General features: G+C 38.7%; 2 protein-coding genes and 1 pseudogene across 2 annotated transcripts in view; 1 reads left to right on the forward strand and 2 right to left on the reverse strand.

The window, feature by feature from the left end:
• Positions 1–2588: 2588 nt before the first annotated feature.
• Positions 2589–41643, reverse strand: ZC3H8 (zinc finger CCCH-type containing 8). Its single transcript, XM_054476336.2, has 9 exons — positions 41422–41643; positions 36743–36824; positions 24963–25176; positions 23244–23377; positions 20805–20921; positions 19939–20052; positions 18493–18600; positions 17566–17613; positions 2589–3183 (listed from the first exon to the last, which is right to left on the reverse strand). The coding sequence occupies exons 1-8, from the start codon at positions 41493–41495 to the stop codon at positions 17581–17583; spliced, it is 876 nt and encodes a 291-aa protein (XP_054332311.1). The 5' UTR covers positions 41496–41643; the 3' UTR covers positions 2589–3183; positions 17566–17580.
• Positions 41644–57800: 16157 nt separating this feature from the next.
• LOC129031002 (small nucleolar RNA U13) lies at positions 57801–57897 on the reverse strand (annotated as a pseudogene).
• Positions 57898–62149: 4252 nt separating this feature from the next.
• The window catches only part of ZC3H6 (zinc finger CCCH-type containing 6), a 60373-nt gene continuing 50433 nt past the window's right edge, over positions 62150–72089 (forward strand). The window contains exon 1 of the mRNA XM_054472132.2: positions 62150–62585. Within this exon, the coding sequence (XP_054328107.1) occupies positions 62554–62585 (32 nt within the window). The 5' untranslated portion in view covers positions 62150–62553. The remainder of the gene's footprint in view (positions 62586–72089) is intronic.

The following is a 72089-nucleotide window of genomic DNA, read 5'->3' on the forward strand; positions in this document are numbered from 1 at the left end:
CCAGGCTAGAGTGCAGTGGCACAATCAGGACTCACTGCAACCTTGAATTCATGGGCTCCAGTGATCCTCTTGCCTCAGACTCTCAAGTAGCTGGGACTCCAGGTATGCACCTCCATGCCTGGCTAATTTAAAAATTTTTTGTAAAGATGAGATCTTGCTATGTTGCCAAGGCTGGTCTCAAACTCCTGAACTCAAGTGATCCTCCTGCTTTGGCCTCCCAAAGTGCCGAGATTCAAGGTGTGAGCCACTGCACCCGGCCTGAAGAAATCCTTGCACGTAACCCCCCAGTGGTTATGCTTGTAAGAAACTAGTCAGTGAACTGAGACAATTATGCTGAAAGTCAGGAAACCTATTAAAAGAGGGGACAGTCATTTAACATCTCTGGGTCTGAATTCCTAAAGTTCTACAATTGGATCAAGTTAAAACACCAAAAGGCTATATACTTGACCTATATTATCTCACCAACGGATAAAAATTGAGTTCTGGCCGGGTGCGGTGGCCCATGCCTGTAATCCCAGCACTTTGGGAGGCCGAGGTGGGTGGATCACGAGGTCAGGAGATCGAGACCATCTTGGCTAACACAGTGAAACCCCGTCTCTACTAAAAATACAAAAAATTAGCAGGGCATGGTGGTTCGCACCTGTAGTCCCAGCTACTTGGGAGGCTGAGGCAGGAGAATCACTTGAACCCGGGAGGCAGAGCTTGCAGTGAGCCAAGATCACACCACTGCACTCCAGCCTGGGCGACAGAGCAAGACTCTGTCAAAAAAAAAAAAAAAAAAAAATTGAGTTCTACTATTATGTGGCTTTTAGTAACTGACCATAAAAAGACCCATATGAAACCTGTCACACAGAATTTTAGAAATGAGAATTCTGTCCATTCTATTCTGTGATTTCCATAATGAAGACCCACTTAAGAATTGTTTTTATGAAATTATTGAGAGGTTTTGCCTCCTGTCTCCTTTCTGATATTGAGAGGTAAGTAGTTGATCACTTTATCCTGTTTGCTTTGGCTTTAAAGATGGTCAGGGATAAATTCAGTAGAGCCATGATAACCATGCTGGCCAAATAAATCTGTGCAGATTTTTCCCATACAACTTTCTTGCTTTATTTCTCCTGGTTTGAATTTTTTAGACTATGGTTTTATTTTATATATATATATATATATATATATATATATATATATATATATATATAAATAAAAATATATGCTTGGAGCTGCATCAAGGGTCAGTGAGAGTTACTTCACAGGAGGAAACCAAGGGGAGCAGAGGGAAGTAGGATGCCCGGCTTGGTATGGCTACAATGGCTAGGTGATAGAGTACTTTGGATGAATGGCTCTTGAGACTAATGGCTCTTGGTTCAGGGAACAGCACAGTGGGGGCATGGCTGAAGCAGTACACTCAGAAATCCGCTCTGAGGAACCAGAGCAAACTGTACAGAGGAAAGGGGAGAATGGAGGCCAGCGATTGGCTGTGAGGTGCTGCCATAACCCAGGTAGGAGAGACCCACAGGCTAGCAGCTGCTTTGACAACACAGGACACACTGATGAGAATCTCTGTCTCCTAACTTGATTCAATACAAATTAAGATATTTCACTTACACAGGTATGCTTGTTTCTTAAAACAATTATTTGAAAAATAAGAGGTTTTTAACCTACTCTATTTGACTTCTGAGTCCCTCAAATCTCTGCTGTGTCTTTTAAGTTTACAAGTATAAACTTGAGGTACTGCCTCAGGAATATAAGAATTGTTTTTTTTCCTTATATATAAACTTTATATGCAAAATCTATACTTTATAAGTATGAAACTATACATGAGGTAATATTAGGAAGTAAACTGCTAGACTGTAGTATAAGATTAATTACAAGTATTGACAAGGCTCATGAAAATTAAAAAATTAAGTATTCCTATTTATTCCCTTTCTATGCAATGAATTGCATTATCTACTGTATAAGGTTGTTACGAGACTTAAATAAGAAGTGCCTTGCCCTCCTCCTGAGCCACAGCTGGGAAGTGAACCAATCAACCTGGGCAGACAGCAAAAGGGCACTGAGAGATGACTTGCTCTCCATTCCTCAGTTTCCTGCTTCTAAGGGCCTAGGATTTACCCTTGTTTCCTGCTTTCTTTGGTCTTGTCTGATAAACCTTTGCTTGGAGTATATGCAATTCCCTGTCTTGCTTTAGCAGGATTAGATAACAATGAAAATAACTTGATTCCTATTTTCAAATAGGACTTTGCTAAGAAGTATCACTAGCTTTGGTGTACTCTGTATGTCCAGCAAGTTGGTAATACTATTACTTTTCCCAGCAATAAAACAATATAATGACGAGTTTCCATTTCATGGTATTTGTCTAATAATAATCAATAATCAATATTACTATATAAAACTGCATATTTAGAATCTCATTATTATTTGTACTTGGAACATTTGTATTTGAATCTTGTGTTAATGATACCATCACACTCCTAAAGTTTGTAACTCACACAAGTGTATAATCTGACTACAGTTTATAAACCAATAAGAAAGATAAATATTCTTATATTTTAACAACAGAAAAGTTAGGAACTCTAAATTTAGAAATGGTATAGTAAGAGATATTGTTTCACTTTATTTATAATAGTAAGAAACTGGAAACAAATGTCTAACAATAGGAAATTGGTTTAAAAAAATCATAGAACCATAATTTATTTTAAGCCCTAAAATGAAATTGTGAACAACCATTAAAAATATGTTGTGAAACTATTTAATGTCATAAAGAGGACTAACCCTGTTTTTATGGTCCATCTACCAATGTCTTCTGAGCAGTTCTCTCTCCTCAAACCTCCTCTACCTCTTCACCCACCCTCACTCAGCCTAAACTTGCTTCCTATTTTATTAAGGAAATCCAATCAATCAGAAGAGGTTTCTACAATTTACTATCACATTTACCCACCAGCCATCATCTCTGACATATATGCTCCTCTCCTATTCCAATGGCTGGAATGTCTCAGTGAAGACCAAGCCCTTCACTTGTACATTAGATCCCAGCTCTCTGTCCCATCCATTATGGAAGCTGCACGTCACCCCAATCACACAAGAGGCACTCTGAATGAGGAATCTTGTAAACTACTCCAAATCACCAGTCTTGAACAGTCTTGAACAGGCATGGGCGTTAAGTACTCTTTATCTGTACATTGCTACCTACAGAAGAAAACAGAGAACAAAAACACATCAGCTCATGAAAATTACCAGCAGAGTCGCCCTTACTCCCGGTTCTCATCTCCCAAAACAACAACAACAAAAAACATATAGCTGAAGAAAACAATTAAGCAAAAATCCAAACTGAATTAAACACCCCTCTTTGGGAAAATTAAAGAACATTCTGAATTGAAATTCAAAAACTAAGATTAGAACTGAAGCAAAAAAAAAACACAAATAATGAGACAAGAGTTGACTAACCTCAGAAATGGCAAACAAGAAAAAAATTATATTACAAATGAAGACTATATTACAAGAAAGAATAAATTTGAATGGAAACATGATAAACATTATCGGACAAAAGCAGAAACAGAACAAAAAATGAGATGAAAAAAGAAAAATGTAATAGAAAACATATTATAGAGAAAGAAACACAGTAACAATAAAATGACAGAAACTAAACCAAACATTTGGTAATTTCAGTAAATGTGAATGGTCTTAATCCAATTATCAAAAGAAAAAGATTTTTGGTTGAGCCCACAGAGCAAAACCCAACTACATATGTTCTATACAAGAAACAAACCTAAAAATTATTCAGAAAAGCTAAAAATAGACCGGGCACGGTGGCTCACACCTGTAATCCCAGCACTTTGGGAGACCAAGGCGGGTGGATCACTTGAGCTCAGGAGTTCGAGACCAGCCTGGCCAACATGGTGAAACCCCATCTCTACTAAAAATACAAAAAAATTAGCCAGACATGGTGGCACATGCCTGTAATCCCAGCTATTCAGGAGGCTGAGACATGAGAATCGCTTGAACCCAGAAGGCAGAGGTTGCAGTGAGCAAAGATCATGCCACTTCACTCAAGCCTGGGTGACTCCATCTCAAAAAAAAAAAAAAAAAAGAAAAGCTAAAAATAAAGTGATGGGCAAATGAATATTAAAAGCAAATGGAAACATTTTCAAGTTGCGGTATAAAATCTGAAACCACATCAATGAACTTTTTATACTGTTACATTAAAATCCATTGGTCTTTGTAGGTTGGATGGGTGCTTTATGCATGTATAATTTTGTCATATTGTGCACTGTTTATTTAGAAAACATCAGTTTACTAATCTATGCACATCTTCCACGTTTCATTATATAGTAGAGTGTTTTTAAAATGTCACATTCTTTAATATCACCAATGAATCTTGCCAAAACAGTCTTTAGGTACAGGAAAGCTTTCAAGCTCACAGGGACAGATCAAATGTTCTAAAATTGTAATTTTTGCTTAAAAGCTTGAATTTTATCATTGACGACAAATATTTTCAGTTGTCCTCCTCAAAGTGACAGGGTCACTCTGTTCATTTCTGAAAAAGTTCCTGTCAAACATCTATATCTGAAAAAAATGTTGCCCCTTGGTTTTGTTTCTTTGTTTGGGTTTGTGTTTGTATGTGTGTCTGGTTTCTTGTGTTTTTTTTGTTTTTGTTTTTGTTTTTGTAGAGATAGGGTCTTATTGTGTTACCCAGGCTGGACCTGAATTCAAACTCCTGCTTCCACCTCCACAGCAGCTGGCATTACAGGCTCACACCAGCACACCCAACTCTCAGTTGTTCTTTCAAGTAAAAATAGCAGTCATGAAAAACAACTCATTCAGCTTGCAACTCAGATAACACAGCACATGTACTATTCTTAGGAATACAGTTGCAGAAGTACTTTATCTTCCCATTCTGCTAGGCATAATATTGAAAAGACTGTATGTGAGGTTTAATAACATTAATAATTGTTACTGCTTCATCAAGCACATTCTTAAATGAACCTCACCCCAAAGGCAGATGTTTTCAGAAGGGAATTCTACTCAAGGTTTAGAAACCAGGCAGTCTCAATGGAACATAGACTCTTCTAGTGGAAATGCCTCTACTGTTTGCCCTATTGAGTATGGTACATTCCTATTAAGGTATAGCATATTTTATCATGTTAAAAAAGTATTCCCCCCAATAATCTTCTATGTAGAAAACCTCAACACACAATAATCAGATGTATTTCTACATACTAACAATGAACAGTCTAAAAAGGAAATTAAAACAATTCCATTTACAATGGAATAGAATACAGTTGACTCTTCAACAACACAAGTTTGAACTGTATGAATCCACTTATATATAGATTTCAATAAATACATTGGAAAATTTTTTGGAGATTCACTACAATTTGGAAAAATATATATAGAGAGAGTCTACTTATGTGTTAATCGACTGTTTATGTTCTTGGTAAGGCTTCCCATCAACAGTAGGCTATTAGTGCTTCCCATCAACAGTAGGCTATTAGTAGTTATGATTTTGAGGAGTGAAAAGTTATATGCAGATTTTTGACTGCACAAGGGGTCAGTAACCCTAACTCCTTTGTTGTTCAAGGGCCAAATCTACTCAGGAATTAATTTAATCAAGGAGATGAGACTTGTATAATAAAAACTATAAAACACTGCTGAAAGAAATCAAAGGCACATAAACAAATGAAAAGACATCCCATGTTAATGGACTGGAAGACAATATTGTTAAGATATTACTACCCAAAGCAATCTACATATTCAATGCAATCTCTATCAAATTCAAATTGATGTTTTTTTCCAGAAATAGAAAAATCCGTCTTAAAATTCATATGAGATCTGAAGGAATAAATAGCCAAAAAAAAAAAAAAATCTTGAAAAAGAACAAATTTGGGGGACTCACAGTTCCTGAGTTCAATACAAAGTGATAGTAATCAAAACGGTATGCTAACAGCATAAAAGATAGACATATAGAGCAATGGTACAGAGTGGAGAGGCTAGAAATAAACCCTCACGTCTGTGGTAAATAATTGTTGACAAAAGTACCAAGACCATTCAATGAAGGAAGGACAGTCTTTTAACAAATGGTGCTAGGAAAACTGGATCTCCTCATGCAAAACAATGAAGTTGGACCATTATCTTAGACAACATACACAAATTAACACAAAATGGATCAAAGACATAAATGTAAATGCTAAACCTATAAAGCTCATAGAGGAAAACAGGCAAAGTCTTCACAACACTATTTACAACATTATTTACCCAGAAGTCATTCAGGACCAGGTTAACTTCCATGCAATTGTAGAGTTTTGAGCGATTTTCTTAGTATTGATTTCTACTTTTCTTGCACAGTGGTCTGAGAGTGTGAGTGGGGTGATTTTTTTTTTAAATTTGCTGAGGATTATTTTATGCCTGGTTGTATGGTCAATTTTAGAGTATGTGTCATGTGCAGATGAGCAGAATGTACATTCTGATGTTTTTGGGTGGAGAGTTCTGTAGATGTCTACTAGGTCTATTTGGTCAAGTATAGAGTTCAGGTCCCAAACATCTTTGTTACTTTTCTACCTCAATGATCTAATACTGTGAGTGGAGTGTTTAATGTCTCCCACCATTATTGTGTGGTTATTTAAGTCACTTCATAGGTCTTTAAAAATCTTTGTTGGTTTAAAGTCTGTTTTGCCTGAAATTAGAATAGCCAACTCCTGTCTTTTTATGTTTTTCATTTGCTTAGTAGATTTTTCTCCATTCCTTTACTTTGAGCCTAAAGGCGTCATTGCATGTGAGATGATCCTCCTGAAGACAGCATACCATTGGGTTTTGTTTCTATATCAACTTTCCAGTCTGTGCCTTTTAACTGGAGTGTGTAGCCTATTTACATTCAAGGTTAGTATTGATACATGAAGATTTGATCCTGTCATAACACTGTTAGCTGGTTATTATGCAGACATGTTTGTGTGGCTGCATTATAGTGTCACTGGCCTATGTACTTTTAAGTGTGTTTTTGCAGTGGCCAGTAATGGTCTTTACTTCCCATATTTAGCACTCCCTTCAGGACCTCTTGTAAGGCAGGTCTGGTGGTAACAAATTCCCTTAGCCTTTGCTTGTCTGAAAAGGATTTAATTTTCCTTTGCTTATAAAGCTTAGTTTTGCTGGATATAAAATTCTTGGTTGAAAATTCTTTAAGAATGCTGAATATAGGCCTCTAATCTCTTCTGGCTTATAGGGTTGCTGCTGATAGGTCTGCTGTTAGCCTAAAGACCCCTTTGTAGGGCCGGGCACGGTGGCTCACACCTGTGATCCCAGCACTTCAGGAGGCCAAGGCCGGTGGATCACCTGAGCTCGGGAGTTCAAGACCAGCCTGACCAACATGGAGAAACCCCGTCTCCCTTAAAAATACAAAGTTAGCCAGGCATGGTGGTGCATACCTGTAATCCCAGCTACTCGGAATGCCGAGGCAGGAGAATCACTGGAACCTGGGAGGCGGAGGTTGTGGTGAGCTGAGATCGTGCCATTGCACTTCAGCCTTGAGCAAAAAGAGCAAAACTCCGTCTCAAAAACAAACAAAAAAGATCCCTTTGTAGGTGACCTGCCCGTTCTCTCCAGCTGCCCTTAACTGTTTTTTCTTTCATTTTGATCTTGGAGAATCTGATGACTATGTGTCATGAGGATGATCTTCTTGTGTAGAATTTTGCAGAGGTTCTCTGTATTTCCTGAACTTGAATGTTGGCCTCTCTAGCAAGGTTGGGGAAATTTTCATGGACAATATCCTGAAATATGTTTTCCAAGTTGCTTGGTTTCTCTTCCTCTCTTTCAGGGACGGAAATGAGTCATAGATTTGCTCTCTTTACATAATTTCATATTTCTCAGAGGTTTTGTTCAGTCTTTTATATGGTTTGAATCTGTGTCCCTGCTCAAATCTCATGTTGAATAGTAATCCCCAATGTTGAAGGTGGGGAGGTGACTGGATCATGGGGGCAGATTTCTCATGAATGGTTTAGCACCATCCCCCTTGGTACTGTCCTAGCGATAGTGAGTGCTCACAAGATATGGTTGTTTAAAAGTGTGTAGCTCCTCCTCACTCTCTCTCTCTTGCTGGCCATGCGACATGCTGGCTCCTCATTCACCTTCTGCCATGTCTGTAAGTTTCCTGAGGCCTCCTCAGAAGCAGATGCCTCCATGCTTCCTGTACAGCCTGCAGAACCATGAGCTAATTAAACCCCTTTTCTTTATAAATTACTCAGTCTAAGGTATTTCTTTATAGCAATGCATGAACGAACTAATACAGTCTTCTTTATTGTTTTTACCTTATTTTTGTCTGACTGAGGTATTTTGGAGAGTCAGTCTTCCAGCTCTGAGATTCTTTCTTCAACTTGGTTGATTCTGCTGATAAAACTTGAGACTGCACTGTGAAATTCTTCTAGTGTGTTTTTCAGCTCTATCAGGTCAGTTTGGTTCTTTCTTGTAACGGTCATTTGGTCTATCACCTCCTGTACTGTTTTATTGTAATCCTTAGATTTCTTGGATTGGGTTGACTGTCTCCTGTATGTCATTGATCTTTGTTCCTATCCATATTCTGAATTCTATTTGTGACATTTCAGCCATTTCAACCTGGTTAATAACCATTGCTAGGGAACTGGTACAGTCATTTGGAGGTAAGAAGGCACTCTGGCTTTTTGAGTTGCCAGAGTTCTTATGTTGGTTCTTTCTCATTTATATCGGCTGATGTTCTTCAGTCTTTGAAGTTGCTGTCCTTTGGGTGGATTTTTTGCTTTTTTCTTCTTGATAACCTTGGGGGTTTGATTACAGTATAAGGTGGGTTCAGTTGACTGGCTTAGATTCTAGCCTGCTCCTGGGTCTTGGAGGAGCCCTCTCTGATTACTGTCTCTGTGCCTGTGTTTCTTTTGTTGAGTGTTCTTGTCCATGGGGCTCTCCCTCAGACAGGAACCTCAGTTGACAGGCTGCATCCCTGCTAGGTCAGCCCTAATCTGTTGTCTGTGTATTTCCTGGGTAAACATGGGGTGGCACCTGCCTGCAGAGTTCAGGTAGAAGTGGGACCACTGGGTTGGAAGCTCTGGCAGGTGTGGCCTGGGCTGTCTGGCTACAAAAGGTGGGGGGTGGGTGGAGTTGCCTGCCCTGCTGTCTGGGTGTTTCCACAGTAAAAGGAGGCTGTGCCCTTAAAAGAGAAGAAATTCTGACGTGCTACAATATGGATGAATCTTGAGGACATTATGCTAAATGAAATAAGTCTGTCAAGAAGGACAAATACGATATGATTTCACTTATATGAGATACCTAAATTCGTCAAAATCACAAGGGACAGAAAATAGGATGGTGGTGACAGAAATGTCTGTCAAAAAGGACAAATACTGTATGATTTCACTTATATGAGATATCTAAAGTAGTCAAAATCACAAGAGAGAAAACAGGATGGTAGTTGTCAAGGCCTTGAAGACAAGAGGAAATGGGGAGTTTTTGTTTAATGGATACAGGGTTTTAGTTTTGAGATTAAAAACATGAGCTCTGGTGATAATACGTGGTGGTAATGGTTTCAAAACTATATGAATGAACTTAACATTACTTAACTGTACATTTACAAATGGTTAAGATGGTAAATATTATGTGTATTTTATCACAATAAAAAACTTTTAAAGTATCCATCTATTCCTATTTTCTTTAGTGTTGTTTAAAATAAGAAATGAGTGTTGACTGCATGTTCTCACTCATAGGTGAGAACTGAACAATGAGAACACTTAGACACAGGGTGGGGAACATCACACACTGGGGCCTGTCGTGGGGTAGGGGGAGTGGGGAGGGATAGCATTAGGAGATATACCTAATGTAAAGGATGAGTTAACAGGTGCAGCACACCAACATGGCACATGTATACATATGTAACAAACCTGCACGTTGTGCACATGTACCCTAGAACTTAAAGTATAATAAAAAAAAGAAAAAAAAGTAAAGAATATTTAAAGAAGGAATAATATGAACAATCGCACGTCAATATATTAATTTAGATGTAATTGACAAATTCCTAGAAACACACAATCCTCAAGAATAGAATAAAATAATAAAGCCATTAAAAAAAAGAAATGAGTGTTGAATTTAGCAGAAAGCTTTTTTAGCATCTACAAAAATAATCATGATATGAAGGACTGCTGTTTTTCCATGATAATTCTTGTATAACCTCTTGACTTTTTAAACTATCTGCATATATTACTTTTATAAGAATATTTAATTTAAAAAACTTTGAGGATAACAGTAAAATAGTACATTAGGAGAACTGTATAGGTTTAGATGTGCTAAGAAAGAAGAAATGCTAACAATCAATCTTTGGGCAAAATAAGCCCAAACGATGTAAAAGGACTGATATAATCTAGAAGATAAATTGATGAAATAGAAAATTAGTATAAAATAGAATTAAAGAAAGCAAAGTTGGTTCTTTCTAGAGAATAATGTAACTACGAAACTGCAGATTAATTGATGAAGAAAAACAGAAGGCACAAATAATCAATATAAGGAATAAAGGCCAGGCGCGGCAGCTCACGCCCTGTAATCCCAGCACTTTGGGAGGCCAAGGAAGGTGGATCATTTGCGGTCAGGAGTTTGAGACCAGGCTGGCCAACATGGTGAAACCCCGTCTCTACTAAAAATACAAAAATTAGCCAGGGTAGTAGGTGCCTGTGATCCCAGCTACCCGGGAGGCTGAGGCAGGTGAATCACTTGAGCCTGGGAGGCAGAGGTTGTGGTGAGCTGAGATAACGTCACTGCACTCCACCTTAGGTGACAGAGTGAGACTCTGTCTCAAAGGCATTAATATTTCGGCATAATATTAATGATATTTGAAAACTTCACATTTATATTTAAAAATTTAGTTTATATCAGGAATGTAAGGGTGGCTTAGTATTTTTAAATGCATAGACATAATCTGTTGATTTGGCAGAATAAAAAGAAAAACTCTGGTCATGTCAAAAAGAATTCCAAAAAAGTCAACATCTCTTCATGATTATAAAACAAAGAAACAAAAAGTCCAACAACTCTTATCAAGCTACAATTTGAAGAGAATTTCATTAACTTGACAGAGTTTCTACCAGAAAATTGCAGGACACATTGTATTCAGTGGGGGAAAATATTAATAGCAGTCTCTTTAAAACCCAGGACAAAAATATGCTATCATTTCTTTTATTTCAAATTACATTGCCTCAAAGACTTGAACATAAATGTTCACTGAAGCTTTATTTATAATACTCTAATGTCCATCAACAGATGAATAAACAAGTATATCTATACAAAAGAATACAATTCAGCAATATAGAGAAGTGTGCTGCTAATATACATAAAAACAGGAAGCTTGAAAACACCATACTGAGCAAAAGACACAAGAGTGTAGACTATATAATTCTGCTTATATGAAATTCTATAACAGGCAAAACTAATCGATAATTACTGAAAGAATACCAGTGGATGCCTGAGGTCTGAGAGAAGGAGAAGAATGAATTGTAGTAAAGTGTCACAGGGAACATTCTGGGGTGATGGAATGTCCTATTTATTGATTGTGGTGGTAGCCACATGGTTATACATGTGTCAAAACTCATTGAACTGTATACTCTCCATACATTTAGATCTTCAGTGTCTCTAAATTTTGTAATTTTCAGTGTACAAGTGTACACCTTTTTAATTTATTCCTATTTTATTCTGTTTGATGCTACTGAGTGAAATTGTTGTTTAAACTTCATTTTGAGATTGTTCACTGGTAGTATATAGAAACAGAATTTATTTTTGTGTATTGATCTTGTTTCCCGAGACTTTGCTGAATTTGTTTATTAACTCTAGTAGGTTTTATTTTGTATGTGTGCATTTAAAATGGGTGCAATTTATTGACTGTTCTGTATACCTCAAAATAGTTAATTGTTAAAAAAAAAAACTAACAAAAATATGCAACCCACTGGGGAAAATAATAAAATGTTATCAAAAGACATTTTGAAAGACTATAGACAACAATTAGCCAGATGTGGTAGCACACACTTGCAGTCCCAGCTACTTGGGAGGCTTAGGTAGAAGGACTGCTTGAGCCCATGAGTTCGAGGCTAAAGTGAGCTATGATTGTGCCACTGCACTCCAGCCTAGGCAACAGGGCAAGACCCTATGTCTAAAAGAAGACTACAGTCAACATATTCATAGATTAAAAGCCTCAATATCACAAAGCTGGCCAGGCACAGTGGCTCATGCCTGTAATCCCAACACTTTGGGAGGCTGAGGCCGGCAGATCACTTGAGGTCAGGAGTTCAAGACCAGTCTGGCCAATATGGTGAAACTCAGTCTCTACTAAAAATACAAAAATTAGCTGGGCATGGTGGTAAGTGCTCGTAGTCCCACCTACTCAGGAGGCTGAGGCAGGAGAATCACTTGAACCCAGGAGACGGAAGTTGCAGTGAGCCAAGATCGTGCCACTGCACTCCAGCCTGGACAGCAGAGTGAGCGTGGTGGCTGACGCCTGTAATCCCAGCACTTTGGGAGGCCAAGGCAAGTGGATCGCCTGAGGTCAGGAGCTTGAGACCAGCCTGGCCAACACAGTGAAACCCCATCTCTACTAAAAATACAAAAATTAGCCAGGTGTGGTGCGCACACCTGTAATCCCAGCTACTTGGGAAGCTGAGGCAGAAGAATTGCTTGAACCCAAGAGGTAGAGGTTGCAGTCAGTTGAGATTGTGCCACTGCACTCCAGCCTAGGCAACAGAGCAAAACTTCATCTCAAAAAAAAAAAAAATCTTTTTATGATACAGAATTCAAAAGGATTATAAGACAATACTATAAACAAATTTACGCCAACAAAGTAGACAACTTAGATGAAATAGCAAAATTAATGGAAAGATACAAATTACCAAAGCTGATTTTTTTACAAAAAGAAAAATCTGAATAAACTTATAACAAGGACAGAAATTGTATCTGTTATGTAAAACCTAATAAAAAAAAAAAAAGCGGCTGGGCGCGGTAGCTCACGCCTGTAATCCCAGCACTTTGGGAGGCCGAGGTGGGCAGATCATGAGGTTAGGAGATTGAGACCATCCTGGCTAACACGGTGAAACCCCGTCTCTACTAAAAATACAAAAAAATTAGCCGGGCGTGGTGGAGGGTGCCTATAGTCCCAGCTACTCAGGAAGCTGAGGCAGGAGAATGGCATGAACCCGGGAGGTGGAGTTTGCAGTGAGCCAAGATTGTGCCACTGCACTCCAGCCTGGGCAACAGAGCAAGACTCCATCTCAAAAAAAAAAAAAAAGGCTCAGGCCCAGTTGTCTTACTGGTGAATTAAAGGAGAAATAATAACAAATTTTCATGAATTCTTCCAGAAAACAGAGGAAGCTGGAACACCTTTCAACTCATTCTAGGAGGCCAGTATTACCTTGATACGAAAGCCAGAAAAAGACATCAGAAGAAAAGAAAGCTACACATGAATATCCCTCATAAACATGAAAAAGATGTAAAAATCCTTAATAAAATATTAGCCAATGAAATCCAATAATAAAGTATATACAACATGACCAAGTGGGGTTTATCTCAAGAATGTAAAACAAATTATTTTACAACTGATATATCATGTGAATAAAATAAGAGGAAAAATTATATGGTCATCTCAACAGATGCACAGAAATCATTTGATAAAACCCAAGATTCATCCATGATAAAAGTACTCAAAAAACTAGAAACAGGAGAGAACTTCCTTGAACTAGAGTATCTATAAAAACCTACAGCTAAAATCATATGTATTGGTGAAAGACTGAATGCTTCTGCCAAATATCAGGACAAAGGCAACATTATCTGCTCTCACTTCTATTTAACCTTATATAGAAGGTTTCAGCCAGTGAAATCAGGCACAAAAGAAATAAAAAGCATTAGAAAGGTTAGAAAGGAAGAGGCAGCTGGGTGCGGTGGCTCACGCCTGTAATCCCAACACTTTGGGAGGCCAAGGCGGGCGGATCGCCTGAGGTCAGGAGTTCGAGACCAGCCTGGCCAACATGGTGAAACCCCATCTCTACTAAAAACACAAAAATTAGCTGGGCGTGGTAGCAGATGCCTGTAATCCCAGCTACTCGGGAAGCTGAGGCAGGAGAATCGCTTGAACCCGGGAGGCCGTGGTTGCAATGAACCGAGATCGCGCCATTTGCACTCCAGCCTGGGGGAGAAGAGTGAGACTTTGTCTCAAAAAAAAGGAAGAGATAACATAATCCTACATATACAAATTCCTAAGGAATACATGCACACACAAAATAAAACCTACTAAAGCTAATAAATGAATTCAAAGTCTTCGGAAACAAGATCAATAACAAAAATAAATTCTATTTCTACATACTACCAATGAACAATCTAAAAATAAAGTTTAAATTACAATTCCATTCAATAGCATCAAACAGAATATGTATGAATAAATTAACAAAAAAGTGTACACTGTACACTTGTACAATGAAAATTACAAAACTGAGAGAAACTGAAGATCTAAATAAATGGAGAGACATTCCACGCTCACAGATCAGAATTCTATGTGCAATTTTCCACAGATGCAATGCAATCCCTATCAAAATCTCAGCATGGGTTTTTTGCAGAAACTTACAAGCTGATCTTAAAACTTATATGGAAAAGCAAAAGATCCAGAGTAGCCAAAACAATCTTTGAAAAGTAGAACAAAGCCAGACAGCTTACACTTCCTTATTTCGAAACTTAGTACAAAGCTATAGTAATCAAGACACTGTGATAGTGTATAAGGACACACATATACAGGTCAATGGAACACAACTGAGTACAGAAATAAATCCATACATTTATAGTCAGTTGACTTTTGACAAAGGCGTGAAGGCAAGTCAGGGGGAAGGAGCAGTCTTTTTTTAAAATGGTGCTGGTGGCCAGGCACAGTGGCTCACCTTTGTAATCCCAGAATTTGGGAGGCCAAGGTGGGCAGATCACCTGAGGTCAGGAGTTCAAGACCAACCTGGCCAACATGGTGAAAGCCTGTCTCTACTAAAAATACAAAAATTAGGAGGTATGGTGGTACACGCCTATAGTTCCAGCTACTCGGGATGCTGAGGCATGAGAATCACTTGAACCTGGAAGGCAGAGGTTGCAGTGAGCCGAGACTACGCCACTGCACTCTAGTCTGGCAACAGAGTGAGACTCTATCTCAAAAAAAAAAAAAAAAAAAAAAAAAAAAAGTGCTGGGACAATTGGATATCTACATGTAAAAAAAGTTTTGCCCTTAACTCACACAATTCCTAAAAATTAACTCAAAATGAATCATAGACATAAATACAAGAGCTAAAACTAGAAAATTTTTAGAAGAAAATATAAGAGCAAATCTTGTGATTTTGTGTTAGGCAATAAATTCTTAGATACAACACGGAAAGCATGATCCATAGAAGAGAAAACTGATGAACTGTACGACATCAAAATGAAAACTTTGGTGCTTCAAAAGATACCATTAATAAAATAAGACAAGCCACAGATTGGGATATTTGCAAATCATGTATCTAATAAAGGATCTGTATCCAACATATGTAAAGAACTCCTAAACCTCAATAAGAAAACAATCTAATTTTAAAATGGGCAGAGATCTAAACTGACTAATGGCCAATAAGCACATGAAAAGATGTTCATAGTCATTTGAGAAATGAAAATTACAACTACAGTGAGATACAGCGTCACTCCTACTGGAAAAGCTATAATCAAAATGACCGATAGTAACAAGTATTGCTACGGTAATTAAGATAGTATATACTGGAGAAAAAGACAAATGGAGAAGAACTGACATCCCAGAAACAGATCTTCACTTGATGGAAACTTGACATATACCAAAAGGGGTATTACAGGTTAGTGGGGGAAAGAGCAGTCTTTTTAATTAAATAATGCTTGGGAGATTGGTTATCCATATGGGAAAAAGGGAACAACATCAACAACAACAAAAAAAAAGAATGGTATGAAGCCTCTATCTGATACCATTTAAAAAAAGTCAATTAGTATTATTTTTTCTTTTCTCCCTAGAGTTACAGTTATACTCTTTTTTTCATTCATTCTAGCAGTTCCTCCCACATGTAAAGTACAAAAGGTGGAGTACAGTTTCCTTCTCCTTGACTTTGGGCTTGGCCATATGACTTACTTTAGCCAATGGGTTATAAGTAAATGTGCTGTAAACAGGGGTTTGCCCTCTTGAGTTTCTGCCAACACCATGAGAAGAACATGCCCTAGCTAGCCCACTGGTCCCAGAAGAGTTAGATAAGTATGCGCAGAACTGTCCCAGCAGATCTGCCATATGAAACAGTGCCAACCCAACCAAGGCCAGATGAGATCAGCCAACTCCCAGCCAATCTATATATGCATAAAAAATAAGCACTTTGTGTTATTCACTACTGAGAACCTTGTAGTTGTTTTTGCTAAGCACCATTACAGTACCAACTGTTAATACAATTCCCAATGGATTAAAATATAAACGTATAAAGCAAAGCTCCAAAACTTAAAAAAAAAGTTAAATTAGTTTACAGCCTCATGATAGGGAATAATTTCTTAAATGAGACACAAAACACAAAACTAGCCATAAACAAAAAGATTCCCAAAATAAGTAATTCTACTCACTGAGATGCCTCAAAAAAAAAAAAAAAAAGAAAAGAAAAGACCGTCCACAAAATGGGAGAAGGCCTGCCACACATAACTCACAAAGAATTATATAAGGAATATATAAAAATCTGTATAAAGGACAATCAGACCAATAAAAACATGGGCAAAAGACATTAACAGGCATTTCACCAAAGACGAAACTCAAAAACCAGTAAGCGTAAGAAAAGATGCTGTACTTCATGCAAATTAAGTTACGAGATTCTATTTTTACATCCACTAAATTGGTTAAAATTAAAGTACTGACAATATAAAGTACTGGCAAGTGTAGAATGACAGTTCTTCTACACAGTTTGTAGGAGTATAAACTGGTATAACTACTTGAGAAAAACTGATATTATATTAAATTTTATGATGATATGATTCTACTCCTTGGCACATACTGTGGATAACTTGTGCACATTCATACCAAGATGTATGTATATGGATATTTACAAGAGTTTGTATTTTTAAAAATTGAAAATAACCTAAATATTCATTAATAGTAGATGACTAAATAACTAATATAAAATGAAATGTTATAAAGGAGTAAAAATGAATGACAGCTGCATGCATCTACATGAATGAATAATGTTGAGTGAAAATAGCCATGTCATCAATTAATACAGAGAGTATGATACAGTCTGATAAAATCCAAACATAAGCAAAACTAAATATATTGTTTTGTAAATTATATGTATTTGGTAAATCTACAAAGAAACACAAGAGGAGAATAAAAATATACCTGATAGACAAGCCCACACAAGGAAGCAGGCTGATGTAGATCCATATAGGTATGTAAATATATCAAATATTTTATAATTCTTTTTTAGTGGGGGAGGAAGAAGAAAAATACTTCTATTTGAGAACCCTATTGAGGTTGCATGCCAACTTCTGGAGATGTTCAGACAAGAAAAAAAGAAATGTGGTAAATTCTAATTTTACCTTTTTATGTTTATTTTATTCACATGACTTCTTTTCAGTATCCAAAACCTAATATGAAACAAAAATCATATAATCATTTTTATGCATTCATGTCTAATTCAGGTATACTGTCATACTCATAACTTTCAAATGATTCCAATCAAATTCATCCTAATAATCATCTAATATTATTTACTACTACTACAGGAACTGAAAAACTTATTTTATATATATCACTTTTCCATCTCTATTTCACACAAATAAACAACTAAATATTTGGTACAACTTCTAATTACACATTAACCATTCATATTTTACAACCTAAAAATATCTATAAACAAGCACCTTTGACTTTGTAATATTTGCATATGCTCAAGGGAACATTTTGCCAGAAGATCGTACGGTTGGCTTCAAAAGAATCTTTTAAATTTTCATGTATACTTAGATTGAATTTTTAAGAGACTAGCTCCAACTAACATGAGAAATGAAAGAATACAAATGACTAACTTTTCAATAACCTTTTCTCACAGACTGAAAGAATATCTGAAGAAAACATTTTGAAATTACTACTTATTATTTGATGTAATTCTAAAATGTTTATAAACCCGTAACTTATAACTTTCCTTCCAAGAATCTTTATAACAGGAGTACTATTTTTCTTATTTGATTTGCTTTGTTTAGCTTAGCTTAGCTATTAAAATGGCTAATTATACTGAAGATTTTACATCATTCCAACTTAAATCAGCAATGAATATACATCTTCCTTTCAGCTACAAGGAAACATACAAATGAAAAATATTTAAACTGAATTCTTAAGTTATCAGTCCTAATATATCCCATATGCTAACCTAAGAGGCACTCTCCTTAATTATCTTCAAATTCTCATCCTTAGTTCAAACATATTCCTTAAAAAAGAAAAAACAAAAGATTATTAAAAATTATACTTACTTTAGCCAACAATTCTTGTGTTTCAGGAGTCAGTGGAGCATGAGAAAACTTGCAATATTCTCCCTGATAACATTTTGTTCCTGTATGGTAAAACTTACAAGGATATTCATGTAACCCAAGTGTTAAGGAAGAGAACAATTTTAATCCAATTGAAATAATGTTATTAACTTAACTACTTTATTTTTTCTAAATAAAGACCTTTGTGGCCGGGCGCGGTGGCTCATGCCTGTAATCCTAGCACTTTAGGAGGCAGAGGTGGGCAGATCACTTGAGGCCAGGAGTTCAAGACCAACCTAGCCAACATGGCGAAACCTCGCCTTTACTAAAAATCCAAAAAAATTAGCTGGGCGTGGTGGCACAGGCATGCCTGTAACCCCAGCTACTCAGAGGCTGAGGCACCAAAATCATTTGAACCTGGGAGGTGGAGGTTGCAGTGAACCAAGATTGTCCACTGCACTCCAGCCTGGGCAACAGAGCAAGATAATGTCTCAAAAAAAAAAAAAAAAAGAAAAAGACCTTTCCTACTAGTAGAAACTGGATTTCTCTATTTAAAGTATGAGATAATAAACTAACTGGAATACATTAAAAAATCTAATTTTAGAAGGACTACATACATAAATCGAGTTTCTTGGCTATGACAGGACATTTTTTTCCTTCATATCCATTCTTATAATAGAGTACAGGCATGTTTCATATATGAAAGAGGTATATATTTTAAATACCTTGATAAATGTGATCATTTTTAAAGCATTCCTTTGGGGGTGGAGGAATCAAAGTCAACAACGACATATCTTACAAATCTGGATCCTTTGTACGTTAGACTTTTTTACAACGGAATAAATGTATATAACTTCAATATTGTTTTCTAGGAAAACAATCCTCAAATTACAATTTGATACTCCTTATATTGAATGCCTGAAGAAAAAAAATTTTTTGTGATGACTAAAGGTGCTATTAACCTAAAATGTTTATGTTCCATGTTTTTACAACTTGTCTGTGCCATTTGCACTGAAGAGCTAAGGCTATTCTGCAAATGAAGGGATGATTAATTTCTACACAGTACAGAATACAGAGAAAACAGGTACTCCCAAATTATGTAATCCTTGCCTTTTTATGAAGTAGCTTATTTGAATATAGATTCAATTAATCAGTGTCACAGTAGAAATTGTGATAAGTCTTTCCGGGATTTGAAGAGGTCTCGTGGACCCTCTATACCACCCAGGTTGGGCAGAACGAATCATCATTTGAGAGATTTTCTAAAGAATTCCTCTTTTCTTGCTTATGAAAAAATCCACATACAATTTAATCACTTTGATACTAAGCTGGGCTTGGATAATATCATTTTGGTATACCTAAAACAGTGGTTTCATTAAAAATTTTGCACATTTAAAATGTTCATGTAAATATTTATAAAGAATAAAGTGACCATATCTTGTGATAAAGGATATTATGCAAATACAGACAGTTTTCACCTCTGGTACAATATCCTTGTACATAAAACTTACACATTTCCTTTTTCTTCTCTATCTCTGCATCATGATCAAATTTACACTGGTCTCCCTAGGCCAAAAGAAGGAGCAAGGAAAAGCCATTATTTCTCATAGTAAAGTCATTACAATTTAATTCCTACTAAACTTTAAATAAGTAAATGATTCCAGAAAGAACCAAAGTCTTAGAGGTAGCACATTCTAACTGTTAATAAATTATAACCACATCACATATATCTGCTTAAAATCTTCTTAAGTCCCAAACATTTTTAAAAATAAAGCATTTTTAAAAATTATCAGTGGCTCACGCCTGTAATCCCAGCACTTTGGGAGGCCGAGGCGGGCGGATCATGAGGTCAGGAGATCGAGACCATCCTGGCTAACACGGTGAAACCTCGTCCCTGCTAACAATACAAAAAAAATTAGCCGGGTGTGGTGGCTAGCATCTGTAGTCCCAGCTACTTGGGAGGCTGAGGCAGGAGAATGCCGTGAACCCAGGAGGCGGAGCTTGCAGTGAGCCGAGAATGTGCCACTGCACTCCAGCCCAGGCGACAAGAGTGAGACACAATCTCAAAAAAAAAAAAAAAAAATACATAAATAAAAATTATCTGACTCAGGTGATCCACCCGCGTCGGCCTCCCAAACTGCTGGGATTACAGGCCTGGCTATTTTTTTAAACATAAAAGAATACTTCACTAAAATTTTCTAACTGATTTTTTTCCAGAATGAAACAGCTTTAAAAACCTAAAGGTATGAATTAAAAGAGTATCAAACAGAAAGAGCAGTTTTACATTTTAGTAGATTTTTGCTTACGCATTTTTATACCTTAATACATTTCCTTTCAAGAAAATATTTACAAATTTGTTTTCCCTTGCGTTCCACTGTATGTTGGTTGATGAATGCCTGACTCAAATGCTGCTGCTTCTCTTTAGGTTTACCATCCTTTAAAAACAAAAACAAAAAAACTAAATGTAAGAAACAGAAAATTAAATATTTTATTCTGTTGCACAAAATTATTTAAACCAACTTCAAAGCCTTAAAGGTGACTCTTCTAAATTGGCCTTCATATGTAAAATTTGGATTTCTGTACACCAGGTTAAAAATGAATGTTTTGTCAGTTTCAACAGCATTCCATCATTGAATATTAGTGTTTGTATTGATTTGAATATTTTATTATACATTGCCCTTATTTTGTAAAAATGAATGAAAAAAAATTTTTTAATGGGTCAGACACAGTGGCTCACGCCTGTAATCCCAGCACTTTGGGAGGCTGAGGCGGGCGGACCACTTGAGGTCAGGAGTTCAAGACCAGCCTGGCCAACATAGTAAAACCTCATCTCTACTAAAATACAAAAATTAGCTGGGAGTGGTGGTGTGCGCCTGTAATCCCAGCTACTTTGGAGGCTGAGGCAGGAGAATCGCTTGAACCCAGGAGGCAGAGGTTTCAGTGAGCCAAGATTGCACCACTGTACTCCAGCCTGGGCAACAGAACGAGACTCCATCTCAGGGAGGAAAAAAAATTTAAATGAAAGTGATAGTATTTATGATTAAAAAACGAAGTCTAAGAACAAAGATCTTTAGAGCAATAGAGACAAAGTTGGAAATCAGAGTGAACCAAAAGCAGTGGAATCTATAGTTTCAATGAGATGCTCACTGGGTGTGAGTTGAGCACACTTATCAGCTCAAATTAACACACACAACTAGAAATACACCATCAAAGATGGTGATAAAGGTATAAAAGGAGATTTTTACATGAAAAAAAGGAAGAAAATCTTATAATTCATTTAAGCTCTTCAGAAACATAAGGTACTTTTTACATGTTAACTTATGCTACAGCTTACAGCTTCTGTATACCAAATTTTTGCATACAGTTTTAGGAATACAGTATGTACAAACAAGGGAGCTGACTGTACAGTCATTTATAATAATGTCAAATTTCCACTTAGCACCATCAAATTTATGTCTTATAAATATCTGCCAGTTTAAATCTTGTTTTATTTGGTAACGTTATTAAATTCTACTGTGTATGTTTAGAATTTGTTCCTTGTGTAGAAGGGTTGTCAGCTTTGGCTGAATAATCATTTGAGCCATGTAAATCAAATCAAAGAGAATACTGACAGGGGGTTGAGAAACAAAATCCTAGTCCTGGCTTGGCCCTGTGTGACTATGGGTAATTATCTGAACCATAGGGCTTCAGATTCCTCATTCATAAGATATGGAGGCAGGGGACAGACTGTATATAAATGTTTTCCAATCTAGAATATTTGGCATTTCTAATATTTTACCACCCCTTACCCTTGTCCCGTATGACCAAGCCTAATAAAAAAAGTTGCTATCCAGTTAAAAGCCCTCAGAAAAGTGGAATCCAGAAGAGGTACTTATTATTCTACCCTGCTTACATCTACAGACCAAGGAAAAGGAACTTCTAAAAACCAAAATCAAAATACAGGAAGGTGGGGAGTGGGGAGATTTGGTAAGGCCAATGCTCAGAAATATTGATTTTTAATTTCCAGAGGGAGCCAGGATGAGGGACTTTAGTAGTAAAAAATTTGTAAGACTCAGTGGCCTTTGAAATGCCTCATGACTATTTGATCTTCTCTGGGCTTCCCATTCTTCCAGAGTCATTGATAGTATAACACTAAAAAAAAAAAATTCAAGGAGTGGCCAGACACAGTGGCTCATGCCTATAATCCCAGCACTTAGGGAGGTGGTGGGTGGTGGGAGCCGAGGCAGGTGGATCACCTGAGGTCAGGAGTTCATGACCATCCTGGCCAACATGGCAAAACCCTGTCTCTACTAAAAATACAAAAATTAGCTGGGCGTGGTGGCACGCGCCTGTAGTCCCAGCTACTCAGGAGGCTGAGGCAGGAGAATCACTTGAACCTGGGAGGCGGAGGTTGCAGTGAGCCGAGATCGCACCAGCCTGGGTTACAAGGCGAGACTCCGTCTCAAAAAATATATATATATATATAATAATAATAAAAAAAATCAAGGAGCTTGTGTGCATATATTCAGGAACAACAGTGAGAACACTAAGGCTTAAAAGTGGTGCTGGCAGCTAATTAGTGAGAAAAAGAAAGCTGCAATAAGAAGGAAGAACACAGAGAACCCAGTGATAGTGAAAGGACATCTTCATCCGAAAACCGATTCTGTGGGATGCTTCCCCCTCTGAATATAACATAGCACTTCTTGTCACTGAAGTATAAGGATCAAGTCCAAAAGCATGCAGGGGTCAGGTATTCCTAGAAGCATATGTTCCTATACCTCTTCCTGTGAGCCACTGTTCCTCAGCAAAGCATTTGATCTTTTGTTTCCAGTGCCAGGCCATTTTCGCTTCATTTTCTTCTGTTTGCCATTCTTGTGACCAGCTTTAAGATTTTTATTTTTTTGTTTAGCAGCTAAAAACAAAAAATTAATTTAAAAAATGACATAAAGTTACAATAGCAGTTTACTTTTAAGAAGTACGGGGCCAGGTGCAGTGGCTCATGTCTGTAATCCCAGCTCTTTGGGAGGCTGAGGCAGGAGGACTGCTCAAGGCTAGGAGTTCAAGGCCAGCCTAAGTGTTCAAGGCCAGCCTAGGCAGCCTAGAGATCTTGTCTCTACAAAAACGAGCTGGGTGTGGTGGTGCACGCCTGTAGTCCAGCTACTCTGGGACTATAGGCTAAGGTAGCAGGATCGCTTGAGCCAAGGTGCACTCCAGCCTGGGCAACAGAGTGAGAACCTGTCTCAAAACAAACGGAAAAAAGAAGTATGATTTACAATAATTGAGGAAAGTTCTCTAAGGCTCAATAAGTGAAAACTGGTATGATACTGATCAGTTTTTCTAGAAGCTCTGAGACTAAGGGACCAAAAAGAGAATTATGATAATACATCCTGGATTCTCCATTCATTGTTTTTAAAAATATATAAGGTATTGTCAAGAAAAAAGCAAGACAATAAAATCAGTCTTACAAGCTCTAACGCAGATCCTTTTGAAGTGTTCAGAGTATGATGGATCTAATTAGGAACTGTAACAGTAAAAGCTTTAAGTGTTTAAAATGACCTCATATATTACTGTCAGATTTTTCACTGAAAACATTTTAAATAGATTAAGTTTTTATTTATTTATCTATCCGTCCATGCATTTATCCATCCATCCTGCAATGGCATAATCATAGTTTACTGGAGCCTCGAACTCCTGGGCTCAAGCCATACAGATCCATTTTAAGTAAAGAAAACAACAAAAAAATGACAGCATTAACATTTTAATTTTTTTTTTTTTTTGAGACAGAGTCTCGCTCTGTTGTCCAGGTTAGAGTGCACTGTGCGATCTCGGCTCACTGCAACCTCTGCCTCCTAGACTCAAGTGATTCTCGTGCCTCAGCCTCCAGGGTAGCTGGGATTACAGGTGTGTGCCACCATACCCTGATACTTTTTTTATTTTTAGGTTTCACCATGTTGGCCAGGCTGGTCTCGAACTCCTGACCTCAAGTGATCCACCAGCCTTGGCCTTCCAAAGTGCTGGGATTACAGGCGTGAGCCACCGTGCCTGGCCAAAAATTTCATTTATAATTGCCATTTGCCCTCTTATTTATGGCTAAATCTTATTTTAGTAATCTAGAAGAATATATTTCTGAGTTACAGTCTGACATACAACCACTCCAGTCAATTCCTCTTTAAATGACAGCAATACAAGCAGCCATATCCTACACTTCATACATGCAGAGGCCAGGGCTTTAGCATTCTCCCTTTAGAAATAGTCATGGCCTTTGATAACCCACCTCCATCCTCCAGCTCCCTCTACAAACTAAGCATTTGATGCACCAAATGGCCAGGTCTCAGATGGGGTCTCTGGCCATGCAAGCTCATGTCTGGTATAAATATCCATGAAAACCATAGTCTTATCATGAGATAAAGTGCAAGGAAAAATCCTCTGTCCATATATGGACAACTGTGACTGCTTCTCTAGATAAACTTTAAATGATAAAATAGTTTGACTCTTACCCTGTGGGGTATCTTTTACTCCTTCTTTCTTTGTAGATTCTTCAGGTTGAGCAGCATTTGCCATTTCTCTGGCTTGTATGTACTGTTGAAGCTCTTTGGCAAAATTATCTTCTGATTCCTGACTGCAGATATCATTATCACTATATACATCATAGTCCTTACTTCTTGATTTTCTATGCAGCGAACTTTTTGGTGATATTGCAGAGTGTCTAAACTAAGTAAAAATTAAAACTTCAATTTTAAAAACCTAGCATGATTCAAAACAATCTGGCTGTACAGAAGAAACAAGATTGGCTATAAACTGGTCATTGTTGAAGTTGGGTAACAGGTACATGGGGTTCATATACTATTCTCTCCACTCATATATTTGAAAATTTCCAGAATTAAAAACAAACTAACAAACCACTATGACATATCTATCCTTAAAGATGATTTGAGGAAAAATTCTAAATTTGTACATTGTATGCCTTTGACTGAATTAAAAGTCTAAACCCCTAAATCTTAATTATTTGATATGAGAGGATTACAGTATCACAGTTCACACATTACATTTCTGCCTTTGCATTGACAGTACTTTTAAATGTCTTCAATAATTTATCATTTTGTAAAACACCCCAAGTAAACTGTAATGGTCCATATGAAAACCCACTTACACTTAAGATAAATCTAAGCTACCAAAGTCTAGTCTTTCTCCTATAACTCACAGGAGTGGTAGCAGCAATGATGACAAGGAATAAAGAACTACCCTATTCTCTGTAATCGAGTTAACTTTACTTGCAGAAAGAATTTCCTAACTCTGTTGTTGCAAGTGCCCAAGGCAAGGGTGAAGAACGCAGGTGTGGGAGCTAATCCTAGAGGAGCCCAAGCTGATCACAACAGACGACTTAAAGCAATTTCTGCATAAAAATTTTCAGGTATTGGTTACATGTGTGTCTACACTTGGTGACGTAGGTATATTAAACTGTATAATTATAATTAGTATGTATGACACATTTTAATCAGAAAGTTTATTTTTAAAAAATGACCGAGTATCAAAGGGCTCCTATTCTGATGTCAGGAAGAAATGGCATGCCTATCATTACAGTGGACAATGATTTTGTTTCAAAGCATACTTTGGGGCCTGGTCTCTTATTTGCTTTCACATGATAACTAAGAAGCAAACTCAAAACAAACAAACAAAAAACAAAACAGAAGAATCGCTATTATAAAATATATTAGATGGCCCAATTTTACAGTTTACTTTTTTTTTTTTTTTTCCGATGGATTCTCACTCTATTGCCCAGGCTGGAGTGTAGTGGCACGATCTTGGCTCACTGCAACCTCTGCCTCCCAGGCTCAAGCGATTCCCTACTACAGGCATGCACCACCATGCCCAGCTAATTTTTGTATTTTTGATAGAGACCGGGTTTCACCATATTGGCCAGGCTGGTCTTGAACTGCTGATCTCAAGTGATCCGCCTGCCTCGGCCTCCCAAAGTGCTGGGATTACAGCCATGAGCCACCATGCTTGGCAACAGTTTACTTCTGATGGTTAACTTCAAAGTTAGGAGTTGTTCCACCAGAGGACTGATTATAAGCCTAGAAAATGAACTTGCTCCCTGCTTAAAGAATCCAAACAAGCTGAGGAAGTTTCTTGATCTGACAATGGCCTCAATTATACCTTATCTTCACTACACCAGACAAGACTACCAACCAATTATCTTCAGGCCACCAAGCTTCTTGTTTCTAGGTCTTCAAGAAAGAGTGCCTCTTCCCCACTAACATCATAGAATAAACTTGTAAATATAACTTCTGGACTGATAGATCAGGGGTTGGCAAACTTTCAGCTTCACCACCTGTTTCTGTGAATACAGTTTTACTGTAACACCAATTACATCCATTCATTTACATATTGTCTTAGTTGTGACAGAGACAACATGGCCTACAAAGGTGAAAAGATTCACTAATTGATCCTTTATGAAAAGGTTGGCCGACTCCTGTGATAGATTATGTTTACCTTGGTTTTGGCCTTTAATTTTAGTTAGTAGGCACGGGGGAACCAAAAAGATTATTCAGTATGCAGCAGCTCTTATGAAGTTTAGCTTAATCGAATACATAGAGGTGAGATTTTCTTCAGTGCATCTGAATCAAATATTAAAATGATCCAAATGAGTGATTAAGTTCCCTCTGTCTGCACAAAACACATAGGCCTACAGTATTGAAGCAGATTCCTTTTACGACAAGTAATAATAAGTCGGACTTATATTAAATGAAGACATGAAACAATCTGGCAACATTAATAAAGCCAGGACAATCATCAATTTTGCTGTTTTATTATACAGTAGGGATGAATATTACCAATGATTCTTTTCAGAGGGCATTGAAATATATAAAATACAAATAATTGATACTTCACTTAGCTAGCTATAAACTTATTGCTTCAGTTTGTTGTTTTTTGTATAATTTAAAAAGTATACGAACATGATTACTACCCCTTTCTCCTTTTGTAATAGAGTCTAAATAACTTTTTTTATTCAAGATGGTTTACTGAACTAGTATGGCCTCCAGAAACCTCCAAAATTAAAGTACAGGTAACAGTGTCTGTGTGTGTGTGTGTGTGTGTGTGTGTGTGTGTGTGTGTATGTGTGTTGTTTTTGTGTGTGTATGTGTGTGTATGGGAGGCATGAAGTGCATTCATCAGGAATTAAGAGTCAAATTTCTGATAGACAAAAAGGAAGTTATGCTCTAAAGGGTGGGCTTAGGTACAGTGTGAGAAATGGGGCTATAAATGAGAATGAATTAAAATTCTACATAAAACAGACAAAGCTGTTACAACAAATTCTCTCTGCCCTCTCCCTCTCCAGAACACAGTCACCCAGGTACTTTCCCTATGAAAAAAAGAGAAGGCTGTTATCCAAAGAAATGGAATAGAATGTCTGGTAAAAGCTAAGATGTGGGTACTACGACTACCCACATGGAGGTACTAAATCTTCCACGGGCTGGCATTTGGGAGCAACCCCTACTAGAAAAATACTCCATCCTACCCACCATAAAGCAGCGGTTCTCACCCTGCTGTCCAGAGACCCCCCTCAAGGGCCTATGGATTGAATTCAGAAAATTCAGTGAACTTGAATGAGAAGAAAACCACATATTATTTTCATCAACCTCCAAATATGTTCAAATATATTATTCTGTTTTGAACATAGGAAACAAAATATAGCAGTATCAGCAGTGCCTGTGACTGTCACTAATACAAATCACAGATATTTTCATGTATCACATTCTAGTTGTTGCAGATCTCAAAATATCTTTTATGTTTATGACCACTGCAAAATTAGAATCAGACTAACTGCTCTGCTAGGTCTTAATATTCAGTGTATTAATAAAGAACATATTACTCTATAGCATTTGTTTTTAATATTTTGATAAACTGTATTTCAATCAAATCAATTTCCTTTGTAATCAAACATATTTTATTTTATACACTTAAAAAACTTGAAAAGGGGTCCATAGGCTTCACCAGACTGCTAAAGGGGGTGCATGGCACAAAGTGGGCTGAGAACTGTTACACTGCTGGGAAACCTCCTATCCACACAGCCTACTCACTCACCACCCAGTCAGGCTTCCTATTTAGAGAAAAGGCCTTTAGAGACACAGACTTACCAACACATCAGCAGAGGACATCTATTAACTCTCTGGGCCTTTCTTAAATGAATGGACAACAAAGGAATACAAAAGCATGTGACAAAAATCTAGAGCTAGAGTCAGTGAACTACAACCCAAGGGCAAAATCCGCTCTGCCACCTGTGTTTGTAAGCACCCACAAGCTAAGAATGAACTTTACATATTTTTTCATGGTTGAAACAAAAGAAATCAAAAGAATATTTCATGACACTTGAAAACTATATAAAATTCAAATTTCAGAGTCCATAAATACAATTTTATTGGAACATAGGCACACTCATTCATTTATATATTATATGGCCTGCTTCTTTGCAACAACAGCAGAGCTGAGTAGCTGCAAGAGACCTTCATGGCATTCTCATCACTTCGCAGAGATGCTCAGTTATAAATTGACAACATTTTGAGTGCTTCATTGAGTACCTCATGCCATTTAATTTTTTTTTATTTCCAGAGCATACTTACCCCATCAAAACACAAAAAGCAGACTTCAAATGTCAAGTATTTAAAGGCACAGTGAATTGTGGATTATTATACTGTCAAGTCAGACGGCAAATCACTGTGGTTATTATGTAACAATACTACAGTAGTGCTAAAAGAAAACAATGTATGTTGACATTACAGTATTAAGCATTCCACAATATTCTCAACTCATAAGAGAGTAACAGAAAAATTAGAAAATTTTACTCCAGCTCTCTTCTGATTAAAATAAGTTTTTAAAAAAAATTAGAAAATTTAAAATAAATGATCACATCCACAGATTTCTTTCTTTCCAAAAATAAAACAAAAACAAGGCTATAATCAAAGTAAATTTCATTTGTAGCCAAAGAAAGCTTATAGTGAGTTAATTAAATCATGATTGATTACAGCAGTTAAAGAAATCTGTCCAGAGAAAATAAAGTTCTTAAGACAAGTGGCCTTTTGGCAAGAACAGCTGCTCAAAGATATGAGGAAACTGGAGCTTCATCAGACAATTTAAAACCAGGTAAATACTTTCCAGTGGTTTTCCTTGGCTTTTAATGAGTTCACAGGTGTTACTGACACTGCTCGGTATCACTGTGCTGTTCAAAGTTAAAATAGGAACAAGATCTCCATACCTACATTAATTTGCAGCAGATATATTTTGCACACTCAAACAGTTCCAGAAGTGTTTTTTCAGACTTTAAAGTAAGTGCTTCAAAATCCATTTAACTATGCAACTGAGGAGCTTCCGCCTAACCTTTGATTGGCAGTGATTCATCTGCAATGTAGTAACATGCTAAAAGACAAATCTAAGAGAACGATCGAATAAAGTTCCATAAATGTCTTCCAGGCAATGAATATGCTCAATTAAAATCACATTCTGGTGAACTGATATCAGTATTTGGCAATATCCATCTGTAGTGAAAAGACATTTTCAGAGATGAAATAAAGTCTTATTATATATCAGCTTAACAGATGAATCTTTGCAATCAATTTTGATAAGGAACAGTAACTTTGAACCCTAATTAAGCAAATAATTACCTCACAAAGAAGAATCCCATTCTTCTCATTAGAATTGTATTAAAAAACAATTATTATTATGTACTGAAGTCTATCAGTCAAAGGCTGTGTTGTGGAAACTTGTTTTCACTCCTTCATTATATAAGTACCAACATAACATCCTCAATTTTGCTTCTTGCCTTAAAAACCTAAAATATTTATTGTCTTGTCCTTTATAGAAAATGCTTACTGATCCCTGATCTACAGAACATAACAAAAAAGCAAGAAAATAACTGAAAAACAGATCCAGAAGAAGCAACTATCATTTGAGAAAAAGAACTCGAAAATTTAAAAATACACAAAGATATTAAAAATATATTCAAAAACAATGTTAGAAAGCTATCAAAACAAGAATAAGATCTTAGTTAAATTGTAATTTATGAAATAATGATAAATAGAAACAGGAAATATCTTGGGATATAAAGAAAAAAGATAAAAAATAAGAGATATGTCTCATATAAAAGGATATGAGTAAATAATCTCACCACAATAGCACTAAGCAGAATGAATGAAAAAAGATTCACAATCTCATAGAATTAAGAATGCCAAGAATGAAGAGAAGAGCCTTAAAGCTTCCAGAGAAAACAGGATACTTACAAAGATATTAGAATGAAATTGGTAAATTTCACCTTTGTAACACTGGATAGTAGAAGACAATGGAGCAGTAACTTCAAACTTAATTCTATTTCAGCCAAACTATCAACAATGAGGATAAATTCAAGATATTTCCAGAAATGTTAACAAGAACTCAAAAATCTGTCTTCCATGCATCCCTACATATGGGTGTATGCCAACCAATGAGAAACCAACAGCTAGAAAATGATACTTAAAAAAATATTATTCACAATAGTTTCATTAAACACTTAGCAATAAATATAACAAAAGGTATATAAGATATGAGCTATCTACAAAGAAAGTTATAGGCATACCTTATTTGATGTCCTTCATTTTACTGTGTGTCACAAATAATGCATTTCTTTTACAGATTGAAGGTCTGTGGCAACCCTGCATCGAACAAGTCTATTGGCACCATTTTTTGAAAAGCATGTGTTCACTCTGTGTCTCTGTCACATTTTGGTAATTCTCGCAATATATCTGTTATAGCGATCTGTGATCAGTGGTCTTTGATGTTACTTTTGTAATTTTTGAGGGGGTGCCATGAACCATGCCCACATAAGACGGCAAACTTAATCGATAAATGTTGCATGTGTTCTGACTGCTCCACCAACCAGCCATTGTCCTGTCTCTCTCCCTCCCTCTCCCCTCAGGCTTCCCTATTCCCTGAGACACTAAGATACTGAAATTAGACTAATTAATAACCCTACAATGGCTTCTAAGTGTTCAAGGGAAAGGAAGAACCATATGTCTCTTGAAATCAAAAGCTAGAAATGATTAAGCTTAGTGAGGAAGGCATGTCAAAAGCCAAGACAAGCTGAAAGCTAGGCCTCGTAAGCCAAATAGCCAACTTGTGAATGCAAAGGGAAGGTTCCTGAAGGAAATTACAAGTGCTACTCCGGTGAACACACTGATGATATGAACACAAAACAGCCTTATTGCTGATACAGAGAAAGTTGTATTGGTCTGGATAGAAGATCAAACCAGTCACAACATTCCCTTAAGCCAAAGCCTAATCCAGGGCAAGGCCCTAACTCTCTTCAATTCTATGAAGGTGCAAAAAGGTGAGGAAGCTGCAGAAGAAAAGCCTGAAGTTAGCAGAGGTTGGTTCTTGAGGTTTATGGATAGACGATGTCTCCATCACATAAAAGTGCATGACAGGCCAGGCACAGTGGCTCACACTTATAATCCCAGCACTTTGGGAGGCCGAGGCGGGCAGATCACTTGAGGCCAGGGGTTCAAGACCAGCCTAGCCAACATGGTGAAACCCCGTCTCTACTAAAAATACAAAAATTAGCCGGGTGTGATGGTGCACACCCGTAGTCCCAGCCACTCAGGAGGCTGAGGCAGGAGAATCGCTTGAACCCAGGAGGCAGAGGATATAGTGAGCCAAGGTAATGCCAATGCACTCCAGCCTGGGTGACAGAGCAAGACTCCATCTCAAAAAGCAATGTGCATGATGAAGCAACAAGTGCTGATGTAAAAGCTGCAAATTATCCAGAAGATCTAGCTAAGATCATTGATGAAGGTGGCCACACCAAACAACAGATTTTCAATGTAAATGAAACAGCCTTATGTTGGAAGAAGATGCCACCTAGGACTTTCATAACTAGAGAGAAGTCAATACCTCACTTCAAAGAATACCCTGACTTCACCACTACAATCTATGCATGTAACAAAATTGCACTTGCACCCTGTAAATTTATACAAATAAAATACTTTAAAAGGCATCAAAAAGATAGGCTAACTCTTGTTAGGAGCTATTGCAGCTGGTGACTAAGTTGAAACCAATGCTCATTTACCAATCTGAAAATTCTAGGGCCCTTAAGAATTATGCTAAATATACTCTGCCTGTGCTCTATATATGCAGCAACAGAGCCTTGATGGCAGTATATCTGTTTACAGCATGGTTTACTGAATATTTTAAGCCCACTGTTGAGACCTACTGCTCAGAAAAAATATCCTTTTCAAAATACTACTGCTCATTGACAATGCACCCAGTCACCCAAGAGCTCTGATGGAGATGAATGTTTTCATGTCCACAAACACAACAACCATTCTGCAGCTTATGGATCAAGGAATAATTGACTTTCAAGTCTTATTTAAGAAATAAATACACTTTTTAAGGTTATAATTGGCATAGAAAGTGATTTATCTGATGGATCTGGGCAGAGTAAATTGAAAACCTAGAAAGGATTCACCATTTTAGCTGCCATTAAGAACATTCGTGATTCATGGCAGAAGGTCAAATATCAACATTAACAGGAGTTTGAAAGAAGGTGATTGCAACCCTCAGGGATGACTTTGAGGAGTTCAAGACTTCAGTAGAGGAAGTAATTGCAGGTGTGGTGGAAAAGCAAGAGAACTAGAATTAGAAGTGGAGAATGAAGACGTGACTGAATTGCCGCAACTTCATGATCAAACTTGAACAGATGAGGAGCTGCTTCTTACGAGTGAACAAAGTGGTTTTTTGAGATGCAATCTATTTCTGGTGAAGATACTATGAATGTTGCTGAAATGACAACAGATTTAGAATATTATATAAACCTAGTTGATAAAGCAGTGGCAGGGGTTGAGAGGATTGACCCTAATTTTGAAATTTTTACTGTGGGTAAAATGCTATCAACAGCATCACATACTACAGAGAAATCTTTTGTAAAAGGAGAAGTCAATTGAAGTGACAAACTTCACTGTTGTCCTATTTTAAGAAATTTCCAGAGCCACCTCAATGTTTAGCAATCACCACCCTCAGCAGCTATCAACACTGAGGCAAGACCCTCTGCCATCAAAAAGATGACTTGCTGACTGTTAACATTTTTTAGCAACAAAGAATTTTTGATTAAGATATATACTGTTTTCTAAAATATAATGGTATTGGACACCTAACAGACTACCATATAGTATAAATGTAACTTTTATATGCACTAGGAAACCAAAACATTCCTGTGCCTAGCTTTACTGCAATATTTGTTTTATTGTGGTGGTATGAAATCAAACCCTCAAAATCTGAGGTAATGCTCTTTCTTAACTTGCAAAGTGTTTACCTGGGTATTCTCTTTTAAATAAGCTATAGCCAGGCATGGTGGCTCACACCTGTAATCCCAGCACTTTGGGAGGCCGAGGCGGGCCAATCACTTGAGCTCAGGAGTTCGAGACCAGCCTGGCCAACACGGCAAAAACCCATCTCTACTAAAAATATAAAAATTAGCCAGGCAAGGTGGGTGGCAGGCACCTGTAATCCCAGCTACTCGGGAGGCTGAGGCAGGAGAATTGCTTGAACCTGGGAGGTGGAGGTTGCAGTGAGCCAAGATTTTGCCACTTTACTGCAGCCTGTGCAACAGAGTGAGACTCTGTCTCAAAAATAAATAAGCTAATTAATTAATTAGCTGTGATATTTATTTGATAATGTATTCACCTTTTACATACTTGTGAGTGAAGAGCCTGCACTGAAGCAAGCCTGGTTGAGAATAACCTAGGAGTCCATCTTCTCACAGTACTGTTTTGCGGAAACTACATAAGACAATTGTAGAATGTTTCTGCCTGTCTGCTCTGGAAGGTTATAATATATAATACAAAGTCTGGAGGAGCTAAAAGTGGGCATAAAAGACTGAGGCCTATGTGACTCAAGCAGTATAAAAAACTTGTGGGAAGTTGAAGTTGCAATTTCTTGTCGTCAACTTTGGCTCTCATCTTTGGAAGCCACATAGGCCCCAAAGGGGAAAAGAAGTTGCTTACTTGGGTAGCTGAGAGGCTTCCAAGAAGATGAAGATACTGTACTTGCTTTATCATCTGTCCTGTATTCTTTTATAAAGCTAAGGAGGCTGGGCATGGTGGCTCACACCTATAATCCCAGCACTTCGGGAGGCCGAGGCTGGCAGATCACTTGAGCTCTGGAGTTTGAGACCAGCCTGGGCAACATGGTGAAACCCTGTCTCTGCTAAAAATACAACAATTAGCCAGGTGTGGTGGCGTGTGCCTGTAGTCCCAGCTACTCGGGAGGCTGAGGTGGGAAAATTGCTCGAACCCGGGAGAAGGAGGTTGCAGTGAGCCAAGATCATGCTACCACACTCCAGCCTGGGCGACGGAGACTGAAAGAAAAGAAAGAAAGAAAGAAAAGAAAGAAAAAGAAAAGAAAGGAAGAAAGAGAAAGAAAGAAAAGAAAGAAAAAGAAAAAGCAAGCAAGCAAGCAAGAAAGCTAAGGAAAAGATACACTATTAAAGTCTATTTCTGTCTTATAAGTCTCAGTGACAATTTAACCCATTCTGCTGTAGTGTGTTAAAACTCAGTTTTTTTTTTTTTTTGAGATGGAATTTTGCTCTTATTGCCCAGGCTGGAGTGCAATGGCACGATATTGGCTCACCACAACCTCTGCCTCCCGGGTTTAAGCGATTCTCCTGCCTCACCCCCCGGGTAGCTGGGATTACAGGTGCCTGCCACCATGCCCGGCTAATTTTGTATTTTTAGTAGAGATGGGGTTTCTCCATGTTCAAAAACAGAAAAGAAGGGCAAGACAGGAATACACATTACCTTTGTTATGGTGTGAACTGCACCCTCCCAAAATTCTTATAATGAACTTCTAACCCCTAATACCTCAGAATGTGATCTTTTTTGGAAATAGGGCCATTGCAAGTGTAATTAATTAAGATTAGGTCATTAGGGTGGGCCCTAGTCCAGTGACTGATTTCCTTATAAAAAAGGAAAATTCACCTGGGCACAGTGGCTCAGGCCTGTAATCCCAGCACTTTGGGAGGCCAAGGCGGTCAGATCACTTGACCCCAGGAGTTCGAGACCAGCCTGGGCAACATGGCGAAACCCCATGTATGTTTTGTCTCTACAAAAAACACAAAAATTAGCTGGGCGTGGTGGTGCACACCTGTAATCCCAGCTACTTGGGAGACTGAGAATTGCTTGAGTCCAGAAGGAGGTTGCAGTGAGCAGAGATTGTGCCACTGCACTCCAACCTGGGTGACAGAGCAAAACTCTGTCTCAAAAAAAGGAAATTCAGACAATTCAGACACAGGCATACAGGGAGAACACCATGTGAATATGAAGGCAGAAATCAGGATGATACTTTTGCAAGCCATCACCAAAGATTGCCAGCACTCCATCAGGAGCTAGGGGAGATGAATGAATAGATTCTTCCCCACAGCCTCAGAAGGAACCAACCCTGCCAACACCTTGTGCTGAGACCTCCAGCCTCCAGAACCTTGAGACAATAAAGTTCTGGGTTTTTTGTTTTTGTTTTTGTTTTGAGACAGAGTCTCGCTTTGTTGCCCAGGCTGGAGTGCAGTGGCAGGATTTTGGCTTACTGCAACCTCCACCTCCTGGGTTCAAGTGATTCTTCTGCCTCAGCCTCCCCAGTAGCTGGGACTACAGGTGCGTGCCACCATGCCTGGCTAAATTTTTTTGTATTTTTAGTAGAGATGGGTTTCACCATATTGGCCAGGCTGGTCTCAAACTCCTGACCTTGTGATCCATCCACCTCGGCCTCCCAAAGTGCTGGGACTACAGGCATGAGCCACTGCACCCAGCCAAGTTCTGTTGTTTAAGCCACCCAGTCTGTGGTACTTTGTTATGGCAGCCCTAATGAACTAATATGGGCTTTAAGCTATAAATCACTAAGGTTGGTTAAGTTAACAAATCATAACCCTCAAAAATGTTAACCCAACTTGAAAGAAGCTTTTGAAACTGTTTACAGTCCATTTCAGAAATAACAAAAATAGAAATAAATGCAATTATTAAAAATACGTCATGTTAAATGACAATAAAGTTATTAAATAATAATTTATTTAAAAAGTATAACCAGTTTTCTTTGATATAAGTAACTGGGTCCCAAATGCTGGTAAAATGAGACAAGTAGGATCCTTCATTAATTTCTCATATCCATTTCTATCTGTTTTTTCTTTTTTTGTTGTTCCATGTGAAACTGAGAGAAAAAAAAAAATCTGTGTTTTCAACTTAAACAGTTGTCAACTTAATCTTACTTTTTTGGGAATTTGCTCGCACTCCAGTTTAATTTTCTCTTCTTGTGTTTCTTCAACTTCTGTATCTATTTCATCATCAATTCTGTAGCAAAAATATCAAATAACACAAAAGAGTTTTTTCAACCTGAAGTGTTCATACCACAGCGTTACAATTCACTGCTTTGGCTTGTCTTCAACTTACCCTCAAAGAAATTACAAATTCAAATTCTACACCAAATACTCCAGAAATGTACAAAATTATGATGACCAATAAATGTCAATAAATATTTATGAATAGCTTGTAAAATTTTAGATTATACAACCTTAATGTTCAATATTAGCAGCTATATAAATCATTCATTCATCCATCATTCCATTAATTCAACAACTACTAAGTACCCACCATGTACCAGGCTCCGGGCCTTAGGCCCTGGACTACAACAATGAAAAATACAGACCCTGTCACTGTCTTCTGAGAGCTTTCTATCTCCTTGGGAGAAAAAAATAAAGCTATTTCAATATGGTATGGTAAGTATAGGGGCATATACGGGGAACACAACCCAGACTTGGGGATCAGAGGCATTCAGAGCCTAAATGATACTTATGAGTTAGCCAAAAAAGAGGAAAGAGGAATGTGAGAGAGAAGGGTATTTTAGGCAGAATGCAGAGTGCCTTTTGAGATTAGGAGTGAGACAAACACATTTAAGTGTAAAGATGAAAAAGAAAAACTTTTCAGACTTACAGGACTGAGAAGTTGACCATGCATATATATGATAGTCTGAGACAATTACTTGAGGATATTCCAGCAAAACTAAATATGAACTCAAGAGGGATGGGAAATATAAGAAACTGGTGAACAAAGAAGCCAATAAAATGTACAGATGTATCTGAATAATGGTTGATATTAGAAATATAGGGAGCTGAAGAAAATAGTGTCTTAGTAAGTGGTGACTACTGAACACAAGATTGGGAAAAGCTGTGAATTAAAATATGAGTTACATACCAGAAAAAGGCAAGGAATTGGGGAATGTGTCCCATCTCAAGAGAACATGTTACAAAGGGAAAGCACTGACAGCACAAGGAGAATGTGAATAGTGGCTCTGTGGCTGTTCTTTCAAAGTTACAGGAGCTCAGTCTTCACAGCTTTGTCCAATTCAACAGTTTACACTGACTCAGAGCTCCAGAGTTACATCCATCAGATGAGGTACTAAGTTGTGAGCCTGCTACAGAAGCCACCATTACAAGAACCAAAAACCCCAATACTTGTGAACCTTTATAGCTATAGTTTCCAGTAATGAATCATCTCATGGAGTAGGAGGCAACCTCTCCTTAGGCAGAGGAATAATGACAATAATGATATCAATAGCAGTAACAGCATCAGCCAACACTTGAATGATGCTTACTCTGTGCCAGATGCTGCTCCATACACGTAACACTTACCACAAACAACAGTGTTATGACATACATACTAAAAGCCCATTTTACAGATGAGAAAACAATCACAGAAAGGATATGTAACTTGTCCCAGAGCTAATACATGGTGGAGCTGAGATCTGAGCCCCAGCAGGCAGGCAAAGCTCCCAAGTATGTGCCCTACAATCACACTGTTATTCAACACTGCCCATTCTAAATAGATGTCTAGACCTGTTAAGGTCTACAATACTCAGCACCCATATTAGACCTATGAGCAGGATAGGACAGAGTTGACCACCTCTTCTCTGTAAAACATGTTCTTTACTTAGCTTCAGAGATAGTGGGCTCTTCTAGTTTCTTCTTTCCACAGCTACTACTTCTCTTCTTTTGTTGGTTCCTCATCTTCACAACTTTCAAAGTCAGTTCTCACCTCTTCTCTTCTTTGTCTATATTCTCATTCCAGGCTATCCCTTTCTATATCATCACTATGAATATCATCTGTATGTAGTTGATTTCAATATCCAAGTCTCCAACCCAAACCCCTCTTCTTAAAACCAAACAGAGCTAACTTCCTAGTCAACATAACCACTTGAACATCTACTAGACATGTGTAATCTTAAAACATCCAACACTGAACTCTTGCTCTTCTCTCTGAAGCCTAATCCTTCTTGCTATCTAAAACGGCAACACCATCCCTCTCAAGATCCCTACCAAAACCTTAAAGTCAATCTTGATTCCTCTCTCACATCCCCATCCAATCTCTGAGGAAATCCAGTTTATTCTGTCTTCAACATACCCACGTTTGACCACTTCTTGCCACTAATACAACAATCCAAGCTGCTCTGGCACCCCTACATTCTACTCTCAACACAACTAGAATGACCCTGCTAAAATATTTCAAATGTCACTCTTCTGAAAAACCCTCCAATGGTCTCTTGTCTCATTCAGAGTAAAAGCCAAAGTCCTTATTTTGGCACCTACCAGTTCCTCCATGATTGGGCTCCCCTAACCCTACCCCAATAACCTCGCAGACTTCCAAGTCCCTCTTACTCCACCCCAGCTGTCCTTCTGGCCACTTTGCTCCCCTAACCCAATCACACCAAGCTCACTCCCCCTGAGGACCTTTACACAGACTCCTCTCCACCCCTCTAGACTATGAAACCCCCTCACCTCCTTCAGGTCCCTACACAGATTTTTAAAATTTACCAATGTTATCAGTGAGGCTTTCTTTATCTACCTTCTTAAAATATCTACACCCTCCCAGCCGGGCGCGGTGGCTCACGCCTGTAATCCCAGGACTTTGGGAGGCCGAGGTGGGCAGATCACAAGGTCAGGAGATAGAGACCATCCTGGCTAACACGGTGAAACCCCGTCTCTACTAAAAATACAAAAAAATTAGTCGGGCGTCGTGGCGGGCGCCTGTAGTCCCAGCTACTCGAGAGGCTGAGGCAGGAGAATGGCATGAACCTGGGAGGCGGAGCTTGCAGTGAGCCGCCTGGGGGACAGAGCCAGACTCTGCTCAAAAACAAAACAAAACAAAACAAAACAAAACTACCCCCTCCCTACCATCCCACCAGTACTTATTTTCCCCTTACCCTTCATTCATTTTCTTAGGGCATTTAGTACCACCTAAAATATGATATATTTATGTATGTCTCCCCCTTCCCCTAATAATGTAAATTCATTAGTACAGAAATTTTCATCTCTTCTTCATTTACTACTATATCCCCAAGGCCGTAGCAGGTGCTCAATACGACTTTTTGAATGAATGAGAAGTATTCCCATCACAAATTACTCGGAAAAAAAAACAGAAACCATATGAGAAAAGACTGATTCATTTGACTGCATAAAAAAACCCCACAACATCCCCATTCCTTTTTACATTGAAAAATAATGCCATAGGCAAAGACAAATGGCAATTAGGAGTAAAGTATTCGCAGATAAGAGATCCTAGAATTTGAAAAAGACCAAAAAGGAGAAAAATGGGCAAATAATATGGACAGCTCACCATACTTCCATACCATTCTTCACCCATCATTTTGGCAAAATTCCAAGTGTCTTTTATATATTGCAGTCAAGTTTTTGGGAATGGAGCTTGTGTCTAACACACTTTGATAGCTGTGGTTGAGATTTTTACATGTTGCTATTATCTTTTTTTTGTGATGAATTCTTATGTATTTTATAACGTATCAATTAGTACCAGTTATTTTTCTTAGTAAATTATATCATCTGCAAGTAATTAGTGTCTTTGTCTCTTTCCAATATTTATAGGCCTTATTTTAAAATTTTAGTCATTTTGCATGAGAAGCTTGGTGATAAAATGATGGATCCTGGACATAGCTCTTCCACTTACACTGTGCAATCTCGGCAGGTTATTTAGCCTCTCCGTGCCTCAGTTTTCCCAACTGTAAAACGAGGAGAGCATCATCTTCTCTTTAAGTTTGTTTTGAGGATTAAATGATTTATTTCATGTAAAGCAAAAGGTAAAGCTCTGGATGATCAGTTAAGGTAAAATTTGAGATAGAGTGAACAGCTGAGCAATATCGAATGGTAAAATCAATCACAACTGGAAATATATCTCAGTTGAGGGAAATAAAAGACGTAGGTTTAAGAACAAAGATGGTGGTTTTTAGCATTTCAAATCACTATACACTGCTCCAAAAATATAATCTAAATTAGGGCCATTTGACCGAGTCTCACTTGCTTTTCCAACCTAATGGAAATATTAAGTCCAAATGGTGTCTGTTGCTTTATTGTGGTCTTTAGGGTCTTCCCATGCAAATCAGTGGACTAATGAATGGCAGAGTATTCCCTATTCTTTACCTTTTAATAAACTTGTGGTTTCATCCTTTCTACAGAAAAGAGCCTAGCATGTGTCAGTGAAAAAGGTCAAATCAGTGTTCTTTGAGAGTTTACGGTCTCGTGGAAACAGGCAACAATGGTACAGACACTACGGGACCACAGAGCAGGGCTCCTAACCCGCTGCTGTGCAGAAAAAGGGGTACATCCCGGAGCCTTCTCGCCTCCACCCCGCTCCCCCTCCCAGGCTCTCCACAGCCCCGGCCTTGGCGGCCTACGCCTGAGCCCCGTGTTCAGCTTCTGCTCCCACCCGGACCCCGCACGACCTCTACAGGTCAGACGGTGGCGCCCGGCCGGCCCACGTGCTCCCCACGGGCCCTCGCGACGCGGCCCGAACGTGGCCCCGGACTGCCTCCAATCCAGAGGAAACTAAGAGGCGGAGTCCCGCTGAGCCCCTGCATTCAAAAGATGAAAAGATGTGGGATCACCTTTCGTCAGAGTCCGTGGCCGTTTTGCCGAGGGCCGGGTTGGGGGGTTTTGAGAAAAGATTCTCAAAATCCATGACCTAGACAGGTCCTCCCTTTCGCGAGCCGGGAAGCTACAGAATAACAACCCGAGCGAGTGACAACCCGGACGCGACGAGACGGACCCAGAGCCGCGCCAGGCCCACAGGCTCCGCCCCGCGCAGCCTCACCCGCCCCGCGCAGCCTCACCCGCCCCGCACATGCGCTGCGCCGCCCTCCGCGACTCTGGGCAAGCCAGCTCTCTCCCTTGCCTCTTGCGCCTCGGCTCTGCGCAGGCGCCGCCGTGGTTGCCCTTCCGTAAGCTTTTTCGTCCATTACCTCAGATAGTAGAATTTTGTTTATTTATTTATTTAATTTATTTAATTAATTAATTTATTTAAAGACAGAGTCTAGCTCTGTCCTCCAGGCTGGAGTGCAGTGGCGTGCTCTTGGTTCACTGCAACCTCCGCCTCCCGGGTTCAAGCAAGTCTCCTGCTTCAGCCTCCTGAGTAGCTGGGATTACAGGTACCCGCCACCACGCCCAGCTAATTTTTGTACTTTTAGTAGAGACGGGATTTCACCATGTTGGCCAGGATGGTCTCGATCTCTTGACCTCGTGATCCGCCCGCCCCAGCCTTCCAAAGTGCTGGGATTACAGGCGTGAGCCACCGCGCCCGGCCCCAGCCCAGAATTTTTAAAATGAGTTGTTAGGATTCTGCTTTCACCTTGGTGAAAACTCTTCCATCAAAATCTCAGTATTTCTAAGGGATGGTAGTAACAGCTAACATTTATCTGAGCACTCCACTACTATTCCTTAGAAATAGCGTTTCATATGTTAGCTAACTTAATCCTCACAACAGCCCTGTAAAAGATATTCTATTACCATTCACATTTTTGAAATGAATAAACAGATGTGTAGTTAGGTAATGTAACTTGTAGGGTCTCTACAATTGAATGGGAATTAAAATGAATACACAAGTAACCTCAAGACAGTAAAGTCCATTAAAAAGTGCCAAATACTAAGAGGATTCAGAAGAGGGAAAAAATTGCATCCAGTTGGGAAGGCTTCTTGAAAAGGGAGTATTTGAGCTGGGTCTTGAGATATTTCCATAGGAAAAGACGAAGTGGGCATTCCAAGTAGAGAGAATTGTATGAAGGCAGGAAAATAGAGCATGCTGTTGCAGAACAGGGAATTGCTCAGTTTTGCTCAATGTAATGCCATTTAAGGGACTAGTAGAAAGGAAGGCTCAAACCCTAAGTTGGGCCAGTGATAGAGAACCTGACTTGCTTCTGTAAGTGAAGGGAGTGTTTGATTCTTGGCATGAATCAGGATCCCTTTACCGATTAGTGAAACGAACTATTTGAAGCCAGACATCTTCCCCAGGGAAATTCTACTTTCCCATGTTGTTTATATTATAGGCCATCACCTATGGAACATGAATCATTACTAAAAATTGAGAGGAAAAATAGAATTAAGGAGATAAAAACTAGAACTACCCCCTCTTTAGCAGGAAGCATTATTATAGAACTAAATTGTTACCATACACACTTTTTTATATAAAACGTCCAGCATACAGCAAAAGATAACCAGACACAAATGAAAATTAGATTGGTAGGTAAAAAGCAGCTAAAACATCTGACCTGCAAAGGCATCAGACACTAGCATTTTCAGACAAAGACTATATAAAAGGCTACCTATGTTTGTGTTACATTGATGCCAAAAGTGGCCCCAAATTCTCCAACCTTCCCTGTATCCATGTCCTTTGCAGTGTGACTTTGCAGCTCCTCCCACAAAGAGGTAGGATCTATTTCACCTCCTCTTTAATCTGAGTTGACTTTGCCTGATAGAATGGCTTGTCTTGGCTAGTAGAATGCAGAAGTGGCCTGCCAATACCAAGCCAAGGCCCCAAGAGGCTTTGTATGTGTCTGCTGTCTCTTATATGCCTGCCTTCTTTAGGGCAATAAGCTCAGGCTACCCTGCTGACGATAAGTGAGAGGCATGTGGAAGATAAGGCTAATGGAGGACAGCGAAAACACCCAGTCAACAGCTAGCAAAACCCTAAAAGCAAAGCCTCCTAGGCAACATACAGCTGAACACACACATGATGGAGTCCTGCAGAGAACCAAAGACTCTCAGATGATCCCAGTCCAAATTACTAACCCACATAATTGTGAGCTAAATAAATGGTTCTTGTTTTAAGCCACTAAGTTTTTAAGTAGTTCACTATATAGTAATATCTAACTAATAAAAAAGAAACTATAAAAAGTGTCATAGAGAAATTGGGGAGAAGTAACCAAGTAGAACTTCTAGAAATAAAAAATATAATACTGAAATTTTTAAAAATCAGTGGATGGGGCTGGGCGTGGTGGCTCACGCCTGTAATCCCAGCACTTTGGGAGGCCAAGGTCGGTGGATCAGGAGGTCAAGAGATAGAGACCATCCTGCCAACATGCTGAAACCCTTTCTCTAATAAAAATACAAAAATTAGCTGGGCGGTGTGGTGCGCGCCTGTAGTCTCAGCTACTCGGGAGTCTGAGGCAGGAGAATCGCTTGAACCCGGGAGGCGGAGGTTGCAGTTAGCCGAAATCGCACCACTGCACTCCAGCCTGGGAGACAGAGCGAGACTACATCTCAAAAAAAAAAAAAAAAAAAAAAAAAAATCAGTGGATGGTGTGGTCATATTAAAATGTGTTCAAAAATTCCTTAACACTTCTCCCTGCAAAAGTTGGAGATTTAGTCCCCTCTTCTTTAATGTGGATAGGCTTTACTGATTTATTTCTAACAAATACAATGTGGCAAAAGTGATGATGCATGATTTCTGAGGTCTTAAGAAGACATTGTAGTTTCTGCCTTATTCTCTTGAATCATCTGCATGAAGGGAAGTCAGTCACCATGTTGTGAATCACTCAGGCAGCCTGTGGAGAGCCAGCCATGTGGGTGAGGTACCTTGGAAACAGATCTCCCAGCACTAAGCAAGCCAGAAGACATCTTGACAGCAATCCCATGAGAAACTGTGGGACAGAACCACCCAACTAAGCAGCTTGCAGATTCATGACCCACAGAGGATGTAAGAGGATTAATGTTGGGCCTGGTGTGGTGGCTTACGCTTGTAATCCCAGCACTTTGGGAGGCTAAGGCAGGTGGATCACCTGAAGTCAGGAGTTTGAGACCAGCCTGGCCAACATGGTGAAACCCCGTCTCTAATAAAAATACAAAATTAGCTGGGCGTGGTGGCGCATGCCTGTAGTCCCAGTTACCTGGGAGGCTGAGGCACGAGAATCACTTGAACCCAGGAGGCGGAGTTTGCAGTGAGCCGAGATTGCGCCATTGCACTCCAGCCTGGGCAACAAGAGTGAAACTCCGTCTCAAAACATAATAATAGAGAAGATCAATGTTTATTTTTTTAACCACAAAGTTTTAGGCTAATTTGCTATCCTGTATAGCAATAGATAAGTGAAATTCCGTATTATGATAAAGCAGATGGCCTAAACATAAAATTATCATATGACCCAGCAATTCCACTCCTAGGTATATACCCAAAAGAATTGAAAACAGGGACTGAAACATATATTTGTACATTCATGTTAATTGCAGCATTATTCACAACAGCCAAAAGGTAGAAACAAACCAAGTGTACATCCACTGATTAATGGATAAATAAAATGTGATATACACATAGGATATTATTTATCCATAAAAAGGAATGATGCTCTGATACATGCTGTCAGAACTGAATTTTGTATCCTAGCTGAACTTTGAAAACGGTATGCTCCGTTAAATAAGCCAGGCACAAAAGGACAAATATTGTATGATTCCACTTATACAAAATATCTAGAATAGGGAATTGTATAGAGACAGACAGTAGATTAGAGGTTACCAAGGACTGAGAGAGGGTGAAACAGGGAATTGTTGCTTAAAAGTGACAGAATTTCTGTTTGAGTGATGGGAAAGTTTGGAAATACATAATGGTGATGGTTGCACAACAATGTGAATGTAACTAATGCCAATGAATTATACACTTAAAAATGGCTGGTCAGACACAGTTGCTCACTCCTGTAATCCCAGCACTTTGGGAGGCCAAGGTAGGTGGCTCATCTGAGGTCAGGAGTTCGAGACCAGCCTGACTAACATGGTGAAACCCCGTCTCTACTAACAATCCAAAAATTAGCCAGGCGTGGTGGCAGGTAATCCCAGCTACTCGGGAGGCTGAGGCAGGAGAATCGCTTAAACCCGAGAGGCAGAGGTTGTAGTGAGCCGAGATGGCACCATTGCACTCCAGCCTGGGCAACAGAGTGAGACTCCGTCTCAAAAAAAAAAAAAAAAAAGTTGAAATGGCAAATTTTATATTTCTTTTACCAAAATAAAATAAAGCAGCTGGCATGTTAAAATGGTGAAGTGGCCTGTGATAACTCAGTTCCAGTATGAGCTAGATATAATGCCTTATGAGTATGTGCTATAAATCAGCAATCACCAATACGTGGTGCTGTTTCTCCCATAGCCAGTATACACGGGGTCTGGGAATCAAGGCTTGCAAGTGGGAGTAGATCCTCTCTGTATTATTCCTAGTGATGCCCTAGAACAATGTTTGCTTCTTATCTCCACAACTTTGGGCTCTGCTGGTTTAGAGCAGGCTTTTTCAACCTCAACATTATTGTCATTTCGGCCTGGATAATTGGGGAGTCGCGCATTGTAGGAAGCTTGGCAGCATCCCTGGCCTCTGCCGCTAGATGTCAGTAGCGGCTGTTCCCCAGTTGTGGCAACCCAAAATGTCTCCAGACATTGCCAAATGTCCTGTATGGGGAGCAAAATCGTCCTCACTTGAGAACCACTGGTGTAGAGTTAATCCCAAAAGTAGGAATGTTTGCATCAAGGGGCATGACAATGAGTCCATTAAACTTGAGGTTGAGACTGCAGTTTGGCCACCTTAGGCTCCTCATGCCAGTGAATTAACAGGTAAAGAAGGGGCTTACTGTATTGGCAGGGGTGATTAATCCTAACTATCAAGTTATCCTGACTACAGAATACAGTTAAGGAAGAGTATGTCTAGGATGCAGCTGATTTCCTGGGCGGGAGACTAAGTAATCCTATGCTCTATGATTAAAGCTAATAGAAAACACCACCACCACAGGCAGCACTGAAAGTGCCCCAAACCCTTCAGGCATGAAGGTTTGGATTACCCACCTGTTATCAGAAGGAGGGCACTTGAGTGTAAGTTGTGGTGGTCCTTGGTATTTTCAGCAAAGAATTAGACAAAATGCACAAACAAAGTAACAAAGGTATGAAACACAGAGACGAAGCAGCAAAAGCAGGAATGTATTAAAGCGAGAAAGCACTCCACAGGGTAGGAATGGGCCGGAACAAGCAGCTCAAGGGCCCAGTTGCAAAGTTTTCTGGGTTTTAAGTACTCCTTTTGAGGTGCCTATAGATGAAGGATTTGGTCTCTGGCTAATTAAAGGCTGAGGTGAATCGGCGCCCTATGTAGATGAAGCGATGGTCCCTGCCAGGCCCTTGGCCAATCCAGGGCACTTTCCTTTTCCATCTGAGATGTGGTAGATGGGGGAGAGTTGTAGGGGGAGTAGCCTTTGATGCTTTGCTACTCTGGTGTGAGGAGATGGGAAGGAGGGGTTCCTTTTGGTTCAGCTTTAGGATATTTACAGTAATTGGCCTTAGGATCCCTTCCCCCAGACCCAGGTGTTTTCCTTTTGATCCAGCTTTGGGAAGTCAGTGTGAATTGGCCTCAGATTCCCTGCCCCCAGATCTTGGTGTTTTTCCTTGATTCAGCACAAATTGGCCTTAAGTTCCCTGCCTCCAGACCCTATTCTGCCTCACACCCAGCAAGGAGTCAAGACCAGCTTGGGAGAGCAAAGAGAACATGGCAAAGGGTAGGAGCAGAAGGTAGTTGTACAAATATCAGCTGCAACTGATACAGGAGCTTAAAAGAAATTGTTTAGGCTGTTAGTGAGGGTGGGAGAGTCCTCAGTAAGGTTTCCCTTTTAATAAAAAAGTAGCTCCAAAATCATTTCTAACAAAGAGCAGCCTGAAAAATCAAGCAGCAGACATAGAAAAGCAAGCTAGAACCTTGCAGAGGTAAATGCTGGCAGCTGTGCCAATAGAAAAGGGCTACCTAGGAGCCAGGCATATCCAACGTGGAGGCTCCTTCCCTTTTCTTTGTCACCACATGTACAGCCAGGGAACAGGCAACATGGCACCAGCCAGGTAGCAAACCTATCTGCATAATAAAATATTAGGGTGGGGTTGCTAGCTTCTTCAAGCACCATGTAAATGGCGCACCTGGTCTGACCAATCCTTTGCACCCTATGTAAATCAGATACCAGCCCCTCAAGCTCATCTATAAAACCACCCACATCTCTCCCTGAACCTGGAAATGTTGGGGACCCCTTCCTCTGCACGAGGCAGCTTTTCTCTTTCTTTCACCTATTAAACTTCTGCTCTTAAACTCAGTCCTTGTGTGTCTGCATCCTCGATTTCCTTGGCGTGAGACAATGAACCTAAGGAATTACCCCGGACGAATGATGCTGCTTCCCAACTACATGACCAGTAGCAAAAATGATTGCAATATTTATGAATATATCATTCTTAATTTGATATAAATTTGTGGAAATATGTGTGTGGAATTACACACACATAGACACACACACACACATATATATTTAAAATTTTCCCTTCTACTATTCCCCTACCATCTAACACAAAATATGTTAATAGTAGTTAACTTTATATCTCTATTTAAGTTATAGGATATAAAAGGAGGCATGTGACTGAGCTAAAAGAAGAATTCAAAGAAGAATGAACATCACCCAAAAGTGAAAAAGGGACTTTTTATCCTTTCTTGGAAAAATGGGTAGCAGGTTTTTGGTTGAATGGGGGATTGTTGCATCATGTTAGGTAGAGGCATGACTTTGCTATTGCTTTTATCTGAAAACTAAATATGGGTTAAAGAGATATTTATAGGTACCTAGTTAAAAAGTGTACACTTGGGCCAGGCGCAGTGGCTCGTGCCTGTAATCCCAGCACTTTGGGAGGCCGAGGTGGGCGGATCACGAGGTCAGGAGATGGAGACTATCCTGGCCAACATGGTGAAACCCTGTCTCTGCTGAAATACAAAAAATTAGCCAGGCGTGGTGGCAGGCTCCTGTACTCCCAGCTACTCAAGAAGCTGAGGCAGGGGAATCGCTTGAACCCGGGAGGCAGAGGTTGCAGTGAGCTGAGATCACGCTACTGTACTCCAGCCTGGTGACAGAGCAAGACTCTGTCTCAAAAAAAAAATAAGTGTATACTTGATGATTTTGTAATATGTCATCTTAGTGTATACTTGGTGATTTTGTAACATGTCATCTTAGGTAGGCTAACCCATGTTTTCCAGGATTCTTATCCTGCATATTTCTAGTTAGAGTGGACCACAAGATAGATTTTGCATAAAATTTGGGAGGTGGAAGTAAAACAGCAGCCATATTGCTTTTTACATTCAGGAGGTCAGTGAAGGAGCAGAAGATGCTATTGCAACTCATGCACATTGTTGTTTACTGGTTTACCTTGTTGATATTGGACAACAACAAGACCTGATATAACTCACCCCAGATCCTCCTTCAGATTTTCTAAATTCTGGGCCAAGCATGTCTTTAGTTCCATGATAAAGGGCTCAAGAGTCTCCTGCACAACACCTACATCATTAAAGTAGAGCAGACTAAGAGACTAATACAGGTTCTGGGTTTATGCTCAGGGATTCTAGATTGTCCTCATTCTCCCCCACTTTACATCCAACTTCTCTTCCTGAATATGTGCCTTGCAGGTCTTAAAAGTTTTTTAGACAAGGTCTTGCTCCATCAGTGGCACAATTATAGCTCACTGCACTCCCATGGGGTCTCACTGTGTTGCCCAGACTGGTTTCAAATTCCTGGCTTCAGCAATCCTCCTACTTCACCCTCCCAAAGTACTGGGATTATAGGCATAAGCCACTGTGCCTGGCTCCACCTTGCAGCTCTGAAGTTCCAATATCAGACAAGAGCTTTACAGACTGTTTTAAACAGTTCCCACAATTGCATAAGGTCAAATCCCTGTAAATCTAGCTAGCTATCATCTTTCATCTATCTATTTATTTATCTTCTAGTGATTCTGATTATCCAATTAGACTTTGAGTAATAAGACAGCTTTAATAGAGTAGACAGGGTTTAAAAGAAAATTAGTGAACTGGAAGATAAGTCAGAAGAAATTATCCAGAGTACATCACAGAGAGACTGCCACCCAAAAAAGGGAAGTTACAAAAGAGATTATTATAAAAACATAAATAATAGATTTAAATGTCTAACATATAACTAATAATAAGAAGAGAAGAAAAAAAGAAAGAGGAGGAGGATATATTTGAAAAGAAAAGGCTGGCCGGGTGTGGTGGTTCACGTCTGTATTCCCAGCACTTTGGGAGGCCGAGGCGGGTGGTTCTTTTGAGGTCAGGGGTTCAAGACCAGCCTGGCCAACATGTTGAAACCCTGTCTCTACTAAAAATACACAATAGCCAGGCGTGGTGGCCCACACCTGTAATGCCAGCTACTTGGGAGGCTGAGGCAGGAGAATCACTTGAACTCAGGAGGCGGAGGTTGCAGTGAGCCGAGATTGTGCCACTGCACTCCAGCCTGGGTTACAGAGTGAGACTCTGTCTCAAAAAAAAAGAAAAAGAAAGAAAAGACAGACTTTTCCAGATTGTTGAAACTCACCAATTTACAGATCAAGACATTAAACAAATACTAGGCAGGATAATTAAAAGAAATCCATACTAAGACACACCATACTGAAACTATAGAAAAGCAGAGAAAATATATAAAATAGCCACAGAAAAGTTTTAAAAGTTTACCTTCAGAATAATGACAATTAGACTGCCAGCTGTCTTCACAGCTGCAACAAGGGAATCCAGAAGACAATAAAATTATATCTTCAATAAATTGAAAGAAAATAAAACTTCTGAACTAGAATTCTATACCTTGAAACAATATTATTGAAAAATGGAGGTGAGCTATAAGATATATTTAGGAAAACAAAAACAGAGAGGTCACTATGAGCAAATTATTTAGGAGATTCTGAATAAATTTAGAAATTAGAAAGAATGAATTTGATAGCAAATCTCAGGTGAAAGGTTTGAGTTATAAGAAAAAAATGGAGAATGAAGAAACTGATCATTCTAAGTAAATATTTAGTGAATAGAACAATATTACTAAGGTATTTGTTAGTTAAAGTTTATATATGATGGGATATCTGGTTCTAGGTAACATAGTAAAAGCACATTTTATCCCCTGAATATAGGTTTACCTAGGTAGGATGCATGGAATTGTTTGAAGACTCTAGAAAGTAATTAACGCAGGCAGATTGGTGAAGAAGATGACAATTCAAAGTACCACTGAAATAGCGTTAAGTTTTTAATTTTCTTTTTTCTGTGGTCCTCCTGCCACTAAGCCCAGACATAGGTACAATTGCAAATGTATGCAGAAGTGGGGGTAACTGAAGCTCAAGCTTTCTGGTTGGACAACCAAAAATAAAGCTCCAGGGACCTGAAAAATTTCTAGGAGACCATAATGAAGAAGGGGCCTAGAAAAATGACATCATAAATTTCTGAACCCCTGGGCTTACCATATAGTTGTGCATGCGTGGATCTGATCCTAATTGGCATGCCAAAGACTTTTGAGAGTTGAATAGACATAATTCATCCATGTTCTGACTGGTCCCTGGTAGTACAGATCTAAGATTCAAATAGCATTGCAAAGGCATTCAGTTGAACAGGCACTGGAATCGCTGTGGGTTAGAAATCGAGGCCTGAACCTAACCGGGTCTATTACCTATAAAAACAAAAACATAAACATTCTGCATAAGATTTAACTAAGATCCAGAAGTTTTATGGCATATTATTATTCAGAATCTCCAGGATACAATTCAAACTTATTTGGCATAGAAAGAACCAGGAAAATCTCAAATTGCCTGGGAAAAGACAATCAACAAATGCCAAAGCTGTGATGACTTATATGTTGGAATTATCTGACAGACTTTGAAACAGCTTTTTATAAAAATGCTACACTAAATGCCCTTGAAACAAATGGAAAAAGTAGAGCATCTCAGTAAAAAAAAGAAGACATAAAGAAGAACCAAATGGAATTTTGAGAACTGAAAAATATAAAAACTAAAATTAAAAACTCAATGAATATTCAAAGACACAATAAGTAAATCAAATATGGAATATCCCAAAATGTTAAAGCAGAAAAGAAAAAAATAGAAGAGCAACAAGAGAATGAATAAAAAAAATGTTAAAGATAGACTTAAAATCAAACATATTAATAGGTACATTGGATACAAGTGGGATAAATTTACCAAATAAAACAAAGAGATTGTCAGAATGGATAAATATGATCCAGCTGTGTATTCTCCACAAGAAACTCATTTTATTTTATTTATTTATTTATTTATTTTTTTTTTTTTTGAGATGGAGTTTCGCTCCTGTCACCCAGGCTGGAGTGCAGTGGCACAATTGCAGCTCACTGCAACCTCCACCTCTCAAGTTCAAGGGATTCTCCTGCTTCAGCCTCCTGAGTAGCTGGGATTACAGGCGCACTCCGTCATGCCTGGCTAATTTTGGTATTTTTAGTAGAGATGAGGTTTCACCATATTAGCCAGGCTGGTCTCGAACTCCTGAGCTCAAGTGATCCTCCCACCTCAGCCTCCCAAAGTGCTGGGATTACAGGTGTGAGCCACCACCCCTGGCAAGAAACTCACTTTAAACATGATATGGATAGGTTAAAAGTAAAGGTTGGTAAAATACATACTAAGAAACATTAAACCAAAGAAAGCCAAAGTGACTGTATTAATATCAAACAAAGTGGACCTTAGAGTAAAAAATTAGCAGAGATAAATATAGATGTTGTGTAATTACAAAAAGGCAAATTCACCATAAAGTCATAATAGTCCTAAATAAGTATGCACAAATATACAAAGCACATGGAAAATTCACCAAGATAAACCATAAACTGGGTTATAAAATAAACTTTAACAAATGTAATAGAATTGAAATAATAGAGAGTATATTTGCTAACCATAATGGAATTGAATAAGAAATCAATAATAAATAACAACAACAACAACAACGAAACCTCCAAATACTTGGAAATTAAACAACATACCTCTAAAAATTCCATAGGTCAAAGGAGGATTCACGAAGTAAATTAGAAAATATCTTGAACTGAAGCCGGGTGCAGTGGCTCACACCTGCAATCCCAGCACTTTGGGAGGCTGAGGCGGGCAGATCACTTGAGGTCAGGGGTTCAAGACCAGCTTGGCCAATATGGTGAAACCCCGTCTTTACCAAAAATTAGCTGGGTGTGGTGGCACACACCTGTAATCCTAGCTACTTGGGAGGCTGAGGCAGGAGAATTGCTTGAACCAGAGAGGAAGAGATTGCAGTGAGCCGAGATTGCGCCACTGTACTCCAGCCTGGGTGAAAGAGCAAGACTCAATCTCAAAAAAAAGAAAGAAAAATATTTTGAGCTGAATGAATGTGAAAATGCAACATAGCAAAATTTGTGAGATACGACTAAAGCAGTGTTTATAGGAATTTTAGAGCTCTAAATACTTAAAGATCTCAAATAAATAAACTTCTACCTTCAGAAATTAGAAAAAACAAGCAGAAAGAATGATATATTAAAGATAAAGGCAGGAATCAATGAAAGATAAGAGCAGAAAAACAATAAAGTTAAACTAAAATCTAATTATTTGAAAAGATAATTGATAATCTCTAGCAAAACTGAAAAGAAAAAGGAGAAAAGATACAAATTACCAATCAGACGTGAAAGAGGATATTTCAGTACAGACTCCACCGATAATTAAAAAAAAAAAAAAGTAAGTCAATTTTATGAAACCCTCTTAGATTAAAAGCCAAATCCTCACAAACCGCAAACCATGTAAACTCATCTAAGGTAAAGTACACAATCTAACAGAACAATAACTATTGAAGAAATTAAATTCATAGCTTAAAACCTTCTAAAATAAGAAATCTCAAGCCCCAGATGGTTTTTGTGGAGAATTCTACCAAACATTTAAGGAAGAAATACCAGTTTTATATGATCTCATGCAGAAAATAGAAAAAAAAAGGAACACTTCCCAAATTATTTTATTAGGCATGCATTAATCCAGTTCCAAAAACAGTCAAAAACAAAGAAAGAAAACTGCAGACCAATGTCCCTCCTGAACATAGATTTTTAAATCCTTAACTAAATGTTAAAAATCAAATCCAACAATATAAAAAGAATAATATGCAACAACTAAGTGGAGTTCATATCAGAAATATAAGGTGGTTTGTTATTTGCAAATCATTCAGTGCAATCCAACATGTTATGAGTCAAAACAAGAAAAACTATATGATCTCATCAACTGATGCAGAAAATTATTTGACAATATCCAACATCAATTCAGCAAATTAGGCATAGATAGATTTCCTTAACAGAAAGATTTCCTTAATAGATAAACCTTAACAAATGTCATAGAATTGAAATAATATAAATTATGTTCTGTAACTATGGTGGAATTAAAAAAGAAATCAATAATAAATAACAAAAAAACTCAAAAACAAAAAAATAGATGGATATCCTCCATCTGATAAGGGCATGTCAAAAACTATGGCTACTAGCATACGTCATATGATTGAATGTTTTCCCTCTAAGATTTTGAAAAAGCAAGAGATATAAAAACTGAAAAATGGCAATTTCTAACATAAAAAATAAAAGAAGAAAGTCATTTTTCTGAGTGAAAAAAGCCTTACACAAAACAGCATTTATTCTGTTTATAAATCACACCATGTTTTAAATCAGGCAAAACTAATTTATAGTGAAAAAAGTCAGAGGAATGGTTGCCTCTGGATGCAGATGAGGACTGAATGGGCAGGGGCGGAGGGAAATTTCTAGGGTATGGTCATGTTTTATGTTTTCATAAGGATTTGGGTGACACAGGTGTATGTATTTCCTGCATTTTTCAGAACTCATCAAATTGTTTCCTCAAGATTCTGCACCTCACTGTATGTAAAATTTACCTTAAAATGGTACTGCAAAAATATTACATTCTAATTAATGATTTGTATGCTGAAGTGTTTAGAAGGTGCTATAGAGTGAATGTTTGTGTTCCTCCCAAATTTATGTTGAAAATTTGAAATTTTGAAATTCAGTACGTTGAAACGTGATCCCCAATGTGATGGTATGTGAAGATGAGGCCTCTGGGTGGTGATTAGGTCATGAGGTTGGAGCCCTCTTGAATGAGATTAGTGCCCTTATAAAAGAGAACCCAGAGGGCTCCCTTGTCGATTCCACCATGTGAAGACACAATGAGAAGACAGCCATCTGTGAATCAGGAAGCTGGCCAAATCTTCTGGCACCTTGATCTTGGACTTTCTGGCCTCAAGAACTGTGAGAAATAAATTTCTGTTGTTTATAAACCACCAGTCTATAATAATTTGTTATGGTGGCCCAAACAGACTAAAACCAGTGAAGTCTGCAACTTACTTTGAAATGTGTCTAAAGATAAAATCAACTGATGGATGGATAAAGGAAAGAATAGATAGCTAATAGTGTAATAAATATGGTAAAATGTTAACAAAGTAACAAGTAACAGAGAAAATTATGAGAAACCTCTGGAGATTCCATGGCAATGGTGGCGTTTGTGGGACTAGGTGCTGTTTTAAACTGACGTCTGTGGGTTGGTGTCTTAGTATGTTTTGTGCTGCTGTAACAGAATGCCTGAGACTAGTTGACTTAGAAACAACAAAAATGTATTCCTCACAGTTCTAGAGGGTGGGAAGTCCAAGATCAAGGCACTGCCATGTGGCCTGGTGAGGGCCTTCTTGTTGTGTCCCCACGGGTGGAAGGTGGAAGGGCAAGAAAGGGAAGAGCACCATGTCTTCACATGGTGGATCAGCAGAAGAGAGAGAAACAACTCCTGCAATCCCTTTTTATGGCAGCATGAATCCATTCATGAGGGCAAACCCCTCATGACCTCTGCACCTCCCATTAGGCCCCACTTCCCAATACTGTTGCATTGAGGATTAAGTCCCCAACACATGAATTTTGGGGGACACACTCAAACCATAACAGTTGGTATCTTGGGCCTGGGGCAGGAAGCAGCTTGGGAAAGTTATGAGAGGATAAATTAGAAAAGAAACAGTTCCAATTGTGCCCTTGTTTCCCTCACCACTGCCTTGGACAGACAGTGACCCACATTTTATATTGGTGTCCTCCAGACTAAAATCAGAGTAATACAGAGCCTTGAGCTTGTGAAATGCTGAAAAAACAATGAAAAAAAAAAAAAGACTCATCAGACAGAAACTAAGAAAAAGGTTTTATAGCTATATGAATATTAAAAAAATGATTTAAAAGACTTTAGGAAAAACAGCATCACTAGAAATGGAGAAAGTTACTAAATAACTTACTAGGAAGGGAAAACAACTTTAGACGCTTTTGTACGATATCCTTGTAATAAATGAAGAATGTGATATAACTGTAAAAGAAGTAGAGAAATACATCATTGTGAGGGATTTAAATTACTTTACTTGATTGTTTTATCAAATAGATGAAGAAAAATCAGCAAGGATATAGAAAATAAGAACTTTACAATGAATAATCTTGATTTACTGGACATATATAGAGTTCTGCATTTAACAATGAGACAATTTACATTTTTAAAGCACAAATGGAACATTTACAAAAATGAATCTTATACACAAACCCTAAAAATTGTAAAGAATAGGTGTTATACAGACCATAATTTATGACCTCATGGCAGTTAAGCTAGAAGTTAAAAACACTGCTAAGTAACCCATGGGTTAAAGAGTAAATTATAATAAAAATTATAAAATAACTGAATGAAAATAAAAATACCACATGTTTAAACTTATAGGATTCAGCAAAAGCAGTTCTTCAAGAGAAATTTATAGACATAAATACTTATAATAGAAAAAATACATCAAAATTAATGAATGAAGTTAAAAATAAAATAATAACCAAAAAATAAAGCAGGAATAAAGCTATAATATGATTGAGTGAAAATTGATGAAACAGAGACAAAAAAATAAAAGTAAAAAATTATGACTTACAGTAAAAAGTGAATTCTTAAGGAAAAAAATCAATGAATCACTTATATGAGAATTTTTTTCAACCAAACTTGGGAGTATCGGAGGGGTACAGAAACCGGCGTATACAAAGGACCCACTTTTCATAGAATAGAGTTGCCAAGGCCGAGTGTGCGTGGATTTTGGTATATGCAGGGGTCTTGGTACCAATCCCCTATGTATGCTGAGGGATGACTGTATATAAAATCCCCAGATATCATCCTAAATCGGAAAACTTTATAGTCATCTCCTTGAACATTGGGAAACAAGACAACGATATCCAATATAACCACTTCTATTTAACACAGGATTGAATGTCCTAGTGCTGGAGATCCTAGCCAGGGCAGAAAAAGAAACTGGAGTCTAAGGATTGGAAAGGAAGAAATAAAACACTAGGTGTGTTGTAACTTGTTAAGCAGCAACAGAAAACTAATACAAATACCAAATGCTTAGGAATAAATCTATAAAAGATGCAAGATATTTATATAAATGAAAGACATACAGGAAAAATTTCAACATTGTATTAAGAGATATGAGTCCTAAATAAATGGAGATATTACATATTCATAAAATGAAAGACACAACTAAGCAATTGTCAGTTCTTTCAAAATTGGTCAATCAATTCAAGGCAATGCTAATAAAAATCTCAAGTTTTCTTTATGGAACTTGAGAACTCTAAAAGTTGTATCAAATTATAAATTCTAAATGACTACTTCTAAACTCTATATTAAAACTTAAGGCCGTGTGTGGTGGCTCAATCCTGTATTGCTAGTACTTTGGAAGGCTGAGGCTGGAGGATTGCTTGAGGCCAGGAGTTCAAGACCAGCCTGGGCAACACAGCGAGCCCCTGTCTCTACAAAAATAAAGACATAGAAAAAAATTACAAAATTATATTAAGAGAAATGAGGCCTAAATAACACAGCGAGACCCTGTGTTTACAAAAATACAAATAAATTAGCCAGCCTGGGCACATAGTAAGACCTCGCCTCTACAAAAAATAAGCCAGATGTGATAGAGTGTACCAGTGGTCCCAGCTCTTTGGGGCAGTGGGGGGGTGTGGACGGCTGGTGATGGTGGTGGCTGAGGTGGAAGGCTGCAGTTCTAGTTCTTGTATTACCTAGTGTGATATCTGTGATACATACACTCCTCCTTATCTGAGGCAATTAAAGACAAGGTGTCACAGATCACTAAGCACTATAATTGTGCCACTGCACTCCAGCACATCTGGGTGTGCTGAGGTCATAACAAGGCTTGATGAGGCACATCTCACATGTGCACATGAAAATCTAATCATCATGCTTATGAGCTGCAAAAGAATTGGAGGCAACATTTTAAAAGTACTTTTTCAAAAGTACTTTTTCAGGCCGGGTGCTGTGGTTCACACCTGTAATCCCAGCACTTTGGAAGGCCCAAGTGGGCGGATCATATGAGGTCATGAGTTAGAGACCAGCTTGGCCAACATGGTGAAACCCCGTTTCTACAAAATACAAAAATTAGCCGGGTGTGGTGGTGCATGCCTGTAGGCCCAGCTACTCGGGAGGCTGAGACAGGAGAATCACTTGAGCTCAGGAGGTGGAGGTTGCAGTGAGCCGAGATCATGCCACTGCACTCCGCCTGGGTGACAGAGTGAGACTCTGTTTTAAAATAAAATAAAAGTACTTTTTCAAAGACATGGCTACTGTTCAGATGCTTGTATTTTTAGGGCGTGTGTTAAAAACTTTCCAGTGAGTAACACGTTTCATTTGTAACCTCAATGTGTACTGTACAGGGAATTATTCCTGCCAATTTAATTCTAACTCTAAGCCCCTATTCTGGTAGGTAGGCAGAAAATAGTTGTAACTGGGGCTCCCTCCGCCTGCCTAGGGCCACATATACGTTTAGGGTTTGTATAAGCTACCAGGAAGGATGGGGAAGAGGCCCCCTAATCCTCCAGCTAGGATGATCACCTAGGAGACCGTTTTTGTCCCAAGCCTGACCAGTCTCCGAATGTCTAGTGGTCCAATATTGGGAGACTTGGTATACCAGGGCTTATTCTTACCATCTGGGACAAAACACGGGCAATAAAAGGAATTTTTCTTAACACTAAATGTAAAGGAATTCAAAGTAAAGTAATTGGCTTCTTAAAGTATATCCTTGGCCAGGCGCGGTGGCTCCTGCCTGTAATCCCAGCACTCTGGAAGGCCGAGGTGGATGAATCACTCAAGGTCAGGAGATAAGAGACCAGCCTGACCAACATGGCAGAAACCACCGTCTCTATTAAAAATACGAAAATTAGCGGGCATGATGGTGCGTGCCTGTAATCCTAGCTACTACTCGAGAGGCTAAGGCATGAGAATTGCTTGAACCCAGAAGGCGGAAGTTGCAGTGAGCCGAGATCGTGCCACTGCACTCTAGCCAGTGAAGTGAAACTCTGTCTCAAAAAAAAAAAAAAAAAAACAAAACCAACGAAACAAGAATAATGATATCCTTCCAAAACAAAAACCAACGAAACAAAAATAATGGTATCTTTCCTACTTTCTTGATGTTAAAATATCTTTTATGAAATAACCGTAAGATGTTTAATATGTTTAATTTATTTAGCAAAATAAAGTGTTGGTAACTTTATGTCCGTTACAATTTTTGTGTGCATAGGGGGTGGGGAAGGTTGACAAAGGTTAAAAAAACTGGACATTAAAGTGGTGAAAACCAATTTTATTCAGTAATTACTGACAGTAGGGGAAAGAGCAGCGTTCCATTTCAATGCAGAGATAATTGAGCAGCTTAAAGAGAGAATAAGGGAGGGGGAAAGAGCCGGAATGCATGCAAAAAATTTCAAAGTCTGTCAGTATAAAAGTGATTAGACCAGTTGTCTCAGCTAGCTGGCGATTATCACTGAAGTCAGGATTCTACCCTCCCACCAAGAATGGGAGATAGCAACCTTCCAGATGATTAAATTTCAAAGGAATGGCTTTCAGGTCCTTAAGAAAGATACTCCTGAATTGTAGGAGAGAACACATACATGTCAAGGGGACAGAGGAAGGACTCACAATTGTAAGCTCTTTTTTTGTAAATGCTCCAAGAAAGGGGGTCAAGGGCCTATGGCCAGGTGGGCAGTGTTGAGTTTTCTCTGGGAGACATTTAACCCAGAGGCCTGGGGAGAGATCTGCGGTCATCCTACGAACACGACCTTATGCTGCTACAAGCCTCGCTATAGTTTAGTGGTCTCTTTTTGCTGAGGTTTGGACAAGGTCATTATGTGACAAGAGTTCTGCAGTTCTCATGATCCATATGTCATTATTAGGTAAAATCTGTTACGTTTAAAATTAATTAGTGTAATCTCTTTGATACCTATATTGCTCCTTAACTGAGGCAATTAAAGACAAGGTGTCACAGATCTCTAAGCACTTCTAGATTCTAAAAACCCATAGCCTCAAAGGAGCACTGCCCCTCAATGCTCACCCACACACACCTCCCCTTTCTGTTACCTAGAGAAAAAGACCAAGGCCTGATGACAAATTTTACCATCAAACTTAAGTGGCGCATGTCAACGGTTAGAAAAGGAGGCTTTTCATCCAGAGAGAACTGCACCGTCCTACACCATCACAAACCAAACACCTTAACGAAGGTTTGAAAGAAATTCTCAGACCTCCAGATACAGGGGACAGGGAAAACAGAAGTGCAAGAAAGAACAGCAACTGTTTACCACAAGGGCCTTTGGATAACTTCAAGAAAGCAGTTACCCAAATTAGCTACAGAAAGGCCTAAATTAACTAAAAGTTACAATAAAACCGAAGTCCTGAGATTTTAATGTAACTCCAAATGTTAACATAGTTTCTTCAGATCTACCTTTTGAAAGCTTCCTACAAATTTATTATGGTAAAATGTGGCTATAAGTACAGGTCCTGTCACTGGCTGCATTCAACTGAAAAAAAAAAAAGTGCGACTACAGGTCCTGTCACTGGCTGTATTCAACTTTAAAAAAAAAAAAAAAAGGGCGACTTTTTTTTGTTGTTGTTGTTTTTTAAGACGGAGTTTTGCTTTTGTTGCCCAGGATGGAGCGCAATGACTCGACCTCGGCTCACCGCAACCTCCGCTTCCCGGGTTCAAGGGATTCTCTTGCCTCAGCTTCCCGATTAGCTGGGATTACAGGCATGGGCTACCACGCCCGGCTAATTTTTATTTTTAGTAGAGACTGGGTTTCTCCATGTTGGTCAGGCGGGTCTCGAACTCCCGACCTCTGGTGATCTGCCCGCCTCAGCCTCCCAAAGTGCTGGGATTACGGGCGTGAGCCATTACGCCCGGCCTTTGTTTTCAATGTATATGTTAATATCAAAAACTTTACATTTCTAATTTAATCCACTCATTGCAATTGTTTTTGAATGCATTCCATTTATATATTACTAAAATGTATTATTACGGAAAGACAAATTAAGTCAGATATTTGGATTAATCATTAAGTCTATCATTTTAGTAAAAAGCAAGGAACTTTCCTTCAGGACTAATATATTAAATAGGCCAAAACACTGACTTTCATTTAAAAAATTTTTAAGGTCACTTCACAAGTATAAAAGACTCATGCATGGTCGGGCACGGTGGCTCACGGCTGTAACCCCAGCACTTTCCGAGACCCAGGAGGGCAGATCACCTGAGGTCAGGAGTTCGAGACCAGCCTGGCCAAAATGGGGAAACCCCATCTCTACCAAAAATACAAAAATTAGCCAGGCGTGGTGGCGCATGCCTGTAGCCCCAGCTACTCGGGTGGCTGAGGCAGGAAAATTGCTTGAACCCAGGAAGCAGAGGTTGCAGTGAGCCGAGAGCGCGACACTGCACTCCAGCCTGGGCGACACTGGAGACTCCATCTCAAAAAAAAACAAAAAAACAAAAAACGCATGCCTAATAGTTTTTATTTATAAAATACTCGCATACATTTTACATGTTAATATTATTACGAGATAAAGTAACGTTTATATAATTATTTCAATAGCTATTCCTATTTTAAGTAATAATTGGGTAAATTTAACAGGAAATACAAGAAAAAACTGCATGGCAAGCTATTTTCCTTAAAACACGATTCTGAGCACTAAACGTTACAAAAACAGATACTTGCTACAACTGTGAAGGAGAAACTGCATTTCCCTATTATTACAAGAACAAAGGTTTTAACAAAAAAATTTAAGGACTCTACAGCCGCCTTGTTCTTTGTTATCCCACCCCTGCCCGCCTCGGCTAATGGTTTTGGGGCCCGTTTGCTTGGTGCGTCTGGAACTCCTCAGGCGACGGGCGTCTCGCAGGAAAAACCGCGGCCCGTACTGGGCCGGGAGCAGAAGCGCTGGTGGCCCTCGTAGGTCCCGTGGGCTGTCTCCCCCTCCTGCAGACACTCGAGAAGCCATCCGGCCGCGTTTCTCGCCGCCCGGCCCAGCCACTAGGCTGCCGCCTCCGCCGCTGCACAGAGAAGGGCGAAGACCCGCCCCTGCAGGTGATTGACGGGCACTCTCCTCCAATGGTCAACGCGCTCGGCCCCGGCGGGCTGGGCAAGGGCCGCGGATCGCGGAGGAATCTCTCTTGCCCTTTAGTCCCGGGCAAGGTGTTGCGGCCGGCGCCATTTTCTCGAGCCGCCTGTTTCGGGTGCCGCCATGTTGGTGAGGAGAAATCACCGTTACGGCCACTGTCCAAATCCCCGCGTCGCTGCACGCCGCCCGCCCGCTCCCACGCCACAGCCACCGGCGGCGAATAGAGACTAGAGCGGCAGCGCCGGCAGCGCGGGGCCGTTGCCCAGTGTTTGCAGTTAGAGCCCCACCTCTCTGGCGTGGTTGTTAATAGACTGGAAAGTCTGTGTCTGTGTCGCTCACTAGTAACCGTGAGTTTTTACCACTTCGTCACCTGTCGGCGGCGGCCGGGAGCAGGTTCCCGCAGGCGGCGCAGGGGTCTTCCCCGCGCCCCGCCGCCGCCGGCCTCGCAGACCTGCCCTCCAGCCCCGCCCCGTTCTTGACCAAACATGACAGACTCTGAACATGCAGGGCACGACAGGTCGGGAACCCTTCTTGTCTGTCTTTCTGTCGGATGAGAGGAGGGGTCTGGGGCGGCGGGAGCGGGCCGGGGCCGGGCGCCTCCTGCATGACCTAGACGTCTCTGTGTGGCTCCGTCAGTTCCATGACGCGCACCCTTATGTAAACTGCTGGATCGCGGCCGCGGGGGAGGTCGGCCCGGCCGCGCCCGCCTCCCCGAGCCGGGGTCGCTGCTAGCCGGCGCCGGCCCCGCCCCCGGCTGGGCACGTGCGAGCCCCCCGCCCCCGGGCGGGCTCCGTGTGCTCCGGGCGGCTCTCAGCGTCCCGGCTCGGTGCTGAGGTCCTGCTTCTTCCCGTCCAGGTGTCGGTGATCCCGGCCAGATAGGAGCAGCCAGGAATTTTCAGGAACGGGTGTTTTGATATTTGACTACTTCCCGAGAACCGAGGACACCTCTAAAAAATAAACATATTTGGTTTTCAGGGAAGTTTTAAGCAGCACCAAAAGACCATCTGTTGTATACAGTGTTATCCCTTGGAATTTGAGATGGCAAGTTTCAAGTTCAGTATGTTAACACAAAATACTTAGGCTTTGCAGAAACTTAGTTTAGCACAGTTTTACCCTAACGGAAAAACTCCGTGGATTATTCCGGCTAGCCCAGTTTTCTAGATGGTGTGTATCACTTGAATATTGAGATTCTGATTTTTTATTTTTGCTCTGTGCCTTAAGAGGCACATTCTTGATTCCATTCGAGTTTGGGGACATTTACAAAGTATATTGTAGCATACTTAAATTTTGGTTATAATTCAAATTTTCATTCGTATATATCTTTAATAATGCGAAAGGGGGGCTTTCATTCATTAAACTTACTGAAACAAAATCCATTGCATCTGATTCTTACTTAGAATATTTGAAAGTCTAGAACCTCACAATTACTCCTTTGTGAATAGAAGTAATCAAAAATATACATTTTACTGTAGACTATATACATTGCTGAAGTTTTATCTGTAGTAATGTGATCGGCTTGTTAAAGCATCCTAAACACGTTTTTTAAAACCCAGAAGCAAAAATCACAAACACTGCTGAAATTTGAAATATCTAAATACCTAGCAATCTTGAGAGGGATAAAAATGGTATTTCAACAACTTCAGTATTGTAATAATAAAAGTAGATTCCCAGAGGGCACGTCAATCAAAGTGTAATAATTTTTGGAAAGTAAAATGCACTCTTAAAAATGGTAAGCTTGCACTTGGCACATTTTTAATGATTTTTTTTAACGTTATCTTTTGTATTAAAAAGGAAATTCTTAGAATGGGATGACTAATACCTTGCTCTTGAGGTATGGACAAACCAATGATGGGGTTTTGCTAATGGAGTCTAAAATCCTTTTTTTTTTAATATGGAAGAATGATATCTGTTCCCCTCTCTTAGTGCACAAAGTAACTTCAATATATGGAGTTATGTATTGTACATCATGAAAAAACCATGTCATCAAATTCAAGTATCAAAATAATTTTGCTGGTAAGGAACTGTGATGACAGATCTTTTAAAGAATTTGAAATTTTAAAATGCTGGTTTAGAGGTTAGAAAGAAAACTTTAAAGAATTATTTGTAAGATATGTTAATAGGTTGGTAGTAGGAGCTAAAGATTAAGATTAGTCTATTTTATTTAAAGTTCGGACTAAAAGTATTTTCTAGTGATTTCTGAAACAGAAAGGTTAGCTCCACTTTAACTTAGCCAATTGTTAAGTGGCATCATTGTGCTGAGATGAAGGAGATGGTTTATTTTTTTCACACTTTTTTTGTCAACCCACATGAAAAACAAAACAACTACATCAAAAACAAAGTGAACTAGAAGTCAGGAGAAATTCTACAAGATCAGATCAATGGTTCTAAACCTTCCCTGGGGAACTTTTTTTCTTTAAAGTATTGGCGCTATTTCTGTTGGTCTGGACCTCAGCCTGGGTTTTAAGAGTTCTAAAAGCTCCCCAGGAAATTCTAATACGTGCCAAATTGAGACCCGCTACACTTGATCAGTGTTTCCCAATGATAGTTAATCATCAGAATCACTTTGGGGAATAAATTTTTGTTCTGCCCAGAGCAACTGAATCAGAATCTCTAGGGTATTTTTCATAGGCTCCCTGGGAAATTCTTAAGAAATTTGGGGAAAAAATGGACTAATCTGCGGGCTTCCAAAATACTGTATCTTTCCATATTATAGCTATTTTATGCTGTTATAAAAGTTTCTGTGAATTAAGTGGAGAAAAATATATGAAACTTGGTATATGGAGCTAGGCTTTGTCTCAAGGATTTTATTTTTATTTATTTATTTATTTTTTGAGATGGAGTCTCGCTCTGTTGCCCAGACTGGAGTGCAGTGGCACTATGTCAGCTCACTGCAAGCTCCACCTCCTGCGTTCACACCATTCTCCTGCCTCAGCCTCCCGAGTAGCTGGGATTACAGGCACCTGCCACCACACCTGGCTAATTTTTTGTATTTGTAGTAGAGACCACGTTTCACCATGTTGGACAGGCTGGTCTTGAACTCCTGACCTCAAGTGATCCACCAGCCTTGGCCTCCCAAAGTTTTGGGATTACAGGCGTGAGCCACTGTGCCCAGCCAAGGATATTCTTTTTATAACATTTTCAAAAATTAAGGCGTATTGTGTATGCAGGAAAAAAAATGAAGGCTATGATTTGTATTTACAATTGCTTTGATTTTATACAAATTAAAATATTACAGTTTATGTGAGAGTGAGATTCTAAATGTAAATGGAATTCACAGAATGCATAATTTTTTTCTCCTTTAAAGAAATAGAGTCTCGCTATATGCCTAGGCTGGTCTTGAACTCCTGGGCTCCAGCCATCCTCCCATTTCAGCCTCCCAGAGTGTTGGGATTACAGGTGTGAGCCACCACACCTGGCCTTGTACATGTTATATAGTGAACATTTTGCACAAGATGGTTTGCCAAATGAATAATTTTTAAAAATCCATTTAGTGTACTTTCCTTTAAATATTTTCACACCTGAAGTTAAAACATTGTATTTTATAAAATGCTATTAATATAAAAATACTTGTAAATAAACTTGTGGCTATGTAGAATGTAGTAGAGGACTTTTGCATAAGCCCAGAGCCTAGTTTCTAAAGGTCTTTAGAAATATATAATAGACATAGAGAGGAAAGAGTTGGGGGAAATCAGAGAGAGGTGTAATTCTGGTCTCTCGTCGTTCAGTTCTGTTTCATTCAGTTCTCTCAGGCGCGACTCCAGCTGCTTAGTTTTATATTTCAACTGGATGTTGACCCAATTAAAACAATTCACAACTCCTGAAGACGAAATACTATGAGTCTCTGCTTTGGACACATCTGTAATAGAGTAGGAAAAGATAAATATAATCCAAGTAATTGTTACAGAATTTTCTGAAATATACTAATGGTAAAAGGTTTTGTAGGGCTTGTACTGGGGAAAAAGATAATTTTTTAACATGAACCTTTTAAGAGCTTGTGAGTCTCTAAAGAGTCTTTAATTGATAGGTGATATGGATAATACTCTCCTTTGGGAGGAGGTTTATAATGTATAAACAGCCCCCCCACTCTTCCCTCGCAGTTTTCTGTCCTGTACTACAAGAACAACAAAACTCCAACTAGTCAGAATTGCAAGTGGTTTATGGCCCCCCATATAGATTGAAAACTCACTAAGGGACTGCACTGGAGAACCTGAAAGGATGAGGATGGAAAAGATGATTATACTTTTCATTTGCAACAGGGCTTTCATTTGATTCTCACATTAGTCCCGTGTGGTAGTTAATTAAGGTAGTATTTACAAGGTTCAGTGAATTGTCTGAGATCTCACAAATACAACCTAGATAAGAACCCAGGTATTATTATTTTCAGTCTTGCAATATTATTTTCCTACTTGCAATATTATCTTCACTCTTCATTAAGTTTGCACAGCAAAGTAATGGAATAAGTTCTGGGCTTTAATTCTTGAGTAGTTTGAAATTGTAATGTGTTACATTAGAGAGAGAGCCCTTCGTTTTGAATAAAACCTTGGTACTGATCCTGATCTTCTAACTTGGGTTAATGCTCTTCCCCTTTTCATGATTTTTTTCATTTGTGAAATGAAGTAGTTGCACTAGATCATTTTCGATTTTCCTTCCCACCTAAAAAAAATCAATTAAAAAAATTGCAGATGCCTTTTCTCAGAGTACACTTTTTGCTCCACACAATATCTGGTTTGTAAATTAGTATGTTCCGTGGAGTAAATACCTTTCCTGACTAGCCATTAACTTACTTTTGATTCCTGAATCCAGTAATGTAACTATTGTTGAAATTACTAAAGGAAATTTTTCTTTAGCAAATGTAAAAACTCATATCAGGTCTCAGGTTTGATGTTGTAAAGCACTCTGACTCTTAGGAAGACTCTTTTTTTCCCCCAACCTGTCATAAACAAATTATTTCATTCATTACATTTTCATTCTTCAGACTTACAGTGTTTCCTCTCTGCTAAGTATAGTGTTAAGCACTGGCAAAACAACTCTGGACACAACATCATGAACTTGCTCCCTGGGATCTTATAATGTAGTTGCAGAAACAGATTGGTAAATACAAGTATAGCACAAGTACTATAATGGAGGCCTGAACTGAGTGCTGTGGGGGTACACAGATGAAGGCTTCTGGGAGACATCATGGCATAACTAGACCTGAAGGATGAATAAAACTTTGGCCAAGTAAATAAGGAGATACACTAAAAGCATGGATAAATGGCACAGGTAGGTTCAGGGATGATAAAAGTGTTAGTATGTGGAGAGTGTACAACTATTTTGGGGAATGGGGAAATGGATTAAATTTGGGGCCAGACCCTGAAGGATGTGGGGATCCCATCAAAGTCTTTTAAGCAGGAGAATGATCAGATGCATTTTTTGGTATACTACCTGGGGGATAGGAGGAAGTGGACTACAGAAGGGGAGATCAGTAGAAGGAAGACAAGTTAGGAAGCTTTTCAGTCATTTTCATTAAACATGAAGCTTAATACATATTGTTCTAGGATCAGGAATACAGCAATAAAGAAAAAAACTTGCTGTAGTGAAACTTACATTTTCTTGGGAGAGACAGAAAATAAACATGAAAAACAGATGTGTTCGATGGTGATAAAGCAGAAAGGGAGATGGGGAGTCAAGTGGATGTGGGGAGGGTGTTTAGGGAAGCACTTATGAAAGAGTAACATTTGAGCAAAGAGCCCTGATACAAGATGACAATCCAGACCCAAGACATTTGAGGAAAGAGCATCCATATAAAGGGAGTGGGAGGTAGAGAAAGCCTGGACCAGGAATGAGCCTGGTATGATTGAGGAAAACACAAGGGATGTGGCCAGAGAAAAGAATGAGCAAGGGGGAGAGTAATAAGAGAATAAATTAGAGGGGTAATAGGCAGTTGTATAGGGCCTTCCTTGTAAGCCATTGTGTGGACCTTGGATTTCACTCTTGAGTGACCTGGGAGCTAATGGGGGATTAAACAGAGGAGGGACAGGATCCTCTATGGTATATGGTAAATAAGTAGTATGGTAAATGAGGTAAATAGTAAAAGGAACTGCTGTGGTAATTTAGGTAACAGATGATGATGGTTTAGGTGAAAATGGTTGGATTCTGGATATGGTTTGATTGGTGTTAGAACCAATAGGATTTGCTGGTGGCTGGATGTGGACAATGAGAGAATAGAATGAGCCAAAGCTATTGTAAACGTCTAGAAATCAGATGAGGACTTGACCCAAAGGCATTGGCAATGAGAAAGTAGACAGACACAATTCATGAGGTATTTCTTAGCATTGATAGAGTTGGATATAAATATCTGGAATTTTTAGCTGATTGAAATGTTAGTTGAAATGAATGATACCACTCAAGGTATGTGTGTCAAGAGGTATGGAGAAGAGCACAGAAGTTTTTGGAAAGCAAGGGAGGAGAAAAGAAGGGATAGTCACAGAGCAGTAAAGAAAAATAAAGGTTAAAAATAGGTCACAGGATGTACATTATCCTAAGTTAAAATATTTTAAGGTTTGAATGAAAGGGTGCTGCAGGGTTTGCAAACTGGTGGGCTTCAGGCCTAAAATCTGCCTATACTGTTGTTTTTGCCTGACAGAATATCTTAAAATACCTGTATTTGAAAGCATTTAAGGCTTGACTTGTGCTCTACACTCCACGGTCTTATCACTCATAGTTTCTTGGCAAACTCACCACTCAAGGTGTGCCTCACTTATTTAGGAGATCTGCCTCACTAGGGTAGACATTTTAGGTTTATGACTTGTAAGTTTTCACCTGGACAGATTGGCTACCAAAAAGAACCTCACAGGTGGGTGACCTTGAATTCACCAGGTCATGCCATCAGTTCAGAGCGGCCGGAGAACTCTGTTCTCTTGTGCATTGATGCCCCCGGAGTTGTGCAACACAGTGGCTCTGCTTTAGTTTTTTAGATTTAGAAACTGATCAGTGTCAGAGTGAGCAGACACAGGAACGTTAATTCATATTCAAAAATAATAACCAGGCTAGCATTTGTTTAGCACTTGCTATGTGACAGGTACTGTTTTAAGTGCTTTACATGAATTGTTTAATCCTTACAACAACCCTGGGAAATAGGTCCTATTATTAGGCCCCCTTTCTACAGATGAGGAAACAGACAACAGATTGGTAAATTTCCCAAGATCACAAAGTAAGTCAGTAGGAACTCAAAGTATCCTGACTTCAGAGCCCACACTGTTATCTGAGCATATACATCCCCATCACAAGAGAACGCCAGTTTATTCAAGTAAAATAAGGACTAGAAATTTACATCAGGGAATGTATTCTTTCAATGTAGAATGCTGAATGGAAAACCAAATTTCAATAGTTGCCTACTGAACAAGATCATGAGATAACAACAAGGGAGGTGATTATAAATGACTGGAAGTTTTAAATGGCATCGGCTCTGATAAAGTGATAATCTCAGCTCCATGATATACTTGTCAAGCAGTTACTTACATCAATCTGCCTTATAGGATATCCTTTCTCCTGGTTAATGGTTACATGATAGTGTTTTGTACCTTTCCTTTTTCACTGCTTCCATTGCTGACCAAATCACTCACCTCCATATTTCTGGTACATATATTTCTTTTCATTGCATGTTAGTATCTTAAATTTAGTCCTGTCTTTTACTTGATCCTCTGTGCTTGACTTCCTAATCTGTGTTCTGGTTTATGTTTTAGTTTTACAGTTGAGCTTTCTGAGGACATTCTTATTCCCAGTATCTTTTTTTGGGTGGTTGGGTTCTGGGAGGTGTTATTTGACTGCTGCTGATGTGTACCAACCAAGACAGTAGTCATTAAGTGACTAACAATAATGATTTCAGCAGATTATTGTTACTCTTGGCAAAGAGCAAGCTTTCTCTATTATAAATGATTTTATATTTGTTTTGTTTTTCTTTATTTGTAATTTGAGTTCTAGCTCAACATTAATACTTCAGATAACTGCTAATACACTTTCATAAATCATACCCACATCTTTGAGTGGCAAATAAATAAATAAATAAATAATCAAGTTCCAAGTAGTTTCTAAAGAGAGTAAACATTAAAAGTAAACATAAAATTACATAAAAATCAATCACAGTCTATTCATAAAGTTGGTATGAAAGTAAAGATCCTAGATTTGGAACCCTCATGATACTCAATATTTTACATATATCAGAGTTTATGATTTCCATAACTTCATTTGGTACATATAGACAGAGAAGATATTAATATATTCATTTTATAGTTTAGGAGACAGACTTGGAAGGGCAAATAACTTGTCCAAGATGACTAAGCAGCTGAGTGAGAACCACAGCCTATCTATGGCATTCAGTTTCAGCCATCTTTCCCTTGCTTCATAAGGATAGTTACTCTGGTATCAGTTGCTGGATTGGGATTTTGGGCATTTATAAATTTTTTTATTTTGGATATTACTGAATCACAGACAATTTCATCTTAGTTAATTAAGAATTCATCTTATGTGACACTTGTCTAAATCTTACAATATACCTTTTTCTAAATCTTAAAATATTAAAATTTTAATATATAAGGATGTTAACAATCTTTATATTTTAAGAGACTATGAAGTCAAGTCTAGCTAACTTAGATCTGTAAGTTTTTAGCTATGGAAAGCAATTCTATTGTGTACAAGTTTCAGCCTGTGAAGGGAATTCATTGAAAATGCGTAGAGATCAGAAGAACTAACACCTTTCTTGCATGGATTTTTCTTGATTATTGGCAGTTAACAATAAAATGTTATTAGATCACTGGTGCTTCTGTGTGGGGTTGAGTTTTTTATGATATCTCCTGTTAGACCCATAAGGGAGGCTGTGAGTTGTTTTCTACATCCTTAGAATATATAAGATCCTCTTTTAAAATTATGTTTTATATAAGCACATGAAAATGGAATGAAATAATGAATTGACATAGGAATTACCTACATATTTTGGCTGTACATTTAGTGCACAAAATATCCCTTTTTTGAATGCCAAATGGCCAGGTGTGAAAACCAATATTTGTTAAAGCTGGAGCAGAAGTCAGTATCATCATCATAGAGTAAACTTCTGGCATATGTGAAGATATGAAATGTTATCCGTGAAGTTATTATAATTTATTCTTAGAAATATTAGTAATCTCGTTTTAAGAGTAGGACATTATAGTGCAGTAATGATAATTTTCTCAGTGCTGCCTGTTGCTAGGTTGTTCCTGTGATTGCTGTCATGCACATACAGACACTAAATTGAGGGTCACTTTCCACTGAAGTTAGTGGAATACAAAATAGGTGGAGGAACTTTCTTCCTCTAACGTCTTTATATGTGTCTGTGTTTATATATATGTGTGTGTATATAAATATGTATACACATATATAATATCTGGAGCAAAAATGATTATGTTGTACATAACTGGAGGTTTTCCTCCTCATAAAATTCTGAAGTGGTAGAGTTAACATTCTGCTTTTAATTTAGCTACAAAAAAATGTGAAGAATCCCCAAATAAGATTTTCTCATAGAAGATTCATGGATTTTGAGTCTCAGAAAAAAAAGGAAGAAAAAAATTCATGATATAAAATAACTAAAAATTAAATATAGTCTTTAGAAATGATTTTGTTTCGTATAATTAATACTGGTATGACAACTGAATGCAATTGAAATTATGATATAAAATTTCTATTCTGTTTTGTATTTTTCATTAAAGTTTTTATAATTGTCATCTGAAAAAGGATTTAATATTCTTCTTAAATTCATTAGCTAACTCTCTTAATATTATTACACTATTATTTGCCTATTTGAAAATTGTTACTTTCTTTTGTACATAAATAGCATTTATAATCATTGTGACATTTTCTTCTTGCATTAATGTACATTTATACTTCATCTAATTGAGAAAATTTTAACATACAAAGTGACACAAAAAGATTTTCATTCCAAGTTTTATGTAAAACACCTTAAATTGGAAAATGAATATTCAGATACTAAGAGTAAATTTTTTTTTTTTTT

The sequence above is a fragment of the Pongo pygmaeus genome, chromosome 12 (assembly GCF_028885625.2).
Source record: "Pongo pygmaeus isolate AG05252 chromosome 12, NHGRI_mPonPyg2-v2.0_pri, whole genome shotgun sequence".
NCBI lineage: Eukaryota > Metazoa > Chordata > Mammalia > Primates > Hominidae > Pongo > Pongo pygmaeus.

What these genes read in the sequence shown, in the direction of transcription:
- ZC3H8 (XM_054476336.2), bottom strand. Translation starts at nt 41,495, where the DNA reads ATGGATTTTGAGAATCTTTTCTCAAAACCCCCCAACCCGGCCCTCGGC. An exon ending in GCGAGCAAATTCCCAAAAAA is followed by an intron (nt 25,177 to 36,742) that starts GTAAGATTAAGT and finishes ATTTTTACTTAG; the next exon opens with TTTAGACACTCTGCAATATC. An exon ending in TTGAAAGGAAATGTATTAAG is followed by an intron (nt 20,053 to 20,804) that starts GTATAAAAATGC and finishes CTTTTGGCCTAG; the next exon opens with GGAGACCAGTGTAAATTTGA.